Genomic DNA, 72,089 nt, shown 5'->3' with positions numbered 1-72,089 from the left:
CTCTAGCCAGGCTCACCAAGAAGCAAAGAGAGAGGACCCAAATAAACAAAATCAGAAATGAAAGAGGTGAAATAACAACAGACCCCGACGAAATACAAAGGATTGTTACAAAATACTACGAACAACTCTATTCCAACAAACTGGACAACCTAGAGGAAATCGACATATTCCTAGAAAAATACAACCTTCCAAAACTCAATCAGGAAGATTCTAAACAGCTCAACATGCCAGTAACTATGGAAGAAATTGAAGCAGTCATCAAAAAGCTTCCGGCAAACAAAAGCCCGGGACCAGATGGCTTCACAGGAGAGTTTTATCAAACTTTCAAGGAAGAACTAAAACCTATCCTCCTCAGACTATTCCAAAAAATTCAAGAGGAAGGAACACTTCCAGGCTCCTTCTATGAAGTCAGCATCACCCTAATACCAAAACCAGATAAAGACAACTCAATGAAAGAGAATTACAGGCCAATATCCCTCATGAACATTGATGCCAAAATCCTCAACAAAATTCTAGCAAATCGGCTCCAGCAGTACATCAGAAAGATCATACACCATGACCAAGTAGGATTTATTCCAGGAATGCAAGGATGGTACAATATCCGCAAATCAATAAACGTGATACATCACATAAACAAATTGAGAGATAAAAATCACATAGTCATATCAATAGATGCAGAAAAAGCATTTGACAAAATCCAACACCCTTTCTTGATAAAAACTCTCAACAAGGTGGGAATAGAAGGCTCATACCTCAACATAATAAAAGCTATTTATGATAAACCCACAGCAAACATCATACTCAATGGGCAAAAACTAAAACCATTTCCCCTAAGAACAGGAACAAGACAGGGATGCCCACTCTCACCACTCCTGTTTGACATAGTACTGGAAGTATTAGCTATCGCAATTAGGCAAGAAGAAGAAATAAGAGGCATCCAAATTGGAAAAGAAGAAGTGAAGCTGTCCTTATTTGCAGATGACATGATATTGTACATAAAAAACCCAAAAGATTCCATCAAAAAACTAATAGACTTAATAAATGAATTCGGCAATGTAGCGGGATACAAAATTAATGCCAAGAAATCTATGGCTTTTCTATACACCAATAATGAACTTACAGAAAGAGAGACTAAAAAAGCAATCCCATTTACCATCGCACCAAAAAAATTAAGATACCTAGGAATAAACTTAACTAAGGAGGTAAAAGACCTATACGCAGAAAACTACAGGACACTGAAAAAAGAGATAGAGGAAGACGTAAACAGATGGAAGAACATACCATGTTCCTGGATTGGTAGAATCAACATCATTAAAATGTCCATACTACCCAAAGCAATCTACAGATTCAATGCACTCCCCATCAAAATACCAACAGCATATTTCACAGACCTAGAAAGAACTCTCCAAAAATTCATCTGGAATAAAAAAAGACCCCGACTAGCCTCAGCAATCCTCAGAAAGAAGAATAAAGTAGGTGGGATCTCAATACCAGATTTCAAGCTGTATTACAAAGCCACTGTTCTCAAAACAGCCTGGTACTGGCACAAGAACAGACATATTGATCAATGGAACAGAATAGAGAACCCAGATATCGACCCAAACCACTATGCTCAATTAATATTTGACAAAGGAGGCATGAACATACAATGGAGTCAAGACAGTCTCTTCAATAAATGGTGTTGGGAAAACTGGACAGATACATGCAAAAAAATGAAACTAGATCACCAACTTACACCATACACAAAAATAAACTCAAAATGGATACAGGACTTAAACATAAGACGGGAAACCATAAAAATACTAGAGGAATCCACAGGCAACAAAATCTCAGACATATGCCACAAGAACTTCTTCACTGACACTGCCCCTAGGGCAATGGAAGCTAAAGAGAAAATTAACAAATGGGACTACATCAAAATAAAAAGCTTTTTTACAGCAAAAGAAACCATCAACAAAACAACAAGAAAGCCCACTGCATGGGAAAACATATTTGCAAATGCTATCACTGATAAAGGTTTAATCTCCAACATCTACAGGCAGCTTATGCAACTCAATAAGAGGAAGATAAATGATCCAATAAAAAAATGGGCAACAGACCTAAACAGAATATTTTCAAAAGAAGACAGAAGGAAGGCCAAGAGACACATGAAAACATGTTCAAAGTCACTTATTATCCGAGAGATGCAAATCAAAACAACAATGAGGTACCATCTCACACCTGTCAGAATGGCTATCATCAACAAATCAACAAACAACAAGTGTTGGCGAGGATGCGGAGAAAAAGGAACCCTCGTGCACTGCTGGTGGGAATGCAGACTGGTGCAGCCACTGTGGAGAACAGTATGGAGTTTCCTCAAAAAACTGAAAATGGAACTCCCATTTGACCCAGTAATCCCACTCCTGGGAATATATCCGAAGAAACTAGAAACACCAATCAGAAAGGATATATGCACCACTATGTTCATAGCAGCACAATTTACAATAGCTAAGATTTGGAAACAGCCTAGGTGCCCATCAGCAGATGACTGGATCGGAAAACTGTGGTACATCTACACAATGGAATACTATGCTGCCATAAAAAAGAAGGAATTCTCATCATTTGCAGCAACCTGGATGGAATTGGAGAACATTATGCTAAGTGAAATAAGCCAGTCAATGAAAGAAAAATACCACATGATCTCACTCATTTAGGGATAGTAAAGAACATTATAAAGTAGTGAACAAAAAGATAGATACAGAGACAGTAAAGCATCAAACAGACTTTCAAAGTACAGGGGGAAAGTTTGGGAAAGGTGGGGGAGTTATGAAATCAAACGAAGGACTTGTATGCATGCATATAAGCATAAACAATGGACGCAAAACTCTGGGGGGGGAGGGCATGTGTGGGTGTGGGGTGGGGGGGGTAATAGTAAGATATGTATACATATAATACCTCAATAAAAATATTAAAAAAAAAAAAAAGAAACAATAAATAGAAAGGTTAAAATGCAAATTGATAACAGATGATTAATAAAATAATATATAAAAAGGTTGGCATACAAATCCAGTTCCAGTAACTTTCACTGGAAGCTAAATGAGAGTCTATATTTGTCCCAGCCTCGGCAGGCCTGCCATCGGCTTAACTCACTAAGACTGCTTATGACCTCGCACAACTCCTAGCAGGCTCAAGGTAGATGTTTTTTCAATAATAAACAAACAAATAAATAAGCATTCTGAAATTGAGAATTTGAGAACCTCCTGTCTCGTCCTCTAGACCACAGTACAAACCCAGGATCCTGGCTCTAACCTTGTGCCTGTTTCTGATGACAGGTCCCTTCTCTATGACACAGTGACTGAACAGTACCTGTGCCATTTCTAAGCCTGAGACCATGATGACCTGCCCTGCCCCTAGTCACGTGTGGTATATACTGCCTTCCTCTGACACATTAACTTTTAGACTGTTCTTGAGCTTTTTAATAGATATAGGACTATTCAGATGTTCTGTTTCATCTTTGTCAGTTTTGGTTGGTTGTATTTTTCAAGAAATTTGTCCATTTCAACTAGGTTGTCAAATTTGTTAGCATAAAGTTGCTCGTATATTTATTATTCATTTAATGAATGTAGGGTCTGCAGTGATAATCTATTTTTCATTCCTGATCTTGGTAATTGGTGTTCTCATTCTCTTTTTTTCTATCAGCCTGGCCAAGAGTAGAAATACATAATTTTTTTTTTTTTTATTCTACTGAAGGAGCCAATGTTTTGCTTTGTTAATGTTTCTCTGTTTATCTATCTCTGATTCAACCTTGAAAGATTCATCTACTGGTAATTATCTGTCTGCTTGGATTTTCCAGTTATATCTCAGATGAAGCTGAGACAGAAGTGTCATTACTACGTTATTATGTTTAGTGTTCTTCAGTGACATCTACCTTTCTGGCCTAGTGTTTTCGTGAGGTCTAGCCTTTCCCCATGACTTACTTTATCTTATTTTCACTCAACAAAAATTTATTGAATTTATATAATGTGCAGGCACTGGGAAGATAGCAGATGATTAAACTGATCTCATAGAATTTACATTCTAGTGGAAAACTGAACAATAAACATGATAAGTAAAAATAGCATTTGCCAATAACACATTTCTCTGTATTACTATTACTTTTAAAAACCTTCCACTTGATCCCACACTATCTTGTTATGAGCTAGTGCTCAGAATACACCGAGCTTTTGCTAGATGGTGAGCTTCTCAAACAAGGAGCAGGGGTATAAGGCTCCCTCCAGGAAGGAAGTTCCCTTGCAGGGAGGGAGCCAGGAAGGCTGTTGTTTGCAGTCTTATTGTTTACTGCTGTGGCATCTTGTAGGCCTGGGAGTGCTGGCTGAGTTCACCTGACCCAAGTATGCACTTACATAGCTCTGTGAAGGCCTAGCTGAAACAGCTACAGCAGGCTTTTAAAATAAAAGCCAGGGTGAAATAGACACATGTATTTCTAAATTCTGCATTTCTTCATGTGTAGGATGCCATTACTGTGTGATACAACTCATTTTGAAAAATTTTTAATTTTGGTAACTTTTAATTTTGGTATGATTTTAAACTCCCCACAACTGTTTGTTCTGAGGCTGGAACAGATGTCCTCCAGCCCGGGGTCTGTCTCACATGTGTGGGCCCCACCTGTCCCTCCTGTGCTGCCTCCTCCTCCTGCAGTTATTGCCATGACTGAAATATCAGTTTCCCCAGATTTAAGGGCACTCCAATGTCTGCTGCTTAAAAACCTGAGGTGGCAAATTTAAGGAGGTTCTTTGAACTGGAAAAGGTAGACCTGAAGTTAAAGTGAGTGTCTGGCATTACTGCTCCTGGGTTAATGAAGGACAAGAAGATGCTATCATTATCATTATCATTATCATTATTAGTGGTAAATAATTCCAGCAGATCTGTCCCAATAATTTTACTGAACAACCCACAGCATGAATTAGATTCTACCAAAATGGTGCCATTCCTAACTTTTGGGTCATTTCCTGTCTCTTTCAGTAGATTTTTTCAATAAATATTGTCTATTTTTCTACAAGAATATGGCTGTAGTAGAGCCTGAGATGTACCTTAACTTGACAGTAAATTGACTCACTAGTTAAAATGATGATACATTTAAAAATTTACATTCATTTAAATTAAATAGCAGGACTAAAAGCTTTTTTTGTTTGTTTATTACTACAAATCTAGTTTGAACTGAAGTGGGAATTATGTCTGGTTGTTTCACAGAGAGAAACATTTCAACTTTGGTCTTCTATTTCAGGAGAAAATGTCTACAGTCAGTGTTAGCTTGCATAACTGCTCTGTTAGAAAATGCTTCAAAATGCATTTTTCATCATGGGCAAGAATTATAGCATAATAATTAAAATGTGTTATCAATATATTTATAACATTTGTAGCAAACAAAATAAAAAATGTGAGTCATATAATAGCACTTTGAGATCTTGATGCTAATGGTAAACAATAATGACAGCTGTGTGTTTGAATCAGTATTAAGAATTGTTAAGTATTAAGTAAGTATTATTAAGTACAATATTTTAAAGTGGAATTTTACAGAAAGAGTACATATTGTATGAACCATTTATATAAAATTCAAGAATAGGCAAAATCAATCCATGTTGATAGAAGCAAAAATGGTGGTTCCTTTTGGGGCAGGTGTTGACTAGGGGCTGGAGACCCTTCTGGAAGGCTGGGGATGGGCTGCATGGTGATCTGGATGGTGGTTGTAGGGGTGTGGACATATATAAACCTCACCAAGCTGTACACGTCAGCTGTGTGCACTTCTCTGCATGTTCATGGTTATCTCTACAAAATAAAAATAAATACAAATATATTCCCCCAGTCCTCCCTGTGATTTATATATAACCATAGATTTCCCTGTTATAACTGACCCAAGTCAGATTTTCAGCAAATGTTTTTAAACGTTTGTCAAAATTGAGTTTCTTTGGAACACTATAGAGGGTTCTTGTACTAAACTATTCATCATGTCATCCCTTTAGAAAAATATGTCAGTGGAAAGATGGAATGAAATGTATTTTGTCACTATTTGTCTGCATGATTTTATTTATTTAGCCCACATGCCTTTTCCTTATTTGCAGCTAAATAATTAGCAGATACAAAGTATAGTTCTGTGCTACAGTCCTGTAGAAGTAAAAAAACCCCAAAAGCCAAATGCTAATGATTATTTATGTTTCTTTTGGGTTCTTTCAAGGATTATCTGGATTTACTATAAAAGTTATATGTAGATTTCTTTGTTTATATATATATATACATTATATGTATATATACACATTATATATATATATACATTATATATAGGCAAATCAATATATATATATACATATATATGTGTATATATATGTATATACATACATATATATACATACATATATTGATTTCAGAGAGGAAGGGCGAGGGAGAGATGGAAACATCAATGATGAGTGAGAATCATTGATCAGCTGCCTCCTACACATCCCCTACTGGGGATCAATCTTGCAACCTGGGCATGTGCCCTGACCAGGAATCGAACCATTACCTCCTAGTTCATGATCGATGTTCAACCTCTGAGCCACGCTGGCCGGGCTATATGTAGATTACAATAAAATACTTTTCATGAACGTATTGCTTAAGAGGTTGGATGATAATTTGAGATATAAATTCATGATTGTCTCTGACTTTTTATTCTCCACCTTTCAGCTGGCAGAGGCTCCAATTTCCAGGCCCCAGGTTAGGGGTGGGACAGGGCAGAAAGCAGAGGCAGCCCAAGGGTTTTCTGTCTTTTGTTGTCCAAAGCATCAGCCAGCTGAAGTGGGTAGGGTTGGCTGGAGAAAGGTTTTTCTCTCCTGATAAAAGGGGGTTTTGAGTCAAGGGCTGGGGAGAAGGAGGTCTTGGAGTTTCTAAGAAGATGGTTTTAGACTCTTCTTGGGAGACGTTGCAGAGGAAAGCAGAAAGAACTGTCACCAGAGGCAGGGACCTAGACACTGCCTTCATTAACTATAAGCTCAGGGATGATGAGTATGTCATCCATACTCTGTGTGGAAAGAAGACTCAAGACAGAAACTCCCACCTGGGCCGCCTCTCCTTCCAAACCTTTGGTATTGACTTAGGCCTTGGGGTTGATAGGTAAAATCCTAAGAACACCTGAGATTAAATGCATTGCCAATCAGGTGGGATAAGGGCTCAAGGTGAGAAATTAGGTTGGTTGCAAAGAAATAAAAGGAAGATATTTCTAGCATATCTGAGTTTATGGATGGTTCATCTGCCATGCTATGAAAACACTCTTCCCTCCAAAATTCTCACTAGCATCATTTGAAGCAATTTTTCTAGTAGCCACATGCTTTGGGACCCCAAGGGAAAGATTTAATGAATGAAATTTTGATCCTTGAGAGTGATATTGAAAATATCAGTTCAGATACTTTGGGGCCATGCAGCAGGCTTCTAAGTCAGATGTGAGTGTGGGTGGTGGTGGTTTGAGTACTAAGGGACTTGTCAAGGGCTGTCAACTGGGAAAGGGTGCCAGGCATTGTTTGGGTCTGGACAAGCCAACCAGCAGTCAAGGTGATACCATTAATAATCTGGTTGTTATCTACTAGGAAAGGGAAGGCTGAATAATATAGGCATGCCATTTATACAGCTCTGCCAGAAAGCTGCCTTTAACACTCTCCAGGTCTGATCCCTACAGATTGTTGGGGGAAGGGACTAGACAAAGGCAGTGTAGTCACATGCCTAGTAAGGTCCGGGTGATGCCAGAAGGTGCTTATTTGTCAGTCACACCTCGGAGCGAGTCAGTGGCCAGAATAGGCATGCCCACCACAGGGGCGTGAAACCGAGATATTAAACTACTGAACAAAGAGAGTTCTCCCTCTTGGCTCCCCTGCCCTCTCTCTCTTGTTGCTCGCTCCTGACCCCTGGTTTGTGAGGTTCTCATGCTCTGCACTCGCCCACATGGCCCACAGACATGTGGACTCCATACAATGGACTAATGGACTGTGATTAGCCTAATGCTGTACTGGATTTAATTCCACCATGAAACGGACACTCTGGACACTGGCCCTGCTTTTGGCTCTACTGGATCCCCAGCTGCACCTTTTTCAGGACTGGGTTAAGGGACAGGGGACTTTGCAACTCTAGAAATATAATTCCACGGCAATAAAAACCATTCAGTCTCCTGTGCGACTCTTAAAAGATTCATTTCTCAAGCTATTACAAGAGCCACCCTAGTCCCACTAATGTTGGGGAAATTGGACCCACTAAGTTCTCTGGCAACAATGGTGGACTAGGCAAATTGAAATCTCAGGACTCTGCACTTCCAGGCGACACAGAGCAGAGGTTGGGAAATCATGTAGAATCATATTATGTCCGAAATTAGACTTGTTAATTTAATTAACAAATGGTGTCATTGTTCTAAAGACCCTGATACCAAAACCAGACTTAACTGCAGTTTTGACCTTCACCAAAATATGTAATTTTAATAAACCAGTTTGGAATTTTCTGGTCAACACCAATGAGGTCATCTGTTATGTGGACTTCCTCCTTTAACCACCCCTTCCAAGAAGAGTCAACCACTATGATAAAACCTGTCCCCTCCCCCTCACTTCCTAAAAAGATGTCCTGATCTAAAAATAATCCTTTCTTCTCTTTGGTCCTTCTTCCTATAAAACTTTCTATTTTGTAGAGCTCTGGAAGCACCATTCTAGTTAATAGATGGGATGTTGCCTAATTGATGAATTATTTAATAAAGCCAATTATATGTTCAAATTTACTCTTAAAATTAAAAAAAAATCCTTACTGGAGGATATGTTTTCATTGATTTTTAGAAAGAGAGAAAGGGAGAGAGAAAATCATCAATGGAGAGAGAAATATTGATCAGTTGCCTCCTGTATGCACCCCAACCAGGGATTGAACTTGAAACCTAGGTGGGTTGAAATCAAACCCACAACCGTTCAGTGTATGGGAGGACGCTCCAACCAACTGAGCCACCTGGCTGGGTTGTTAAATTTTGTAAGGTCTTATAAATCGTGACAAGTAGCTGTGAAAAATATTGAAGATACAGAAAAAACAAACCAACACCAAAATCGGAAAACTACAACAAAATGTTGATCTATATAATAATTTTTACTTCTAGTTTGGGACTGGAAGTGGTAACTAGGGTTGGAGGAGGGGAACTCCAAACTGCAGGTGCATTATGAGAAGAGACTGCCTCTAGCTGAAAAGTGTGAGGCTGGCAACTGCGCTTGCTTCCAGCTGGAACCCAAGCAGGAGAGCTGGGATTATGGGATGTAGGGACCTGTCACTGGGAATGCAGGGACCTACATCTCCGTCTCCAGGCAAGGGGAGAAGGGATTGTGTTAGGAGCGCAAAACAGTGTTCTAGGTATTGCTCCCCCTCCCCCGCCCCCATGGGCTAGTTAAAAGTAACAAGTTCAAGGAAGCTGTTGGAATAAGAGGTGTAACATGAGAATTCACTTGATCACACTGTCAACTTAAAAGCCGTGTGTGTGTGTGTGTGTGTGTGTGTGTGTGTGTGTGTGTGTGTGTGTTGTGTGTGTGTGTGTGTGTGTGTGTATGGGAAGCCAGCCTGGAAAGACTTGGTGTTGTATGTGTCCAGGGAATTTGGGAAACAGTGTTCTAGCTTGGCCAAGAGGTAGAAGAAAAATGTGACTAGGAAAGGTTACTTCCAGGGACCAGTTTTAAAGAGTGGCAGCTTCGGGGAAAAGCTGAGTGATAATTCTAAAAGCTTGGCCAAGTGAGGCTGGTCCAAAGAAGAGTCTCTAATTTACCTCTCTGTCTACTAGTACTTCCTCCGACTATAGTTAAATTGCTTTTTAGCTGAAAGAGCTCACCATGTGTTTTTGGCCATGTAAAAAGTACATCAGCAAACTCAAAGAAAACCCTAAGTTTGTGGTCTTTGAAAGTAAAATAGTTCCTAAGTCTTGCTCTCTTTCCAAATTCTGAGATTCACACATTTTACAATCTGCAAAATAATGATAATATCGATAATGCGTTGTTTTTGTGGTGTTCTGAAATCTCCAAAGGAAAGATATGCAAGGTATTATAGAAGTTGGTCAAAAATGCGCACAAACGGATTAGAGAGTGAGCAGAATCCAGTAAAAGAATGGTTTGAATAATAACTTATTGATAACAGATAATACAAACTTTTTTGATTAGGCTTCAGAAGAATTTGAATAGAAATGCATTGTTTGGAATGTGTATGCTTTGGTCTCAATAAAAATATCCGGTTGCAGAAATATTTCATGTGGTTTGAACTAACAGGCAAAAAATTAAAAATTCATTGGTATACGCTAATATATGTAATTGTATACTTTGGAGGTAAATATAAAATGGCATAGGTTTGCTGTAATGGAACTGATTGGAAAATGATCTCTTGGAGAAAATTTATTGCTGGTCATAAGATTTCTTTGGTTTATAAAAATGCTGGGTTTAGTAAAATCCGTAGCACCAAATGAAAGTCTGCTTTAATAAAAACGTGGATCTAAAGAAGTGTGGTTTTTAGTAAGTGGGCATTTGATCCATTGAAACTGTATTGGTTTATTCTACATGTTGGCTTTTCTGAAATCCATCAGCTAGAAGCATGAAGTACTACTTGCTAGGTATTGCTCCAATAATAAAAGAAAAATACTCAATAATTGTTAAAACAAACCTTATTCATCAACTGTGACTTGTTTCTTTGCCAGGTTTTCACAAAAAAGAAGCATCTCATTTTGCTTTTGTCGAAGATGGCAAGACAGCCCCTTTATTGTCAGAGAACGCACGTGGCGTCACAGAACTCGGTGGTGGAAAAATACCTGCAGCGTTAGCTCATGCCGCTGGCGTGGGCTGCCATCGCTGCAGCTTCTTGCGGAGCTCTCCGCACGTTGTCCGGGCAAAGCTGGGCTGGGTCCCTGATGGGGACTCTGCCACTCTCCTTGGAACGGGATCTCACGGTCTAACTGACTTTATTGTTAGGAAATTGTTCATAAAATTAGGAAACTCAGAGTAAACAGAGAACTCAGACAGAACTCCTCCTCGCAGAGGGTAATGCACATATGGAATGAGTTACTGAGAAACGTGATTGAGGCGAAGTGCACAAATGAATTCAAGAGGCTCCCAGTTTTATTTCTGGACGTGGTGGAGGAGGGAGGGGGTATGGAGGAGGCTAGCAGGAAGGTAAGATGCATTTTGGAAAGGCAGGCATGTAAATAATTTGACCTCTTCTTCAAATTTTGTTTTAAGGTTGTGGGATATCCCAGTGAAAGGCTACTTTGCTACATGTTCTCATCTCTTCGGGGCTGAGGGGTGTCGTGGGGTTGGGTTCCGAGTGACAATTCTGATCCTGTCATTCCTTCTCCAAGGTAAATGGTTCCAGGTAGAGGCTGGAGTGGCACTGATCCCGAGCGGAACAAATCAGCAGGAAACGAGAGAGGCTGGCACTTGTAGTGGATCCTACACCTTGCAATGGACAACCAGGAGGTGAGTCCCAAAGGCCCTCTGTTTTTCCATCTTGTTTTAAGCCAGGAAAGGGCACTGGGGACTGTTTATCAGTCTTGTGATAGGCTGGTTACACGAAGAGCCTGCTTTCTCCTCAGTGTTGACGTCAGAATTAAGAGTGTGTGAGTCTGCTCAGGCCGCCATAGCAAAGTATCACAGACTGTGCTGCCTAAACAGCAGAGGTTTATGATCTCAGTTCTGGAGGCTGGAAGTCCAAGATCCAGGTGTCAGCAGGGTTGGTTTCTTCTAAGGCCTCTCTCCTTGGCTTGCATATGGTTCTCCTTGTCTTGTGTTTTCTTCTTTGTGAGTGTCTGTATCTTAATCTCTTCCTATAAGGACACCAGCCATATTGGATTAGGGCCCACTTGAATGACCTTAGTTTACCTTAATTATGGCTTAAAAGGGCCTATCTTATAATACAGTTATATTCTGAAGTACTGGGAGTTAGGGCTTCAACATATATATTTGGGGGCACACAATTCAGCCAATAAAAATGAGGTTCAGAAAGAAACCAGAAGAACTACAAGAGACCTGTTGCAGCACCAAGGGGAAGCCACAAAGCTTGTTGGGGACTCCTGGTAACCTTGGACTTTTCTGGGGGAGAGAGGCCTGTTCCCACCAACCTCTCCCACCTCTCCCTTCCACTGCACTTGGAGAGGGGTTTTAAAGGAGCCCACAAAGTGAGGACTGGGCAGCTCTGGGTGCTGAGAACTCCCAGCAACAGACTTTAATAAATCCTGAGGTTGGGGACCCCTGGAATCCCAAGGTCCCCCTGCCCAGCACTCTGGTTCACTAGAGACCCCCCCTCCATGATTTACAGGCATCACAAGTGAGAAGGAGAAGAGGAATGTAGCAAGGGGGAGAGATTAACTGGTAAGAAAAACTGCCTTGGCTGGGATTTTAAAGACTGACTGTTGTACGTTGGAAAACATTCTAGGTGGATGCGATGCAAGCAGGAGGCTGCAGCAGATACTGTATCTGGGGACTAGGAAAAGAACACCACCGGCTAATCCTCCAGGACACAGAATTTATTCATTTAGAAAACAACTCCTGATATGGGGCCCCTTTACACTACCATATGGTTTCTTAAAAAATATTTTTATTGATTTTAGAGAGGAAGGGAGAGGGAGAGAAGAGAGAAACATCAATGATGAGAGAGAATCGTTGATGGGCTGCCTCCTGCCCACCCCCCACTGGAGATCAAGCCCGTAACCTGGGCATATGCCCTGACTGGAAATCAAACCATGACCTCCTGGTTCATAGGTCGATGTTCAACCACTGAGTCATGCTGGCCCGGCACCACATGGTGTTTAAATGCAGTGTCTTGCACTAAAGGCTGTTCCCTGTGCTTTCAAGCTAAGAAGTGACACTCACATGCCAGCGCCATCAGCAGGGCTCTTGCCACACTTGAAGTTTTGTGTCATGGCTATTAGCTTCTACTTCCTCTGTGTCTGCTGCTTCCACGAACCCCAGAGTTTTTCTCTTAAGTTTACAAGTTTGTCCGAAGCCTATGTGATTGGGGCTCACAGAGAAGGTCAAGGGCAGACAAGATGGATGCTGCGAACAGCTTAGACAAGCAGGTAAAGCAGACCCCTTCAGCTACCTCTCCCCTTTGTGCAATCGGTAGTGTCTCCTTTTCTAAATTTGGTTTGGGTCTCCAAGTGTTAAATCATTCCTAGGTTAGTAAGTGGTTGTACTCCACAAATGGTGTCTGATGCTGAGTTATTCAGCTTGAATGGCCTCCAGTTTGTTCCAGAAGAGTCTGCAGCTGATTCCCAGCAGCACTTGGTCCACTTTGCTCAAAGAGAAAGGGGGAAGGGAGAGAGAGAGATAGAAACATCAATGATGAGAGAGAATCATTGATTGGCTGCCTCCTGCACGCCCCCTACTGGGGATCAAGCCTGCACCCAGGCATGTGCCCTTTACTGGAATTGAACCCGGGATCCTTCAGTCCACAGGTTGACTGTTGCTCTATCCATTGAGCCAAACCGGCTAGGGCCTTCCTTCCATTTCTTAAACTAAGAGGTTCTCCCTGTACTACTCCATAAAAGAGGGGAGTTTCATCTGTTTTTTCTTTTTATATATATATAGATTTTGTGATGATTAAATGCGAACAGTCAGTATCTGGCAGGTACATGGTTAAGTGCCTGACAATTAGCTTTTCTGATTGTAATGTAAGTGCCTTACGTTAAACTTTTGATTGCCCACACATCCATTTCTAAGACATCCATCTTGAATAAACACATTGCCAGCTACACAGCAAGATAAAGAGCCAAGCTGCCCACCATGAAGTTCCCCTTTTAGAAGCACCGGCTGACCTAATACCTGACCAATTGAATGACTCTGCTTCTTCTTCCCACATCCTAAAGTCCTCTCTTTTGTTTCAAGTTTGTGAGGAAAGACCCTAGGCACCACATCCTCAACCCCAATAAAAGCAGAACGCCAGGTCTACCTACTCCCCCCACCCCATGACCTTGCCATGGGACACCAGGTGTGCTGGGTACCCTCCAGGACCTGGGAGTAATAAATCTTTTTTCTTTCCTTCAGCATTCCCTAATGGTTGTTACTGAGAAGTATCTTGCAACAACAATAATAAGCATAAGGACAGGGTCAGCACAACATTGGGAAAATGTGTGTGAGGACTGCTACAAGTAGTATAGCCCAGGTGAGTGCCCCAGGGATCCTGGCCATAGCACCACTGTCCAGAGGCTGAGACAAACACCAGACAAGGTGGTAACTTCTATACTAGTATGTGCCACTGCTGTTCTTTTTATTGTCCTCACTTGAACTTAGATTAAAAAGGCTTTCAACACTGACATTTCTCTTGAATTCAAGGGAGGGCTGAGCAGCCAGTCCAGAGGAGTGAGCTCTGGACTCCTCCTTACGGAGTCCTTTAGTGTGAGAGCAGTGCCATTGTCCTGAGAGGAAGAGGGGCCAGGCTCAGCTGTGAGAACAGTCCTTTCATCAGTTGGAATCAAGAAGTAGCTAAAATTCACAAGTTCCTGGTCACTTGAGATTTTCTGCCTGTTTTATGAACCACAGTTCAACATAAATTAATCTTGGGAATATAGTGGCATTTACTTGTAAATATCTCTGGACCATTTTTTAGCCCCCACCCCTTTCTTCCCATAGATGGCTCTGCTGTTGATTTCCACTTTTCTCAGGCAGCTTTACAGAAACTTCTCCAGCTCCTGAAGAGTTCCAGAGTTTACCTGCCTGAAAGCAGTGATCTCACATGAGTGAATTTTTTTGAATTGAGCAGCAGTTCCTTAGCTTTTAAGATGTCACCAATGTATTTTTGTTTGTTTATTTTTGTTAATCCTCACCTGAGGATATTTTTCCATTGATCTTTAGAGCGAGTGGAAGGGAGACGGAGAGACAGAGAGAAACATCGATGTGAGAGAGACATGCATTGATTGATTGCCTCCTGCATGCACCCCGACCAGGGCTGGGGAACCTGCAACCAAGGTATGTGCCCTTGCTTGGACTTGAACCCGGGACCCTTCAATCCACAGGCTGACACTCTATCCCTTAAGCCGAACCGGCGAGGACACCAATGTATTTCTTATACACAGTACTAGAGAGTCAAATATTTGAAAATGGGTTCAAAAGAAAATTTCACTATAATGACGGAACACTAAATATAGCTAATTTGTCTGCCTGCTACCTAAAGCGTGTTTATGAATTGGGACCAAATGTTTCCTCCTTTAGCACTTTATTCTGTCATCCTAGAACCCAAAGGTATGACTGTGACACTAACAAAGTAGGGAAGTCTGGAAATGTCTGAGGGCAATGCCCTTGGTTCTAGTAATCTTGAAGATAGCAGTGGCTTGGTCAGAAGTATGGACTTCGAATGTGTTTACTTGGTCCATCTAGTCCAGAAATATTTGTTCCAGTTGTACTACGTGTCTGGCCCTGAGATAAACATTGGCTATAAACCAGTGTGCTTGGTTTAGGTTTATCACCAGCTCTTTCTTTTTAATGGACAGAACACTACTCAAGCGTGCTCCTATATCAAGTAGGATATATTGGAGAGACACAGTGACAGCTCAGGGAAAGGGGAACTGCCAAGCCAGATGGGACCTCATTCTAGGAATTAGGAAGTCATCAGGGTCCCCAACAGCGATTTTTGCTTTGTTTCAACTTATTTGCCTTTCTTTAACTATTTGGCTGTCTGCCTCTTTTCTAGAGCCACGTGGCATCTCTTTTCTCTCCTTGTCAGCTCTGGCTCCCTGTTTCTGTCCACTGATGGACCTTCTTTGCTTGTTTGTGAGAGAACATGGCTGGAATTGGCCACCCTAAGTCCTGAGAAATCTTTCCATGTGAGAGCTTATCTGTTACAGCTGAGGTTATCTTTTCATTTCTGTTCTCAAGAGGGAGCAACTAATCAGTTGATTAATTCATGAAACACAAACTTCTTCTTGTAACCCACTCTACTCTATTTAGAGAATGAGGGAGCAAGGCACGTGATATAAACATAACCCCCTAGACACGTGCACCTTGCAGAGGCTGAGAGAGGCAGTTCCTAGAGAAGTGACAGACAGGTGGTCCTCCCCAGTGTCTTCTAAAAGGTGCTCTCCTAGGGCTGGGATTCTTGTGATTGCTTGACCCTGAGGCATTGCTGATATGCATTTCAATGCTGAAAGGGCGTTAGACGTCATCTTGGTCCAAATGGTACAATTAGGAGAATGTCTTATGGCTACATTTCAGAACCCTTAGGAACTTTTCATGCATTTTCTCATTTAATTCTCACAGCATCCTAGTTGGAAGGTACCATTATTACCCCCATTTTCATATTAGGAAACTGAAGCATGGGGAGGCAAAAAACTCACCAAGGACATGCAGTGAATGCAGAGTTGGGATCCAAACCCCAGAAGCTGGGCTGCAGAGCCTGCACTCAACCACTGCCATGCACTGTCTGTGGTCGTGTGAGTGGGTGGTCCAGCTGTGTGAGAAATTCAGCCATCTGACTCCTCGTCCTACTTCTCCCACTTTGGAGAACTCCAAAGTTCTCGGGTTCCCCTGGTGAGTGGGTATGATCTGCTTAGCCAGACATTGAGTGAAATGGTGGGTCCATGTGAGGGGGATATCCAGGAGGTAGGAGGAGAAGGGGATTGTTAGGAGTAAATGACCTACTCATTGGATACAGGCATGGGGAATGATGGGTCAGAGATGAGACTAAGAAGAAAATAAACTAGAAATGAGATGAAAATCTGAGAGAGACACAGCCAAGAAGTAGATTCAAGGGCTATTATTTTGTCTCATTGTTGAGAATGCCTGATCAGATGATAGGGCTAATGCCTTCTATTCTTGTTTATGTTGGTCAAAACCAGGCACCAAGGGACTTATTTTTATTTATTAAAATGATGGGACCCACATGGCCCAGAGAGGTGGGTCTGTGGCTGGCCGGCTCATTAGGAGGCTCCTGTCTCTTCTCCCAGCAGTATCTCAGTTCCCTCCTGATTCTTCATAGGATAATGACCTGGGTTTTCACTGTCTCTTGTTCTGAATGAAGTTATCCTACAAGGAAACATACCCCCTTGCTATGCATCTTGCCTTTAATTCACAATTTCTTTAGAAGAAATGAAATTTACTTGGAATTTTCTATTTAGTCCTCCAAATATTTTCTTTCAATAAACAATCAAAGAAATACTAATCAAATGTCCAGTAGAATCTACCATGGTGCCAGTCTCCATGAGATGCTAAAAAAAAAAAAAAAAAAAAAAAAAAAAGAAGACCCTGATTTTATCAACAAAGACTTGTAGGTCAATATCTGCCATTAGAATCACAATATAAAATGTCCTGTATGGTTGTTTTGGGGGTTCAACAAGGTAGTCCATATGTAGCCCTACATCAAGGCCTACCACATAGTAAGTGCTCCATAATGTGAGTGCAATGATTTTGGTTATTGTTATCATGCCACATGCTCTGAGTATTTATGTATAAGAATAGTTGCTTACTGAGCTGGTTACAGACCATAATTTTTCCTGCACAGCTTGTTTATTTCATGGTTTCTCATTTTGGTGCCATTTTCTGACTTGCTCAGATTCAGGACTAGCCTCAGTTTGGTTGCCTGAAGGTAAAGCTTGATACACAGACACAGTGCAGAGAATTACTTGGCCATTGGTCCCAGGCCTGCAAGCAGGAGGGAGGGAGTGGGGAGGGAGTGGGGAGACTAAGGCAGGGCAGGAGGAATAACCCAATAAGAGTACATTATTGAGATTGCTGCTGTGGGCAACAGGGGCTCCCATCAGCTAAAGGTTGCCTCAGGGGCCTTCCTTCTGGGTGCTCCTGGCTGTGACCCAGTGAGCAGAGAGGCCCCTGAGCAGAAGGCACAGGCAGGAGAGGTGGATTTCTAGCTCTGGGAGCTGCGGCGGGGCTCCTCCGGAGCTGTGCAGCTCAGCTTCGGCTAAAACCATGGGGGCAGAGGGAATGCTCTCTGACACCGAAGGCCTCTGCTACTGAGATAGGTGATGTGAAGGAAACTCCTGGATTGTGAGATTGACTAAGTTTCTTTTACTATATTTTATTGCTTTCAGAGAAAAAGGGAGAGGGAGAGAGAGATAGAAACATCAATGATGAGAGAGAATCATTGATCGGCTGCCTCCTGCACGCCCCACACTGGGGATCGAGCCTGCAACCTGGGCATGTGCCCTGACCAGAAATTGAACCTTGACCTCTTGGTTCATAGGTCAATGCTCAACCACTGAGTCATGCCAGCAGGGTAAGAGATTGTTTTAAGTTTAATTCAGGATTCTAAACTCATCTCCCCCTGCCCCAGCCATCAATCAAACCCACACACTATAAATAAGATAATTTTGTTCTCCTGGAAATAAGCTTATGTGTAAGGTAACAAATAATTGTTGAATAATGTAAGTCAGTCTAACAGCTGGACCCATGTACATTCTTTAATGCCTGTTCTGTGGCTAAGTGCTGGCCTCACTGCTGCAGCGGTTAGGCCTCATCCCTGCCGGCCAGAGGAAAGCAGATGCATGCGAACAGTACAAGCTTTAGACTGATAGCACCTCTCCTATTAACCCTGCAAAGATGCCACTTTTCAAGGTAGCGTCACTTGCTTGGGGCTTAGAGGCTTTTACAGTAGATTTTTCTATGCAAGAATAGTTGAATAGCTTTAATGAGTCTCTCTTACACAATAGTTGAGCATCTATGCTCTAGAGCCAGTGTTAGCACCTATGGGGGGACACAGAGATGGCTATGAGGTACAGCTTCCCTCAAGCAGCTTAAACTCGGTGCTCCAAGAGTTTACCTCTGAATCATTCACTTGTTTCCATAGGGCAGTGTGTTCTAAGGACACACCTGGCGCTTGGGACCCTATTCAGCTTCTATAATAGAAAATACTTCCATTTCAAAACTCCCAGACACTCTAAGCCTGACCCTTTTCTGTTACCCATACTTAGGATGCCAGGTGGAGCCATGGGAAGAATTGGCATCAGACAGAATCCTTGTTGAACTGCTGTAGGGATACAGTGTTGGGTGTATGTTTTGTTGTCAGAAGCACAATGGTAGTGGGGGCTGGGTAACACCACTGCCTCCCACTGTTTCCCAGATTGGGGTGGGGAGGGAAGAAGTTTCTATGGCTCTTTTTATTTTTATTTATTTTTATTTTTTAAAATAAATCTTTATTGTTCAGATTATTAAAATTGTTCCTCTTTTTTTCCCCCATAGCTACCCTCCACCTGGTTCCCACCCCACCCTCTGCCCTTACCCCCCGCCCCACTGTCCTCATCCATAGGTATATGATTTTTGTGCAGTCAATTCCTGCACCTCCCACACCCCTTTCCCCCTGAGAATTGTCAGTCCACTCCCTTTCTATGCCCCTGATTCTATTATATTCACCAGTTTATTCTGTTCAACAGATTTTTTATTCACTTGATTTTTAGATTCACTTGTTGATAGATATGTATTTATTGTTCATAATTTTTATCTTTACCTTTTTCTTCTTCTTCCTCTTCTTAAAGAATACCCTTCAGCATTTCATATAATACTGGTTTGGCAGTGATGAACTCCCTTAGCTTTTTCTTATCTGTGAAGCTCTTTATCTGACCTTTAATTCTAAATGATAGCTTTGCTGGGTAGAGTAATTTTGGTTGTAGGTTCTTGCTATTCATCACTTTGAATATTTCTTGCCACTCCCATCTGGCCTGCATAGTTTCTGTTGAGAAATCAGCTGACTGTCGTATGGGTGCTCCCTTGTAGGTAACTAACTGTTTTTCTCTTGCTGCTTTTAATATTCTTTCTTTGTCTTTTGCCCTTGGCATTTTAATTATGATGTGTCTTGGTGTGGTCCTCTTTGGATTCCTTTTGTTTGGGGTTCTGTGTGCTTCCTGGACTTGTAAGTCTATTTCTTTCATCAGGTGGGGGAAGTTTTCGGTCATTATTTCTTCAAATAGGTTTTCAGTATCTTGCTCTCTCTCTTCTTCTGGCACCCCCATAATTCAGATGTTGGTACGCTTGAAGTTGTCCCAGAGGCTCCTTATACTATCTTCATATTTTTGGTTTCTTTTTTCTTTTCCAGTTGGGTGTTTTTTGCTTCTTTGTATTTCAAATCTTTGACTTGATTCTTGCGATCCTCTAGTCTGCTCTTGGATCTCTGTATATTATTTTTTATTTCAGTCAGTGTATGCTTAATTTCTAGTTGGTCCTTTTTCATATCCTTGAGGGTCTCGCTAAATTTATCGGCCTTTTCTAGAAATTCTTGAAAAACCTTATAACCGTGGTTTTGAACTCTATATCCAGTCATTTGCTTTCCTCCATTCCTTTCATTTGTGACCTGTTTCTTTGTCTCTGCATTTTGGCTGCTTCTCTGAGTTGATAGAGTGGCTTTGTGTGCTAGGTGTCCTATGGGCCCAGTGGCTCAGCCTCCCCAGTTACCTGAGGTGGACACTCTTGGTGCACCCCTTTGTGGGCTGTGTGCACAGTCTTGTTGTAGTTAAGCCTTGATTGTTGTTGGTATCACTGGGTGGAATTGACCTCCAGGCCAATTGGCTGTGAGGATTAGCTGTGTCTACGCTGGGAGAAATTCTGTGCTGGAGACACCCTTATGAGACAAGACTTGCAAAAGCCTCTGTGCTCAGCTTGGATAGGGCGGAGTCTCAGGTCAGAGCAGACAGCAATGGATTCCCGTCAGCCCTGCCCTAATAGGCCCCTGGGTCTCAGTGTCCTGTGGTAATTGCTGCAAGCACCTCTGAGAGAAAGCCACCCTTGAGTTTCGCCTGCTGCCAGATAGTCCAGTTTCTTCCCGAATGAGTCTTGGTCCCCAGAGTGTCACCCGGAACTGGAATTAAGAGCAGTGGGGAGCTTTTGTCTCCTTTCCACTTGTGAAAGCCAGCCACGTACTCAGTTGCCAGCCCTCTCCGTGCACGTGCCTCCATACCTCTGCCTTCTGCAGCTCCTCTGAGTCTCAGTGTGCTTTTCTCTTTCCTTCTCTTTGTAGAATTTCCACTCAGCCAGCCTTCCTGTGGTTCTGGATGATATCCATTTTGTCTTTTAGTTGTAGTTTTGAAATTGTTGTGCGAGGCAGCAGTTTAAGTGTTTACCTATGCCACCATCTTGGTTTTTCCCGCTATGGCTCTTTAGAATGTGGGGTGAGAGCAGAGACAAAGACCCTTTACAGCAGACTTGCCAAGGGTTAACCTTTACTAAATCATGGTTATTGGCACAGAAATTATTTTCTTTTGTCCTACTTAGCCTTTTGGTTTGCATGGTCCAAGGAGAGACTAGCTAGGGTTGAGGAAATACACTTGGTTTAGTGAAAATACCAACCACTCCATTAGCAATAGCTGCCCATGGGAAGCATCTTTTCTCCTCCTAAGAATTCCATTGACCTTGACAATGCATGATGGAAGAATCTCTGTGACATGCTTACAGTAAATCAGTCTATGACACTTGTTTTCCTTTGTTGGACGGGAAGGTAAATTTTACAAGGAATACAGTTGCCCGCAGTTATATTTATTATAAGTAGGAAAACAGGAAGAGTCAGAACTTCAAGAGTTATAAAATCTGTTCTCATTAACTGTTGCTGGGTAACAAATGATGCAAAACTTAGTGGCTTAAAACAACAACAACATTCATTTGCTCAGGAATTTGCAATTCGGGCAGTGATCATTTCCTCTCCACTTAGGATCAGTTGAGGTGACCTGGAGGCTGGGGCTGGTACTTTCTGAAAGCACACTCAGTCATGTGTCTGGCTGTTGAGGATGGCTGGTGGCTGGAATCTTACCTGGTAAATGGCTGAGGCCAGAACAGCTACATGTGGCCTCTTCATGTGGCTTAAGCTTCCTCACAACATGATGGCTGGGGCTCAATACAGTTACATCAAGTTGGCAAACGTTTTCTCAGCTTATCAGTTGAACACATGCCATGTGAACTCCCAGATTGAGAGTAGCCCTCTTTAAAGATAGGTCAGAAATCTTCTTCTTCTTCCTCTCATGAATTTTCTCTATGTTTAAGACATACAAATTCAGAAAATGTCAACTCTACTTATAAAAATACTAGAGGCCCGGTGCACGAAATTCGTGCACTGGGGAAGGTGTCCCTCAGCCCAGCTTGCACCCTCTCTAATATGGGACTCCTCGGGGGATGTCCAACTGCAGGATTAGGCCCGATTCCTGTGGAATCGGGCCTAATCCTGCAGTTGGACATTCTTCTCACAATCTGGGACTGCTGGCTCCTAACCGCTCACCTACCTGCCTGATTGCCCCCTAACTGCTCCCTTGCTGGCCTGATTGACCCCTAACTGCTCCTCTGCAGGCCTAATTGCCCCCAAATACCCTCCCCTGCTGGCCTGATCACCCCCAAGGCTTTTATTAGTATAGATATGACCCTGCACAGAAAATTTTACTAACCCTGCTTTACAATAAGGGCTTGACGATTGAATCATTAGGACCAGACACAAAGATTTCCTTTCTTTGAATAGTGGAGGGAATACTTATCTTGTCTTTAAGTTGCCCGGAAATTAAAATGAGATAATGACTTAGAAAAGTATAAAAGCATCACATAAAGACAACTGTCTTTTTAATGAAGTGGCAAAATGAAAAACACTTTTTATTCTCCCCTTCCTTCCTTTACAGCTTTTATTTCAACTTTGAAATTTATAAAAATTTCACTCCAATTTTCATTTCTTTACATTCAACATTATTTTGTATTGGTTTCAGGTTTTATATTAGTTACAGAATAGTGGTTAGACAATCATATACTTTACAAAGTGTTCCCCTATATTTCTAGTACCCACCTGGCATCATACAATCATTACAACACTACTGACTATATTCCCTATTTAAGTGACAATGGGTTTACAGGTTCCTTTCAATCTTTCTTTTGTGTTTTTTTGTCCTTACTTTTCTTTCTCACTTCTTCCTTCATTTTCTTTATATAGTATCTCAATTGGCCATCAAAGATCAGTGAAGGCACTGGGACACGCTTCATCCATTTTACAGACCAGGAAACTGAGGCCAATTCCAGTTGGCTGTGGAACTTGACTCAGGAAGCCCTCAGAGCACACAGGAAGCCCTCAGAGCCATGCTCTTTTTGCTTCCTAAGGGGCAGCGGCCCAGCAAACAGAACAAACCTTCCAGTCAGGCTTCCGAGCCTCTTTCTCAAGCACCTCTTCATTGCGGATGCTCCACATTCTTTCCTCTCCCCCCATTATTTACTGCCCCCCCTTCTCCGAAGCAGGTGGAAGGCTTCCCACTTACTGCCTAGGCATGCTCTGCTATGGGGCAGGGTGTAGCAAGCTTGCTTTTGGGTGAAGGCAGGAGCAGCAGTCACTGCCTCTGAAGTGTGAAGGCCGCCTGAGCGAGGCCCATTAGCACTGGGAGCTTCTCTGAATCACGTCAGTCAGTCCAGTACCCTGCAGTGCAGCACCCCTTCACTGAGGTGGCTCCATCCCTCAACCCCCGCCTCAGGGGTGAGGGTCCTTGCCCCTCTGCCAGGAGTCCTTCCATGCCCCTTGACCCCTGGCTGGGCCCACCCACATCTTGGGGGCACTGCAGAACCTCCGTCTCTCTGCAGATGAAGCAGATCCCTGCCCTAGGTCTCCGCAAAGCTATGAATCTGTGGCCAGAGGCCTCATCTGGGTCTCAGCAACCACATGCCTGCAATGTTCCCAGGGACACTGGGAGGGGCTGGGGAGTGCTGCCACGCCCCACCCAGGGTGCCGATGGCCCCCCGGATCCCCCGGAGCGCCTGGCTTGGCCGGACTCGCGCCCCCACAGGGTGGCGATCACCTGGCTCAGACCCCTGGCATCGCCGGGCTCGGACCGGACACGCCCCCCAGGGTGGCGATCGCCAGGCTCGGACCGGACACGCCCCCCAGGGTGGCGATCGCCGCCCCAGACCCCTGGCAGCGCCTGGATCAGACCGGACACGCCCCCCAGGGTGGCGATTGCCTGGCTCGGACCCCTGGCATCGCCTGGCTCGGACCGGACACGCCCCCCAGGGTGGCGATCGCCGCCCCAGACCCACGGCAGCGCCTGGCTCAGACCGGACACGTTCCCCAGGGTGGCGATTGCCTGGCTCGGACCCCTGGCATCGCCAGGCTGGGACCGGACACGCCCCCCAGGGTGGCGATCGCCGCCCCAGACCCACGGCAGCGCCTGGCTCGGACCGGACACGCCCCCCAGGGTGGCGATTGCCTGGCTCGGACCCCTGGCATCGCCTGGCTCGGACCGGACACGCCCCCCCGGGTGGCGATCGCCGCCCCAGACCCCTGGCAGCGCCTGGCTCAGACCGGACACGCCCCCCAGGGTGGCGATCGCCTGGCTCGGACCCCTGGCATCGCCTGGCTCGGACCGGACACGCCCCCCAGGGTGGCGATCGCCGCCCGAGGACCCCTGGCATCGCCTGGCTCAGACCGGACACGCCCCCCAGGGTGGCGATCCCCTGGCTCAGACCCCCGGCAGCGCCTGGCTCGGACCGGACACGCCCCCCAGGGTGGCGATCGCCGCCCCAGACCCACGGCAGCGCCTGGCTAGAACCGGACACGCCCCCCAGGGTGGCGATCGCCTGGCTCGGACCCCTGGCATCGCCTGGCTCAGACCGGACACGCCCCCCAGGGTGGCGATCGCCGCCCGAGGACCCCTGGCATCGCCTGGCTCAGACCAGACACGCCCCCCAGGGTGGCGATCCCCTGGCTCAGACCCCCGGCAGCGCCTGGCTCAGACCGGACACGCCCCCCAGGGTGGCAATCGCCTGGCTCGGACCCCTGGCATCGCCAGGCTCAGACCGGACACGCCCCCCAGGGTGGCGATTGCCTGGCTCGGACCCCTGGCATCGCCTGGCTCGGACCGGACACGCCCCCCAGGGTGGCGATCGCCGCCCCAGACCCACGGCAGCGCCTGGCTCAGACCGGACACGTTCCCCAGGGTGGCCATTGGCTGGCTCGGACCCCTGGCATCGCCAGGCTGGGACCGGACACGCCCCCTCCCCCGGGTGGCGATCGCCGCCCCAGACCCCTGGCAGTGCCTGGCTCAGACCGGACACGCCCCCCAGGGTGGCGATTGCCTGGCTCGGACGCCTGGCATCGCCTGGCTCGGACCGGACACGCCCCCAAGGGTGGCGATCGCCGCCCCAGACCCACGGCAGCGCCTGGCTCAGACCGGACACGCCCCCCAGGGTGGCCATCGCCGCCCCAGACCCACGGCAGCGCCTGGCTCAGACCGGACACGCCCCCCAGGGTGGCGATCGCCTGGCTCGGACCACTGGTATCGCCTGGCTCAGACCGGACACGCCCCCCAGGGTGGCGATCGCCCCCCGAGGACCCCTGGCATCGCCTGGCTCAGACCGGACACGCCCCCCATGGTGGCGATCACAGCCCCAGACCCATGGCGGCGATCACAGCCCCAGACCCATGGCAGCGCCTGGCTCAGACCGGACACGCCCCCCAGGGTGGCGATCGCTGCCCGAGGACCCCTGGCATCGCCTGGCTCAGACCGGACACGCCCCCCAGGGAGGCGATCGCCTGGCTCGGACCCCTGGCATCGCCAGGCTCGGACGGGACACGCCCCCCAGGGTGGCTATCGCCTGGCTCGGACCCCGGCAGCGCCTGGCTAGGACCGGACACGCCCCCCCCGGGTGGCGATTTCCTGGCTCGGACCCCTGGCATCGCCAGGCTCGGACCGGACACGCCCCCCAGGGTGGCGATCGCTGCCCCAGACCCCTGGCAGCGCCTGGCTCGGACCGGACTCGCCCCCCAGGGTGGCGATCGCCCCCCGAGGACCCCTGGCATCGCCTGGCTCAGACCGGATACGCCCCCCAGGGTGGCGATCACAGCCCCAGACCCATGGCAGCGCCTGGCTCAGACCGGACACGCCCCCCAGGGTGGCGATTGCCTGGCTCGGACCCCGGCAGCGCCTGGCTTGGACCGGACACGCCCCCCAGGGTGGCTATCGCCTGGCTCGGACCCCAGGCAGCGCCTGGCTCGGACCGGACACGCCCCCCACGGTGGCGATCGCAGCCCCAGACTCCCGGAACTAAGAGGATTGGGCGCCGCCATCTTGTTCTTCTCAACGGCCGTATAGGCCACCCGGAGTCCCGCCCCCAGCCTCTCGCAGGCCCAATCATGGGCATAGCGGAGGTGCGGTCAATTTGCATATTTCTCTATTATAAGGTAGGATACCTTGAAAAGGTAAAAATGTGGTTAGATACTGATATGAAAAATGATAATAATATGTATAGATTTCTCTTTTAAAAAAAATCTATTTTTATTGATTTCAGAGAGGAAGAGAGAGAGAGAGAGAAACATCAATGATGAGAGTCATTGATTGGCTGCCTCCAGCACCCTCCCCCACACTGGGGATTGAGCCCACAACCCAGGCTTATGCCCTGACCAAAAACTGAACTGTGACCTGAGTCACATTGGCTGGGCTGTACGGGTTTCTCTTAAACATTTGATTAAGTGAATAACTCAGGGAGACAGCAATATGCCACATGATCCATACCAGTCATTTTAAACATGAATGCAATCAGGGGACACTCTTGTCATCAAAAGTATTTCCTGTATTCTTCTCTGGCTACACAAATATTATTTACAACAAATTAAAACTAAATGCTAAGCACCAGCAGTTATTATAGTTCATGCAGTACATGATATGATGCAAAAGGTTTCTTTTTCTCTGTGTATATGAGCATGCATATGTGTGCATGAGTGTGCATGTGTGTACGTGTATGGGTGTATGTAAGGGAGAAGTAAGGGAGTTTTTAATGGATGTTTGTCCACTTAGTGGGAATGGATCCAGCCAGATGCCATGATTAAATATTCACATCCTCTGACGTTTGCCCTTTAATTATCTGTAAACTGATTTTAATTTGTACTCCAAAAGTTGGCCAGCCTTTTCTTTAACAGGGAAAATTGATAGCTGGCATCTTGGAAGGCCTTTTGAATTATTTGCTTTAAATCCTTTCAGTAAACAGATTAAACTCCTGTTTGAAATGAAGGCAGCTTTTTACTCATGTAAATGTATTGTTTTTTCCTCCAATGTTTAAAGCAAAGAGATTAAGGGAGATAAAGAGTCTCAAAGAAGCTTTGGTAAAGAGAGCATGTTGAAATTCCTTTTTTTCTTTTGTCTATTGCATCCCACCCCCAACTCATTTAGGCTTTCTCTAGCTTTTAAAAATCAGAAGCAAGAAAAGTTTTCTTTCCTAACCAGCCAGGTCTCATAAGCAGGCAGTATTACCCTTTCTATTAAAAAGAAAAGAAAAAAAAGCTGTGACATATCGGAGGGAATCCCGGCCTGGCTGGTAACTGGTAGGCTGGGCAGGGAGATATGGAACAGACACCGTCAGGACCTGCCAGGATGCCTCTGTCACTGAGAGACTTATGTGAATATATTACTTTATAAATAGAAGAACAAGACATCATTGGATTCTCTGACACCATGTTGGTGTTTTAATGTAAAACAGCAGGATGGGTGATATTGATGAGCTGGCATAGAGGTCTCCAGGAGGTGGTTCTCAAGTTTTTCATGGGAGTCAAGAGGATTCTAGATAGTGTCGTCTCAAACTTAATAAAGGCCATTTTCATCATTCTTAATGGAGCAGTGAAGACATTTCTCCATTCTCCCACCACATACTCCACAAATACAAAAGTGAACTTTAAAGAAGTCTGCCTGCTCACTCTGAGTTCTGGAGCAACAGGTTTTATTCTGACAGGGAAACATAACCTCTGCTCATCCCCCACCCCCCATGGCCTCATCCCCTACGAGCGCCCTCCCACCCCCCCTCCGTAGCCCAGCAGTTGCTTACAATCCCCAGGGACCATCTCCTAGTAGTTTCTGGGCTTTTCCAGTGCATCCAAAGTTGTCAAGGCCTCGTGTTCATAACCTCCTTCCCAGGAGAGATTCAAACCACTTTTATAGACATTCTTAACTCTGTTCCCAGACTAGGTCGTTTGCCACTTTAGAGGTGTGACAGACTTCTTGGATCAGGTGATGCATTTATCGTCTCAGCAGACCTGTGGCACAGTTGAGGCAGCTTTAGATTTGAAATTTGAAAACCTGGACTTGAGTGCCAGCTGTATCCCTTGTTCACTGATTCAGTCAGTAGATACTGGGAGCCCCCTGTGTGCCGGGCACTGTTCTCACTGCTGGGATTACTGTGGGGAATCAGGCATTGCTCCTTTTGTCTACACAGCACTTAACATAGTGGAGACACAAGAATCCATAGTGGAGGACCAGGTTTTTAAAAAAATATTTTTATCGGTTTTTATTAATCTCAGAGAGAGGAAGGGAGGGAGAGAGAGAGATAGAAACATCAATGATGAGAGAGAATCATTGATTGGCTGCCTCTTTCATGCACCCTAGTGGGGATTGAGCCTGCAACCTGGACATGTGCCCTGACCAGGAACTGAACCGTGACCTCCTGGTTCATAGGTTGATGCTCAACCACTGGGCTACCACTGGCTGAGCAAGGACCAGCTTTTAAATAAAAATAAATCCATCATGCACTAACACTTTTGAAAAGTACAATAAAACTAAATTACTAGAAAATAAATTTTAAAAAGACACGCAAAATACAAGCCCCATGGGAATCCAAGATGGTGATGGTTTAGGTCAGTGGTCAGCAAACTCATTAGTCAACAGAACCAAATATCAACAGTACAACAATTGAAATTTCTTTTGAGAGCAAAAATTTTTAAACTTAAACTTCTTCTAACGCCACTTCTTCAAAATAGACTCGCCCAGGCCATGGTATTTTGTGGAAGAGCCACACTCAAGGGGCCAAAGAGCCTCATGTGGCTTGCGAGCCGCAGTTTGCCGACCACGGGTTTAGGTGGAAGCTACGATGACCCTTCTCCCAGGGCCAAACTGTAATTACAACTACAATATAGAAAAATCATCCTGAATAAGTGAAGACTAGCTTGAGAGAAGCCTATAACCAAGGACATAAAGTTTGGAGGCATGAGGCCTGTCTGGGTAAAGGCAGCAGCTAAAGTTCTGGAGGATTATCTCAGCTCTGGGAGCTTCCCCCTGAGAAGTCTGGAGTCTAAACCCCAAACCTGGCTCCCCAGCCCAGAGCACCAGAACCAGGAAAGAGGCCCATATAATATCTGGCTGTGAAAAGCAGTAGGGTTTCTGTCTGGCAAGGAGAGATGGCTAGAAATGCAGGCACTGTGTTAAAGGGCCAATGCACAAAATTTATTTTGCAGCTACTCACCTTGGGCACTCACAGACGGAGGGCAGAGTAGACTAAAGCTGTGTGAGGAGATTGCAGGGTTGGTGGCTCTGGGGAGGAAGCTGAGAAGACAGCCACCAGGATCCCTGTGCTGAGTCATTCCCCCAGACTGCAGAGACCATCCTTCTCAGCTAGACCTTTCCCATCCACTCAACATTAGCCTGGGGGGAAGCAATAGTCCCACTCTTTGAATCCCTCTCACCCCACACTGTGGAGCTTACACCCTGACTATAGTCAGAGGCTCTTTAAGTGATTGAGACTAACAGACAGTCTGCAGGAAGAGGTGGATCTCTGGGTGCTTTGTCTTCGCCCGACCTGCTCCTGGACCTGGGGCTAGTAAGAGCAGAACTTGGTGCATAGCTTGGAACTTTCCACACACACATGGAAGCACAGCTGAGGGAGTAAAAAACAATGGATCACTGATAGCTCTGAACAGGTTGCTCAGGGCCAAGTGTCTGACATTTGTCTGCACCAGGGTCCCTCTGAAGAGGTCCAGAACCAGTACACCCAGTGGCCACCTTTAGATAACAACAGAACAGGGTCTAATAAGTTCCACAAGCAGCATATCCACAGGGAGATATTGGCAGGCACCAAACCCTGTTAAGGCAAATTTTATTTCATGTAATCAGCACCTGCACAGCAGCCTGCACACTGTGTTGGGAGTTGAGCCTCACTGGCAGCCAGCCTGGGGGTGGAGCCCATGCACGAATGGGCCAATAGCAATCAAGACTCAATTGCAACAGGAGGCCCCACAAAACGTTCACTAGGGACATTCTTAGAGCACCAAGTTATGGTGATCATACAAGGAGGCTGTGCTACAGGTCACCTACTATATAAAGCCAGCTACTAAGACTGGGTGTTGTAGCAGATCTACCTAATACATAGAAACAAACACAAACAGGCAGCCAAAATGGGGAGAAAAAGAAACAGAAACAGACACCAAAGGAAGGAATAAGAGAATTCTCCAGAAGAAGAGCTACTGGAAGTGGAGGTAAGCAATTTATCAGATATAGAGTTCAGAGTAATGATTATAAGAGTTCTCAACAGCATAAAAAAGGAAATAGCAAATACAAAGAAAAACCAGTCAGAAATGAAGAATGCTATATCTGAAATAAAGACTACACCGGAAAGATTAAATGACAGGCTTGATGAAGCAGAGGATCAAATCAGTGATTTGGAAGACAAGGCAGAAAAAACACCCAATCAGAGCAGCAAAAAGAAAAAAAAAAGACTTTAAAAAATGAGGATAGCTTAAGGAACCTTTGGGACAACATGAGACATAACAACATCTGTGTAATAGGGGTACCAGAAGGAGAAGAGAGAGTGAGCAAGGTACTGAGATCCTATTTGAAGAAATAATATTTGAAAACTTCTCTAACCTGGTGAAGGAAGAGAAATACAAGTCCAGGAAGTGCAAAGGGTCTCAAAGAATATGCACACAAAGAAGTCCATACCAAGACACATCATAATTTAAATGCCAAGAGTTAATGACAAGGACAGAATCTTAAAAGCTGCAAGGAAAGGCAGTCAGTTACCTACATGGGAGCTTCCATAAGACTGTCAGCTGATTTTTCAACAGAAACATTTCAGGCCAGAAGGAATTGGCATGAAATATTTAAAGTGATGAAAAAGAAGGATCTACAACCAAGGCCACATTACCAAGCAAGAATATCATTTAAAATAGAAGAAGAAAAAAAGAGCTTCCAATAGAAGAAAAAGTGAGAGAAGTTTGTTACTTCCAAACCAGTATTATAAGAAATGTTAAAGGGCTTGCATTAAGTGGAAGAAAAAGAAAAAATAAACAGAGGAACATAGTTACAAAATAAAATGGCAATAAATACACATCTATCAATAATCATTTTAAATGTAAATGGCTTAAGTGCTCCAATCAAAAGACATAGGATAGCTGAATGGATAAGAAAACAAGGTCCATGTATATCCTTCTTCTAGAGACCCACCTCAGAATGAAAGATACACACAGGCTAAATTAAAGGGATGGAAAAAGATATGTCATGCAACAGGAAAGCAAATAAAAGCTGGGGTAGCAATACGTATATCTGACAAAATAGACTTTAAAACCAAGGATATAGTAAGAGACAAAGAAGGAAACTACATAATGATAAAGGGATTAAATCAACAAGAGGATATAACCATTGTAAACATTTAAGTATACAACATAGGAACACCTAAATATGTAAAGCAAGTCTTGATGGACATAAAGGGAGAGATGGACAGTAATACAATTATAGTAGGTATTTTAACATCCCATTAATATCCCATTGACCAGACAGAAAATCAATGTGGAGATTGCAGCCTTAAACGTCATACTAGATCAAATGAATTTGACATCTTCAGAGCATTCCACCCCAAGGAAGCAGACTATATGTTCTTTTCAAATTTACATGGAACATTTTCTATGATAGACCATATGTTAGGACACAAAATAAGTATCAATAAATTTAAGAAGACTGAAATAAAATCAAGCATTTTCTTTGATAATGCTATGATACTTGAAATTAATCACAAGAAAAAAACTAAAAAGCACACAAAGACATGAATGCTAAATAACATGTTACTAAACAGTGGATGGGTTAACAATGAGCTCAAGAAAGAAGTAAAAAGATACCTTGAAACAAATGAAAATCAGAACATAACCATACAAAATATGTGGGACACAGAAAAAGCAGTCCTAAGAGGGAAATTCATAGCATTATAGGCCAACCTCCAGAAACAAGAAAGAGCTCAAATAAACAATTTAACTTTACACTTAAAAGGAACTTGAAAAAGAACAACAAACAAATTGCAGAGTGAGTAGACACAAGGAAATAATAAATATCAGAGCAGAAATAAATGAAATAGAGTCTAAAAAAATACCAAAGATGTTGATAAAATCAAGAGCTGGTTCTTTGAAGAGATAAACAACATGGGCAAACACTTAATCAGACTCTTCAAGAAAAAGTATGAGAGGACCTAAATCAAGAAAATCTGAAATGAAAGAGGAGAAGTAAAAACTGACACCAAAGAAATACAAAAGATTGTAAGAAAATATTATGAAAACTATATGCTAACATATGGGACAACCTGGATGAAATGACAAATTCCTACAAAACTTACAGCCTTCCAAAACTTACAGGAAGAATCAAATAATCTTAATAGACAGCTTACAATCCATGAAATTAAAGCAGCAATAAAAATAATAATAAGCTCCACCAAAATGAAAGCCTTGGACCTTATGGCTTTGTTGGTGAATAAAGAAGAACTAACCATATCCTCAAACTGTACCAAAAAGTTCAAGAAGAGGGAAGACTTCATTTTACATGGCCAGCATTATAATTTCAAAACCAGATCAAGACACTAGAAAGAAAGAAAATTATAGGTCAATATCTCTGATGAACCTAGGTGCTAAAATTCTCAAAAAAATATTAGCAAACAAGGTCCAGCAATACGTTGACAGGATCATACATCATGATCAAGTGTGACTTATTCTAGGGATGCCAAGGTGGTACAATATCTGCAAAACAATAAATGTGATACACCACGTAAACAAACTGAAGAATAAAAACCACATGATTATATCAATAGATACAGAAAAGCATTTGATAAAACCCAGCACCCATTTATGATAAAAGCTCTCAGCATAGTGAGAATAGAGGAAACATACATACCTCAGCATAATATATGCCATATATGACAAAACAAAAGCCAACATCATACTTAGTGGACAAAAACTACAAGCATTCCCCTTAAGATCTGGAACAAGACAGGGATGTCTGCTTTTACCACTCTTATTCAACATAGCATTGCAAGTCCTAGCCACAGAAATCAGACAAAATGAAGAAATAAAAGGAATACAAATTGGAAAGGTAGAAGTAAAACTGTATTATTTGCAGATGACAAGATATTGTATGTAGAGAACTAAAGATTCCACCAAAAACTACTAGAACTGATAAATGGACTCAATAAAGTAGCAGGATACAAAATAAATATTAGAAATCAGTTACATTTGTATGCACCAATAATGAAGTATCAGAAAAGGAAAATAAAATTAACCAAGGATTTAAAAGACCTGTACTTAGAAAATTATAATCCACTCAAGAAAGAATTGAAGAAGATACAAATAAGTGGAAGCATATATTGTGTTCATGGATAAGAAGAATTAGCATCATTCAAATGTCCATACTACCCAAAGCAATCTACAGATTCAATGTTATTCCTACCAAGATACCAATGGAGCATTTCACGGAACAAAAAACCAAAAAAATGTTTGAAAAATATGTATGGAACCACAAAAGACCCTTACCTGTGATCTTGAGAAAGAAAAAAGTTGCAGGAATCACCCTACCTGTTATCAAACTATAATACAAGGCCATAGTAAAGCAAACAGCATGGTACTGGCATAAAAACAGAATTATGGAGAAATGGAACAGAATAAAGAGTCCAGAAATAAATTCATGACTTTATAGTCAATTAACATTTGATAAAGAGGCAAAAATCATATAATTGGCTAAAGATAGTCTACTCAATAAATGGTGTTGGGAAAACTAGACAGATAAGTGTGAAAAATGAAACTAGACCACCTTCTTACACCACAAAAAAGAATAAACTTAAAATGGATTAAAGACTTAAATGTTAGACTCAAAACCAGAAAAAGCCTAAAGAAAACATAGGCAGTAAAATCCCGGACATTTCTCATAGCAATATTTTTTCTGCTATATCTCCTCAGGCCAAGGAAACCAAAGGAAAATAAACAAATGGAACTGCATCAAAGTAAAGAATTTTTGCACAGCAAAGGGAGCCATCAACAAAAGGAAAAGGCAAAACATTGAATGGGAGAACCTATTTACCAATGGTGCATCTGATAAGATGTTAATATCCAAAATTTATAAATAACTTATAAAACAACACCAAAAAAAAAAATAATCCAGTTAAAAATTGGCAAAAGACCTGAATAGACACTTCTCCAAAGAAGACATACAGATGGCCAATACATATATGAATGGATGCTCAATATTACTAATCATCAGAGAAATGCAAATTAAAATGAAAATGAGTATCACATCACATCTGTCAGAATAGCTATTATTAATAAATCAACAAACAAGTGTTGGTGAAACAAGATGTGGAGAAAAGGGAACCCTCATGCACTGTTGGTGGGAATGCTGATTGGTGCAGCCATTGGGGAAAGCAGTGTTAAAAATTTAAAAATTAAAAACCAAAGAATTAAACATGGAGCTGCCTTATGACCCAGTGGTTCCACTTTGGGGAATTTATTGGAAGAAATCCGAAACACTGATTCAAAAGAATATATGTACCCCTATCTTCATTGCAGTGTTATTTATAATAGTCAAGATTTGGAAGCAGCCCCGTGTCCATCAGCAAATGAGTGAATTAAAAAGCTGTGGTACACTTACACAATGGAATACTACTCTGCCATAAAAAGGAAGAAAAATTTACCCTTTGCAACTGCATGGATGGACCTGGAGAACATTATGCTAAGTGAAATTAGCTAGTCAGAGAAAGACAAGTACCATATGATTTCACTCATTTGTGGAATTTAATGATCAATCTAATCTGAACTACCAAGCAAAATAGAGACAGATTCATTGATAGAGAGCAGGCAGAGAGCTCTGGGGTGGGGGGAGCATTAGAGTAGAGGGAGGGATTGGGCAAAAAGGGAAAAAAAGAAAAGATCTCATGGACATGAAGATGATGTGATGATTGCAGGGGTGGAGGTGGAAGAGGTCATAGAGGGAATAAATGGTGATGGAAAAAATAAAATAAAATACAAAAAAAAAGAAGAAAAAAAATACAAGCCCCATTTAAAAATTATTAGATTCCACAGCATAAAGTTACTCTGTCAAAGTGGTCAAATGCTTACTCTCTATTTTTGTCCTCATCTCTTTGCGGACAGAGGACAGCCTTTAGAGCAGCAGCTCCGGGACCACACTGTGAGTATCACTGGTCTAGTAAGAGGTGTAATCCTGAGGGAGTGACTTCACCCAGACCCCAGGAAGTGGTGTACTGGAACTACAGCAGGTAGTGGATATTGCTGGGTGTCTACTCAGCAGAATCCCCTCATTCCCCTCCTAGCAGACCCCTGCCTACCGACCTATGCACCCACCACTCTCCCTGCCTTGGCAGTTGGCATCACTTCCAGGTCTGTGGCAAGCCTGACTGACCTAGGATAATCCCATAGCCCCTACTCCCAAACGGTCCAGGAGGAGGTATCTGATGAGGTCCAAACTCATGATTTGCAAAGCAAGCTTTGCTATGAGTTCCTGGGAAGGTTCTTTTTGTCCTTTTGAGAGAGCTTCCAAAAGCAATTCTAGTCTGTCTCCTACCAGACATAGACAGGAAGCATGAATTCCAGATGGCTGGACCATAAGCAGAAACAGCCTTAAGGTGGAGTTGATGCTGGATGTGCAGGTGGAGAGGAGAAAAGAAGTGGGCTCTTGATATATTGTTAATTCATCCCGAAGCCCTTCAATCACATGAGCCAACCTGGTTCCTTTTAGTTTACATGAACTTCAGCTGTGTTTTCTCTTCTTTGCAGCCTAAAGTATTCCAATGACTACACCATTGGGTAGGGTTTTCTTTAAGGCCAAATCTGAATCAGAGTGATGCTAAAAATCCTTAAAATGGAATACAGCCAGGCCAAGGACTCACTGCAAACTATTGGTTTGGCTAGGCAGGTGAATATTGGCTAATCACCAGCCCTGCCCACAACAGAATTCCAGTTGATATCATTGCCAGAGTTTTTCTTTTTCTTTTTTTCCCCTCCTTCCTAGAATAGCAGCAGCTCATGTACATCTGGATTGTTCCCTATTCTCACCTCCTTTCTCTAACAAGATGTTAGAATTCACTAAACTATTTTTAATGCCTTTTCTAATTTGTTAGGATCCCTGCAAAGGAACTGTGATGCCATTCTTTGTTGTAAGGGGAAATATCATGTAGAATCGTCTCAGGCCACTAACAAGCCCCAGGCTGGAACTGGAGGTGGGCTTGGTTTATTTTAAGCCTCTACCTTCTTGCTCCTTACTTGTCATGAGCACTCTGCCTCCACAGAAAGTATCCCATATGAGAGCTTTGGAAACTTGAATTTAACATCCTTTAGAGGAGAGAGCTTTTGTGCTTTAAGGTGGTCCAAAGAAAAGGACTTTGCTGCACCCAAGAATGGCATTTAGATGGCAAGTTAGCATCCATGACAGAGCCTTGGTAGATGCCTTAGATGTGTCTATCCATCCAGAATTTGACTCCAAGTCTTTCTCAGAAACATGAGAAAGTGAAAGCTGAGAAGAAAGAATGAGAAAAGAAGAGGTAGAGGAAAGCAAGGAATAGATAGAAACACAAAGGAAAGGGACAGGAAGCAGACTGAGAAGAGAACAGATTGCTGCAGGAAATGCTTTCAAAAGGCACTGAATAGCCCTCCTCCAATCTCGGCCTTCTCTTGGGGCAGGCTGAGAGAGAACCATGATTTTGTTCAAAAGACACATAGTAAATTTCACTTGTGCAAATTTATCTGTAAAGAGCTGAAATTAGTGTCATTTACTCTTTGTTTACAGCATGAGAAGTTGTTCAGTGTGGGTCACATATCCTCCCTCTGGTCACCAAGTTCTGTCATGTACATTTAGGTTTCTAATTAACCAACAGATGTGGAAGAGGGAAACAGCTGGACCAGTCAGAGAGGTCCCACATGGCTAGATGTGTGCAAATATTGAAGCTCACAAATTATTCGGGGGAGCTCAGCTGTAACTCATGTGAGCCCCTCTGATACCCACTGTCCGTGAGATTTTGTGATGGAGGTGAAGCCAGGTCAGGCAGGAGAGGAAAGAGAGTTGACTATAGGGGTGAGCTTGATCATCTTACACCTTGAATTTCTCTTTCTGGCAAACTTTGAGGAATGGGAATGTTGTCAGGGAGAATATAACAAAAAATAATTTTCTATACGGATTAATATTGGCATAATAAGTAACTAATAACAGATAGGAATCCTCAGTTGAAATATCTTTGGGTAAAAGGTGGTTTATCTGCATATAAACATAATCCTTCTTTCTCTGTGTAGACTTTTTTCAAAATTTCAAAAGAGCAAGTAAAAAGTTCATGAGTTTCTCAGACATCAAAAAGCTCTCAAAAATGTCAACAACATCATTGTTAAACTAATAAAAATATGGCACAGATTTAGCACTTGTACTTAAAGGAAATATAAAAAAAGAGGAAAGAGAAGCATATGGAAAAGCCTACTTAGGATTTGAGCAGATGAACCAAACATACTAAAACACACACACACACACACACACACACACACACACACACACACACAAAAAAACAAAAGACAGAAAAAAACAGAACAGTTTTTATGGGAATGCTAGGAAAAAGACTTACTTTAGAAAAAAAATGATAATGTCCCACCCCCTTTCCTTTTTCTTCAACATTTATGTTGAAAGTGGCTCTTGGCTTTAACCATTACCTTTGGCAGTCCTAACAGGGGAGGGTTTCAGACCTTAATTTTTTTCCAGTCCACAATGGATGCGACAGTCGGCCTTGTCATGGAGATTCTCTATCAATGTGGACCCATCAGAGAAGAGTGGATGTGCTTTTAGGAGCAGATGACTGGGAGACTGGAGAGCCATTGAACACCTTTGAACTTCAGTTTCTGCATTTATCATATGGGGCCAGTAAACCTTCCTCACAGGTTTCTTGTGAGAATTAAGTGACATAACATGTGGAAGGTGCCTGTACATAGTAGACATTGAGATCAGCACTGTCCAACAGAACTTTCTTGATGATGGAAGTGTTCTATGTTCTCTGCTGGCCAATAGAACAGCCACCAGCCATATGTGGCAACTGAACACCTTAAATGCTACTATGCTACTAACACTACCAAAGAAATAAGTTTTAAATTAAATTAAATTTAAATTAATTTACATTAAAGAGCCACATGTGGCTAATGGCTATCATGTTGGACAGCACAGGTCTGACAATGTGGCTAATATTGATGATAATGATGATCATATGGGTATTGTTTTCTCAGGTTGGGAGTTAAAGTTTCTTGCTCAGGGGGCTGTTAACATATTAGGAACTCATGACTCTTGGATGGTGTTGGAGGCCTAACTTTTTCCATGGCAAGTTATGTCATGGTGAGGTCTTTGTGAATGTGGTCACCTGTGACCAGGTAAGCTTTGTGAAAATTTCCTCAAATATTGGCAAATGGAATTAATAAGGATGAATATTAGTTCTCTTCTCCCATATTTTCTAATATTCTAAATGTATAAAGTGACATTAGCATATTAGTATCTAATTGATATCACTATTTTTATTAATATATGAAGTGCCACTCTCAGTTGCACAATACATACACATAGGGATCATGTCTTAAATTCATTACAATAGCATTATTGCTTTATGTAACCTCTGCTCTCCAGAATGCTGCTAAATCTTGTCCTTGCAAATAAATATTGAAGACAGGACCTCTGAATAACAACAAAATAAACCCAAGATCAGTCACTGAAGATGGACAAAAGCACTCTTGCTGGACAATGTTGTTGAAAGATACTATAAAGGTTAATGGAAGTGTTAAGTAGCAGGTTAGATTTCAGCCAAAAACAGGGCAATGGAACTTAGTGATACAATGCATAAAGGTTAGCATCCTGGAACACAAAGCTGAGGAGAGAAGCTTGGGCAGGGGATCTAAAAGAGCAAACAAAGCATATCCAAAGCAAGTTAGTATATCCATGGGTCTGGACTAGTGGTTGTAATTGTTGGAAAGTAGAAAGTATTAGGGAGTGTTTGGGTAGGGGATTCAGGAGAAGTGGGTGGAATTGTTTAGTACATTTCTTGAAGATTAGCCATGAATTAAAGTTATGTAAAAACTCTATCAAATTTTGTAAGTGATGTCATATCATAAGTGAAGAAAAAATAATACTAATTGGGTATTTATATTTATGTAATAATGTATATCCTACCTAATAAAATAGTAATATGCAAATTGACCACACCTTCGCTACGCCCAAGCCACGCCCACCAGCCAAAGCCACACCCACCAGCCAATCAGAGAAAGTATGCAAATTACCCAACAAAGATGGCAGTTAATTTGCATACACTGAGGGAGGGAGTAGTGAAGACTGAAGACAACTTAGAAGGAAGAGGGAGGAAAAGCGGAAAGCAAGGTGGCTGCCAGAGGGAAAGCCCGGGCAGGGCGGGGCGGAGCGGGCCGGGTGGCAGTGGCACGTGGGTGCAGGCACGGCGGAAGCAAGGCGGCGGCAGCGCATGCCTCGGCAGCAGCCGCTTGCAGGATTCTTCCTGCAAATGGGCTACTAGTAAATATATAAGTATTTAAACTATGAAAGTGATCGATACTTCTACCTTTGTCCAATCCTCCTAAAAGTTCTGCCAGGGAGGAAACACTATTACCCATTTCACAGATGAGGAATCTAAACAAGATTATACTGGCTCAAGGTAATAGTTGATGGAATTGGATGTACATCCTGGAAGGGTCATTCATGTACCACCAATCTTAACCATAATTAAGCTACCTGTCTTCCCTAATTTCCTTGCTTATCTCTGGTAAGACTTGAAGTTGAACATAATATTTATTAAGCAGCTGTTATTACACCCAGGAAGCCATCTTCCAGGCTGTGAGAAAGCTCAAGTTAGCCATACAAACAAACCATATGTTTAAGTGCTTCAGCTAAAAGCTCCAAGGAGGTCCCAACAGGTAGCTAATATCAGCTGGCAGACATTAAGATGTGTCTCCATTATTTGAGCTCCCAACTGTCAAGGCACTCCATCCCCACCAGCCTTTGCGTCTTCTCAGCTAAGGAACCAGACACTGTGGAGCAGAAAAATGACATCTATTGTGGTTTGTTCTCCAAATTTATGACCCATATCATCTGTAGCATAATAAAATGGTGGCTTTATATCATTGCATTCTGGGTGTGGTATGCAACAGTAACTTGAATATTCTTTTTTTAGACCATGTTTTCTATTCTCTTGTCTTTGTATCTTCATCTGATTAGATCAGGTACCCTATTGCGTTGAGTCTTTTGAGCTAGATAATCTCATTGGTCAATGGCCAGCCTCTGCCTCTGCAAGGATGCCTTTGGTCATGTGACAACTGCAATCCAGCCAATAAACAGCCTTATACAAGTTAGAAACTGAGCAAGGTGTTGTGGGTAAGAAAAGAACATTGATAGGCTCACAGGTATTTAAAAATAAAAATAAAATGATTTAAAAATATACAAAAGCATGAAATGAATACGATCCCATATATAGAGCAGTAGTTAGTTATCACACAATGACTATGCTGTGGTCATTTAAAAATACATTTGTGTAGCATAAAAAGAGACCCAAAGCATGATGTCCTGTGTTTCCTCTGTTTGTCATAGCACGTATCACCATGTTGGAAATGTAATAGGCCCTTCGTTTCTGGTTGGTAGTTTCCATCTTCAGGAAAACTGAGATGTTTTGAGTAACTAACTTAAAATTTGTCGATGGATTTTTGTCCTTTGCTAATAGATGGTGAGTTTGTTTACAAGGCCATAACTTATGCTAATTTAAAACTTTTTAGTAAAGTAGCAAGGCTATATTGCATCACCAAAGAAAATGGGAAATCTAACCACATTATTGAGGTGTGTTTTTTTTTAAATTTAATACTTTTCCTAATTTCCAAGCTTGAGAAGATAACAGTATTTAAACTCCTTTAGAGAACTGTTATATCATGGAAGAGAACATGCCCTTTCTTGTTTCTTCACTGATGTCTCAGACTTGGGCTTCTCAGCCCTCCCTAACCCACCGTGGCTGTACTCCCGGAGCCCCGTCCTCTCACTTGGCTGGACCTCAGTGACTCTGGCTGCACTAGTCATAACAAGTGCCTGTGTCCAGCCTTGGGAGGACACTGGCTTTTTCAACCGCAACCTGAAAAGATGCTCTGAAGATGAGGTGGTGGGAAAAGTGAGCTAGTATATGCCTTTTTTACTCTGAAGAGGTAAGTTTTAAACTGGAGCAGGACTCAGAGCAAAATGAATTGGTGTCTTCGTCCCAGTAAACATTGGACATTTAGCCACAACATGAAACCACCATACAATTCAAAAACATGGGCAGACTCTGGCAAGGGAGAGACCTGTGAGCACAGCGTTGCTTCTCCTCTTGCTTTCATGAGGACCACATTGCAAAAACAAAGTTGAATCAGAAGGGACACTGTATCTTGTCCTGCCAGTTAAGATCTCATTAATCACTGACTAACCCCATTTCATACCTAAAGTATCGTAGGCGGCTCCACACTAACTGACCTTCTCCCCTGGCACATTAATTTTTATTACTGACTCTGTGTTCCAAACTCTTTGGGGACTGGGAAACCCAGCAGGCAAATCTCAAGCCCTAGAAAGCAGTTAAACTGAATTGCAAATAAAAGCCTTAGAATATCCTTAAAATCACAACCTTCGCAAACATCTCCAATAGGAAAAATTAACTTTATTCTCTCATCTGATTAACAGAGTTGAGAGAAATTAGTGTTTTTGTTGAATGAACTAAATGCTACCGATTCCATAGGCCAGCTTCATTCTGAAGTTGGAAAAGTGTGTGGGTGGTTTTTTCTTGTTTTTGTTTTTTTTGGGGGGGGGTCCTCTCTTTTACTTGATTTGGACCTTCAAATCTCTTGAACTTTAATTTCTTTGCATCTGAAACTAACAGTATTTTTCAAAAAGGGCTATCAATCATTAACACATTAATGAGAATTTCATTCAGCATCATTTCAATACATTTATCAGATAAATATTTATTGAACACTTAACTTGTGCTAGGCACAAAGATGAGTGAGGCACAGCTCCCTGACCTGTAAGAACAGACAATTAGAGAGGAGAAATACACACATAGATGAGATTAAACAAGGTGCAAAGGTGTGGGGTAGAACCCAATTCAATAGAATGAAAAACAAGAAGCATATGTAGGGAGGTTTGGAGGTTGGAATAGCAAGTGGCATTTGAATTGAGCTTCTGCAAAGGAGAAGGCTTGCAACAGGCAGGAGAGAGTTGGGAAATGGGTATTATGAGCAAGAGGACAGGACACACGTTAGAGTTGGAGGATGGGCAGGGAATGCATGGAAACCCCCAGGGACTCAGGTGTGGGTGGCAGACATGGCAGACTAGAGCGTTGTGGCAGACATTGGACAGGAAGAGGATTGGGGCCAAGGCTAGAGGTCTCAAATGCCCTAATAAAATATAACCCAGGCAATGGGGAGCCATTACAGATTTTGGGTGGTAGTCTGACATGGCGAGGTCTCTGCTTAACTAAACATAGCACTGGTGGCCTTGGGGCAGATGATACAGAGACAGAGTATGCACCGATTCCAGCAGCTGAAGTGTAAACTCAGCTGAGAAAATGGAACTTAAAAGGAGAGAAGAAAACTGAGAGGCATTTTGCACTTGATCTTATTCGAAACATAAACAACCTGTATGCACAGAACAAGGTGGGCAGAGGAGCAAGATGATTTTATAGATGATTTTATATTTCTAAAATGAGATTATAACATCACTGATAGTTAAAGAAATTCCAGGCATCATCTGCAGCTGGGAATAAAAATATAAGGATTTACAAATAAATGGTAAAAATTCTAAAAAACACACACAAATGAATCTTAATCCTTTACTTTTATCTTCTGTTTTTAAAAGACAGTTTTACTCCTAAATTGGAAATATTTTGAAATTTTTAATTTTATCTGATAAATATTTAACACAAAGTACTTGCCAATGACTACTAATGCTTAGTTGTCTCTAAACAGTTCATTACACATTATGTAAATGAATACTTTTGTTTCATTGTGCTCAGCATTGTATCTTTACATACTCATACCAGGAAGTGCTTTCCATACTCAGGGCAAGCCCAACATGCATTTCTGTCTGAAGAAGGTTCTAGTTTCCTAAAGAAGGAAGGACTATCATTTGTCTTTGCATGTGAGCATCCTGGTGTTGACTCTGGAACTCTAAATGTTGATGGCTGGGTGCTGGCCCTCCTGCTGAGGCTGCCAGGAGAGGGAGTGGAGCAGACTTAATTTTTCAGTTACTTCAGGAGAGAAAAAATTACTCAAAAGGTTTTAGTGGTGAGAGGAAATGGGAACTCAGCCCCAGTTTATTGTAACACAAACAAAATGAAAGCGGCCATTTATAAGTGAAGTCATCTAATCACTGGTTTTGGTTCTGCATAATGCTTTATCATGAACTGTAGTGGAAGGAACATAGCTTTGGAAATGGAGAGCCTGGTTTTGCACCTGAGTCTCACCACTTATTGACTGTGTAAGCTTTGGCAAGCTGGGCTTTTCTGAACCTTAGTCTCTTCGTTAGTGCTATGGTCTGAATGTTTGTGTTCCCCCCAAATTCATATATTGAAAACCAAATCCTATATAATAAAACCCTAATATGCAAATTGACCAAATGGCAGAACGACCAGCAGAATGACTGGTCGCTATGATGTGCACTGACCACCAGGGGGCAGACACTCAATGCAGGAGCTGCCCCTTGGTGGTCAGTGCGCTTCCACAGGGGGAGCACTGTTCAGCCAGAAGCTGGGCTTATGGGTGGTGAGCACAGTGGGGGTGGTGGGAGCCTTTCCCGCCTCTGTGGCAGTACTAAGGAGCAGCGAGCAGGCTGGTAGTAAGGAGCGAGGGGTCTCAGACTGTGAGAGGGATGTCCGCCTGCTGGCTTAGATCCGGGGTGGGCCTAAGCCAGCAGTCAGACATCCCCCGAGGGGTCCCAGACTGTGAGAGGGTGCAGGCTGGGCTGAGTGACCCCTCCTCCCTGCCCCACAGTGCATGAATTTCATGCACTGGGCCTCTAGTCTCAAGATAATGGTATTAGGAGGTGTGTGTATGTGGGGGGGTTGTCCTTGGAAAGTGATTAGGTCATGAGGATGAAGCCCTCAGGAATGGAATTGGTGCCCTTACGAAAGAGGCCCCAGAGATCTGACTTGTCCCTTCCCCCATGTGAAGATACAAGAAGTCTTCAATCCAGAATGTCTTTACCTAACCATACTGATACCCTTGCCTCAGATTTTCAATCTCCAAGCTATGAGAAAAACATTCTGCTGTTTATAAACAACACAGTCTCCAGTATTTTGTTATTGCTGCCTGAATGGACTAAGATGATCACTAAACTATGGATGATGATGTTCACCTTCAAGGCTTGTTGGTGACCCCTGAGCTAACACATGGAGTGGTAAGCCACCTGGCACTTAGTTAACCACCAGTCATTTAATAACAGCTAAGGAGGCTCTCCACTAGATACTTGGAATATACTTGTGAGCTCAGTCTTGCTCCCTCATTTGAACAGGCAGATAGCTATTAAAAGGTGAAGCAATAAACTGATTCTTTTTAAAACAATTTTTTAATTGATTTTAGAGAGAGAGCAAGGGAGATAGGAAGAGGTAGGGAAGGAAGGTGGGAGGGAAAGAGAGACGAAAAGAGAAAGAGAGAGAAAGATAAACAGTGATTTGGTTGCTTCCTGTATGTGCCTTGACCAGATTGAACCCACAACATTGGCATATGGAAATGACACTCTCACCAACTGAGCAGCTAGTACCAGGGCAATAAATAGATTCTTTAAAAAAAAAAAAAAATATATATATACATATATATATATATATATATATATTTTATTGATTTTTTACAGTGAGAAAGGGAGAGGGGTAGAGAGTTGGAAACATTGATCAGCTGCCTCCTGCACATCCATTACTGGGAATGTGCCTGCAACCAAGGTATATGCCCTTGACCAGAATCGAACCTAGGACCCTTCAGTCTGCAGGTCGATGCTCTATCCACTGAGCCAAACCGGTTAGGGCAATAAATGGATTCTTGACAGCAAGATACAGTTACTGATGCCTTACATCAGGGCAGGAGGGGTCCTACCTTGGGCTCTGTGCTTCAGTAGCCCGACTTTGGGCCTCCTCCAGCTGTGCCCCTCCCCTCAGGTACGTGCCTTGCCTCTTCAGAGCTGTGCTCCTCTTCTAGACCTGTTCAGGGCATCAGGGTCCTGCAGTTCCCTGCCCAATGGTCCTAATCTTGCTTCTAGGGCTCTTACTGATGGTGAAAATGCAAAATGGAACAACCACTTTGGAAAATAGTTTGTTGGTTGCTTATAAAATTAAAAATATACTTACCTATGGTGCAGCCATTCCATTCCTAGAATTTTACCAGAGAGAAATAAAAGCATATGTGTACACAAGTCTTGTACATGAATACTTGTACAGTTTTATTCATAATAGCCCAAAACTTGAGCAACCTGAATGTCTTCCAACAGCTAAATGGATAAACAGATTGTGCTATACACACCTTGAAATCCTACTTTAAAAAAAAATAAAAAAGTATGTAACTCAGCTGGTGTGGCTCAGTGTTGACCTATGAAACAGGAGATCATGGTTCAATTTGCAGTCAGGTCACATGTCCGGGTTGAGGGCTTGATCCCCATGTGGGGTGTGCATGAGGCAGCTGACCAATGATTCTCTCTCATCATTGATGTTTCTATCTCTTTCTCACCCTCTCTCTTCCTCTCTGAAATCAATAAAAATATTTAAGAAAAAAATGTAGTATTGATACACTCAATACTATGAATGAATATCAAAATAATTATGCAAAGTGAAAGAAGCTGTGCCAAAAAAAATACAGACTTTATGATTCCATTTACAGAAAACTCTAGAAAATGCAAACTGAGCTGATCAGTAGTTGCCTAGGAAGGAGGGCAGGAAGGATTTACAAAGTGCCACAAGGGACAATAGATGTGTTATATTGATGGTGGTAGTTTCACAGGCTTAGACATACATATGTCAAAGCTTATCAAATTGTGTACTTTAATTAAATGCTATTTATTTTTGTCAATTATAACTTAATAAATTTATATTTTATTTAAAAAATATAAATAGTTCTGCAAGACAAATCTGCAAGTACTGTACTATAATAGCTAGGTTGTGTCATCTTGGGCGAATCCATTCATTTTTCTGGGCCTCAGATTCACTATCCATAAAACAAAAGTCTAAATTATGTAATTTTTAACTGGAAGATCAGTCAAAATGAGTAATTTTTAATGTGTAAATTTTAAATAATTTCCTTATTTTAATAACTTATTTTTAATCTCCTGGTTGGTAGAGAAAGTTCATCTATAAAAGGGTGCTTCTCTCCAATCAGGCTAAGGGGTTAGAGAATAGGTGCTCTTCATATGATTCATGAAAAGACCACAGCAAAGGACAGGACTGTCCACAGAAGCCCCTTCCACTGCCCTTTGCCAGCTTGCTACAGAGATGCCTGTAAGCAGGATGAATCTCGAGAAAAAGGCGTTTTGTATCCTCACCTCATAAATTTTACAAATTGCTTCATGAAAAATAACTCTGGGTCCAGGAACTCCACAAGAAAAATGTCCAACCTGTCTTCAAATTTAAGAACTTTGAAAAGTCTGCATACCAGCAGGTCAAGATTCAGTTCGCCTTTCTTAGTGCTCCAGTGTATGTCTTTGGCTGGATAACTGAATGCCTGCTTTCTGGCAAACCACCACATATTCATAGGTGTGAGTGCTTAACTGAGCTTTGTCAAGTTGCCATCAAACATATGGGCTCAGTTCCTCTAGTTCTCTAATAAATAACAAGTAGTTCAACTTATTAGATGAGTGTTAATATTCCACATCCGGAAATCCAAGAATTTAAAGAGCAATAAGCACTTTGCAGGAAACTAACCCCAAACCCATCAGTCTGAAATAGGCCAGGTTAAGTTAAGGAGTGTATATGACGTGTAGTCTATTTATATTGATTGTTTTCATTTATATTCAAAAAGTCCAAGCTTGTGTTTCTATTAGTGTCTTGAATGTATAATAAACAAGTCCTATGTCTTTGTTTGGGTCCCTTCCCAGAGCAGGTCTTGGATGGAGGTATTCAATTGGATGGAGGTAGGAAGTGATTCCAGGAGGCTTGGTGGGGCTGTGAGAAACGAGACAGGAAAGGAAGCAATGAAGAGTGCAATAATAAGCAGGTTACCATTATGGGCGAGTGGGGTTAGGTCCAATTGGGGACCCTCTGAGAGCACTTCTCAGAATGGCCACCTTGAGCAGACAAGCGGGGTGTGTATCATCAATGTCCACCCCTCAGTGGTTGAGGAGTGCTCCTGGCACTGTAACAGCTAATCACTTCTGCCCTGCCCAGTTTAAGGGCCAAGAGTACTTCTTCATTTAGGCAACAGAACGACATGAGGGACTCCATTCTCTAGATGCCCTTCAGGGTGCACTGAGAGGTTATGAAAAGGCACCGACAGTATCAAACTCATCCTAAAGAATCTATGTTTATGTTTATTGTTTTGACCTGATCTATATTTTTAAATGTCAATTTCTACAAAATTACCTTGTCTTTCTTATTTTTCTCTTTGTCACATTATATCAGTGCATCACATTTAAATTAAATGCCAACCCACTCCTAAGAGATCTGTGAATGGTTATACAGCCTTAAATTTCTTCTTCAGTAAAGGACATCTACAGAGCCATGTAATCCCACCTCTCTGCAATTGGAGCAAGACTCTGACAGAGACACACACCAATAAAGTGAGAGAGGATCAAAAGGGAGGGACTCACCTTCTGGTGTGGTTCAGTGGTTGAACGTCGACCTACGAACTAGGAGGTCACTGGTTCGATTCCCAGTCAGGGCACATGCCCAGAATGTGGGCTCAATCCTCAATTTGGGGTGTGCAGGAGGCAGCCAATCAATTATTCTCTCTCATCATTGATGTTTCTATCTTTCTTTCCTCTCTGAAATCAATTCTATCTAATAAAGAAGGAATATGCTAATTGACCCTCACTGCAAAGATGGCAGTGCCCACAGCCAATAAGGAGGGAATATGCTAATTGACTTCCATGCCCTCAAAGATAGAGGTGTCTATAGCCACAAGATGGCGGTGCTCAGTCCCCTCAGCCCCCCAGCCACCCAGGGCCAGCCCAAGGCACAGGCAAACCTTGGATGGCGGCTCCCCAGCCACCGAGGGCCGCTTGAGGTTCAGGTAACCAGGGCTGACCAAGGCTTGCCCTGCCGGTAGTGACAGCAGCAGAGGTGTGATGGGGCATCGCCTTTCCCTGATTGCCAGGTCGCCTCCCACCCCTGAGGGCTCCCAGACTGTGAGAGGGGGCAGGATGGGCTGAGGGGCCCCCACTCCAGTGCATGAATTTTCATGTACTGGGCCTCTAGTAAAATATATTTTTTTAAAAGGCAGAAAACTCCTTTTAAAAAAGATTAACTTCATTCACAGAACTATGAAGTGGACTTCACTAGGGAGCCCCAGGCATGCTCTGTAATTGGTGGCACTACAAGAGAGCCAGAGCCTCTCTTTTGATCTTGAAAGCATGGAGCCCGATTTCCACTGCTCTTCTTTTCCCCATCTTTTTGCATATTCAGACACACATGACAATTTCTGTGGCTATTGAGCCTGCTTTTCTCTCCTGCCCAGGCTAGAAGGACCAGGAAATAATGTCCCCTTGGGAGCATCCCTCTGCCAATGATTGAAGGGAGTTGGGGCACAAATATCTTAGCTCTCTTACCTCTCAACTTGAATGGAGTCACATTGAGCTGTGTTCTACAGTGGCTCTTGGGAATTCCCTCAGGTAACTTGTTTGATAATGCGTCATGCCTTGACTATCTTCTTCCCCGTCTTTCTGCCTCGCTTATTGCCAGTATATCCTGATACTTGCAAGTAAACAACTTGTATGTCAATCCTTGTCTCATCATCTGCTTCTGAAGAAACCCAAAGACAGGTGAGAACTATATATTTGGTTTCCCTCTTATTTATTTATTAGAGGCCCAGTGCATGATTGAATCATGCATGTGTAGGGTCCCCTACACGCTTTCGCTTTTCGCGGTGGAGCTGGGTGCCTGTCCGCTGGTGCACTGGGCCTTTCAGAAGCCTCCGGCTCAGCGGAGGCTTCTGAAAGGCCTGGTGCCAGAGCAGACAGGCACCCAGCTCCCCCACTTTTGATGGTCCGCGGCCGCTGAGGGGGCTACCCTGCTGTTGAGAGGTGCAGGGGCCTCTCAACGGCCACTTAGGGGGGCTGCCGCGGACACCTGGCTACCCTGCCATTGTGAGGCACAGCTGGGTGTCTGCGGCAGGCCCCCTCAGCGGCTGCGGATCTGGCCATTGAGAAGCACAGGGGGCGGGAGTCCTGCCCCCTGCGCCTCTCAACAGCAGGGTAGCCCTCCTCAGTGGCAGCGAATCTGTGCCTCTCAATGGCCGGATAGGCCACCCCAAGTCCCACCCCCCAGCCTCCCACTGCCCAATCGTGGGCGTAGCGGAGTGATGGTAATTTACATGTTACTCTATTATTAGATAGGATTAGAGGACATTCATGCACTGGGGGAGGGGAGGAGGTTCCCTCAGCCCAGCCTCTGCCCTCTCACAGTCGGACATCCCCCAGGGGTCCTTAGCACTGCCATGGAGGTGAGAAAAGCTCCTGCCACTGCTACTGAGCTTGTATGAGCCTGGCTTCTGGCTGAGTGGCACTCCCCCTGAGGGAGCACACTGACCACCAGGGGGCAGCTCCTGCATCAAGTGTCTGCCCCCTGGTGGTCAGTGTGTGTCATAGTGACCGGTCGTTCCACCGTTCTGTTGATTTGCATATTAGGGTTTTAAAAATATATATCCCTAACTGTAAACCAATTTTGAGCATATACTCCAGCATGTTTTATTCATCAGTGATATAAATTCTATTGCTTTAAGATTCTATGGATATCAAACATACAGAAAAATAGGAATTAAAAAAAGATGAGGAAAGTACATAAAAAATTTAAAGTCTTGCAAATTGTGATGGCCCAAGGTGGACATGCAGGCCAAAGGATACCTTATTCAGTGGGAGTAGTTGGTCTGGGATTTGTGAGGGTTGTCGATTTTACCTTGCTTTTGCCGAGGGGTGTGTGGCAGGGGTAAAAGGAGCATGTCAGCCTGCCTTCATCTTGCTCTTTGCTGTGCCTTCATTACTAGTGTTAACTTTGATCCATGCATACTTTTCAGGAATTTTTGTTTAAGCCACCTAGCCATTTTTCATAAGGGTTAGTGTAGTTAAAACCAGATAATATAATCCATAAATCCTCTAAATTGAGCACATGTGAACTGCAGCGTCACAAGGCAGAAAACCAAGGCAGGATTGAGGGCAACACTGCCTCTGGCCTCTGGCTCCTGCCTGGAACAAGACATGTGATCACCAGCCATGCAGGCCACTAAGGGCACCTCTTGCATCTGCACCTCCAATAGGACTAAGACCTGGTTTCTTATTCATGTAGGAAACCAAATGTAAATAGAAGTTCTGGTGTTTTCTTCCTGTTCCATGACTGATTGCCTCATGACCCGCCTGGGGCTGTGATGCCAGGGTTGTAGGTTGTGAAGATGGTAGGGACGGACAGAGAGGCTCTGGGCCCTTTGAGGTACAGGTGAGTGGAGAGACACAGATGGAGACAGGTAGGAAGACACAGATGGAGACTTTGGAGGAACTGTAAGTGGGGAGAGAGGAAAACTTTCTAAGCTTTGAATCCAAGGGATATTGGGATCATTTCAGTGATCAAAGTGAGAATTATTGTCCGCTAATCAGGCTCCCACACCATCTTACCTGGCACATCAGTGAAGATTTTACACCACTTCCCTTCACCATATCTGGTGGAGGAAAAGTCCCCCCTTTTTAATGTTTGTCCTTTTAGTCGTAAAAATAAAAACCAAAGGGTGTGTGTGTAGACATTTGGGCTAGAAAACTAGGGAATGGTTGGTCCTTTAATGTGTGGATTCTGTTTGCTGCAAGAATGATTTCGCTCTGAAATTTCAAAGCATGTTGCAATTTTTATCATAATATAAAATTCAGGTTGTTTCATAGTAATACCTCTTAGCTTATAACCTTAGGGGTGATTTCTTTTTCTTTTTGAAATTGAGAAATGAGCAATGAGAGTTTACTTAGACACAGTTACAGAAATAATGGAGACATGATTTTTATTAAACTTTAGGTAAAAAAAAAAATAAGCTTTTTCTTTTCTTTCTTTTTTTTTTTTTTTGTCTCAGACCAGTAGAGGTCAAACTCACCATCTGAAGTTAGTTTGTGTTTTCTTTTTTCTTTCTTTTTCATTTTTTTAAAAAAAGATCTCATTTAAAAAATGTGTGGGTCATCAGACTCCACTCAATAAAATTTGCTTCATTGATTCTAAAAAATGGCATATTAAGAAGCAGGAGCTGTATGATGGTATACATATCTTCTGGTTTTCTCTAGGCTGATTTTGCAAATAAAAGCTCAGCAGATGGACTGGACAATCTTGAGGCGACTCTCCCTCAGAAGTGGTCTGCCTGGCCGGTGTAACAACAGTGTTCTATAAAGTTGTCAGCCACGAGGCCTTATTACAGAGAAGATGAAATGATGGTTTCGGGAATCCTTTCCCCATAAATCACACTTTGTCATGGATGTTTCTGCGTTCATTAGGGGAGTAAAAGGCAGCGATAAGAGCAGGTTCATTTTTTTTTTTTTTTATAGGCTTCTTGATGAACTGGGATGAAGGGTTAGCACACTGGCAAACAAGCCAAGTCCCTATTTCTATATTTTGAGCTTCATGTCGTCATCCTAGAAAGTCATAGTAAAATCAAAGAGTTAATAATAATTTATAGGCTCTGCCCTGCTTTCCTATGTCAGCCCTAGTTAGTGAACTCAGGAAGGGCACGGGGGTGAGGCACAATAATTCAAGGTTGGCCTCGTAGCTATGGCCTAATTTACAAGCCACTTAAAATCTGAACACAGCGTTGCATATTCCCTTTTGTACTTTATAAAGAGGCTCTTTAGCCTTCTAAGTCATCTGGGAGACGTTCAGATACACAACATTGCAAATAGAGCCCCCCAAGTCCATGTTGAAAGCTGTTAAGTGCCCAAGTGCTGGAACAAATTCATTCTTAGAATAAATAGTGGCTTAAATGTATGTATGGAGGCGTTTTTCTCTCCACCAAAGATAAGATGATGGCTAGAAGATTGAGAAAGGATGAATGGGCCAGTTTGGATGTTGGCATTAAAAATGAATTATATTTTTAATTTTTGAAAGCCAAACATGCCCCACGTTGTTGCGCTGAGGCCACCCATTCTGCTGCTGGCAGCCACACTGATGAGCTCTTGGCCCGGTGCCTCCTGTTCTTGCCTGGCATCCGCTCTTTATCTCAACTCCAGGGTAAGTGAGAGAAGAATGACTTCAGATGCTCAAACCTTGGGATGCTGATCTAAGAGCAAAACTAAAACTCCAACACCCGAGCTTCAAAATTCCCCATCTGAGGAAGAATCAGTTTTTACAGCACAGGGACAGAAGGCTGCTCTGTCCTTATCAGAGCTGCTCTAGGGCTAAGCAGAGTGGAAAAGTTTGTCATAGGGGCTTCTGCCACTTACCTACCTATTTCCCTCTTCTAAAGAGATTCTCGGGGCTCCACAATGCAGCCCTGCTAGGGGCCTGCTTAAAATTTTGCTGCTGAATGAGACAGTGATTAACAGTGCTCAGTGCTCAGTTATAGTCATTTATGGGCTTTGTCTCACTTAATCTTCATATAGGCCTAGCAGCAAATGACTGATGTTAGCCCATTTCATAGGTGAGGAAACTGAGATCTAGAGAAGCTTACAGGTACATCTATATGCCCAAGTTTGTGAAAAGCTGAGTTAGGATTTGAGCTCAGAACTGCTCTCACTTGGTAGCCAGGGCTTGCTGTCACAATGCTACACAACATGTAGATGGATTTGTGCTCAAGAGAGTTCTTTGTCCTTCACTGTACAACTCCCATGTTCTGTGTAACATGCAGTGGTGAAAAGCTTGGGTCCTGGAGTCAGATCACATGATTTTAAACTTCAAACACATTGCTTTTGGATGACCTTGGGCAAGTTCCTTGTCCTGCACACACTGTTGTTACTGCATATAAAAATTGGGATAACAGCACCTGTTCTTGGGGTTGTTGGGAGTTAATTATGTAAATTAAATAATGTAAAATGCTGAAAGCCGTGCCCAGGCACACAGTAAGAGCTTAATAAATAGGAACTATTTTATAACCCTGTTATTAACCTTAATGTGCTCTTCCTGGGATGATGGATAGTGGTAACAGCTGGGACTTCTCTCCACTTGGGTAGATCCCAGGGGGCATAAGAGGGGAAGCTGAAGCCACACAGCACATTATGGCATTGGCATGAGTCACTTCTTCCAGTATCCCATGGGCCAGGTCTAGTCACATGGCCAATCCATCATTGATGTACTACCACCAACTGGCATAGCAGAGGAAGGGAGAGAAGGATGGTAACCATAACCCCACCTACCACAAAGGGTACTGCCTTCTTCAAACATCACAACAGCACTCTGACAGAGGTGATGCTGGTGAGCCATCATCATCTCCATTTGGGAATACTTTTCCCAATGGGAAATATAAGGATGAAGGAAATCCCTGGTTCCTAATAGAGTAGATGCTGGGGCTGGTCCTTGCATTCAAGATTTTTTCAGTTTACTCAGATGTTATGGTGAATCCCATCTTAGGGAGAAGCTGTATATTAAGGCTCTTGAATCATAGCATTACGATGTGACTCGCTGTGTCAGGCACACAGGTTATCTCATTTACTTTTCTCACAGACATGTCTAGAGCTGGTCTTCCTGTTACTTGGCTTGTCGTATAGAAGACCGAGGCCTATTGCTCCCATGCAGCAATGAGCCTCTATGACAGCCACATCCCATGGTGGTCCTTGGTTTTTCTAGGTAAGACATGAGGGAAACATGTTTCCCCCCTTTTCCTTCACATGGGAATTTCCTTGTGTTTAAAATCATGTGATGATAGAGATGGTTTATTTAGAAGAGCTTTGGCCTCCTTGGAAGAAAGTTCCTGCATAAATTTGGAGTGTTATGGTGAGATGGTATCCTGGAAACGTATGTGTGAATAATAAAAATGTCAGCACCTGCCGCTGAGAACCACCGAATGAAAGGAAAGGCAAATACCAGACATCAAAGACAGTTAGAAGTTTATTTAGATTCTAAGTCCCCTGGGTCAGGACCACACCTAGTACATTGTCACATCCAATAAATGTTGAAAAACAATTGTCTGGCACATGATCCACAGTTGTGACATCCTCGACCACCTCTATTATAGACTCAGAATATGGTCCAGCCCCAGTGGAAATCCTCTCTGCTGATGTACTGTCTTTCCTAAGCACTTGCTTATTCGCGCAGGCTCTGCTAAGGGACCAGGGCCAGTGAATTGGTGTCCAGAGCAGAGAAGAGGCACTGTGAGGAACAGCGAGGGTCGGCTAAAGGGCTAAACTAGTTAAGACAGAACTAGATGAACTTATATCACATAAAACTTCAAGTGGGGAATTAGTCCAGGTACAATGTCATCATATCCAGTCCTTACATATCTCTTGCCTTCAGGGTAGATACGACTGGTCCCCTGTTCACATACTCCTTGGGCTTCTGGCAAAAGCACTTGTGGCTCATTTGTTCCAGGGCTTTCTCGAGCCACAGGAGCATAGTTTGCTTGCACGGGGTGGGGTGCAGGCTGGCATTGTGAAAGCCCCCAGGAGTGACTCACAACCAATCTCAGATGGGGAATTGGTGTGTCAAAGATCAGGCTCCCTCGCCCCTCAGTGGGAAAATGCAGAAGCATGTTCTATAGTCTTTCCCAGAGGCCTCCTACAGGACTGAACCCCAGCTGCCCACGGAGGTAGCCTGCTCATTTACTTTCCTCATTTATTGGCTTCCGTGATCCCTTTCCTGTCTCATTCCCCTAGTTCCCCATTCTGTCCAGTATAGGTTGGGATCCTCATCCAAAGAAAGCCTCTTGTCTCCAGGTTTGCATCTAAGAAAATGCAATTAGAGACAACTTTGTAAAATTTAGCATACACTCTTCTTCCACGAGTTCTGTGGGAGAGTTACAAACCAAGTGAAGTCATACAGTACTCTTCTGATTACCAGTGCAACAGAGGAGAGGCAGGGAAGGCTAACTCCTCAAAGCAAGAGAAAAGATGACATGACTGGTCAAGTGGGTGAGCAGGTGGGAAGGCGGGAAAGGGTCAAGCAGGAGGCCTGGAGGCCCTCAAAGCTTTAGGGAAATGGACCGTGGACACATGGAAATAGGTACTCTGACACTTAGATTTATTTTCAGGCAAACAGTTCACCACAAGCCCAAAGTTCCCCTAAACAATTCCTAAGAAAAGCTTCCAGAAGTTTTGAGAATCTGGTGACCATATTTTCTGAATCAAAAATTAAGAATTCAGTCTGCCAAAGAATGTTTTGTTTATGATTTGTGAATATATCTGCACAGAAAAAGTCAGAGAGAATATTGGAAATGGATCCTTCTCCAGAAGTTCTGAGATTGGTGGTCACCACACTCAGGGGTCACATGATTTAGTGTTTTCTCCATATCCTGCATATGTCATCTTGGGGGGTAGGGAATAAGATCAAAAATAGAAATGAGGATATTCAAAAATTTAGAGATTTTTTACAACAAAGCTTATTTTCAACAATGGTACTATAACTTTATTTCCTTATATTTTTCTCATAAGTGAAACTAAGTGCTTATAAACATAATAATAATGTTTATAACAAAAAAACTAGTATTTTATATCTTAGGTGATGAAAATCAGATTCTCTGAATAATTGACAGAGTGTCAGCTCTGAAAGGTTTGTTCACTAATTTAACTCATATTTATTTATGACTTATGCAAGGCCTAGTGATATAACGACAAATAAAACAGATAAACTCTTCACCCTCATATGATTTACAGTGAGGGAGACAGCATCACAGACAAGTAAAGACAAAGTTACAAATAGCAAAGACACTGAGAAGGGTGCATCGAGCATTCCTGTGATATTTCTTAACAGAGGGAGATCTAGAGGCCCTCAGGGACATATCCAAGACAAAACAGTAACTTAATGGTAAAACTAATGCTCCAAGCAGGGCTGCTGCAGCTCTGTATGGGGCCACCTCTGCCTGGGGACTGCCCTTTGCACACGCTGAGACCTTGCCAGAACAGTCGTCTGAAGCCTTCCCTTTCCTCTTGTCTTTCACAGGTTTCATACCAAATAATGGTTTGAAAGCTCTCCCACCTTCTCCTGCTCCCTCCCTCATCTAATTTCACAAGAAATTTTTCTCATTTATCTCCTGCATTCTATTCTCATATTTTTTCTTAGAAGAGCCGAAGTGCACAGCATAATAAAGTACCATGGGCCCAGGACACACACTTCAGTCTAACGTAGGTCCATCTTGCGTGCCACTAAAAGCAGCTCCATTTTTCAAAATCTCTAAAGCACCTTGTTATTCAGGATCCTGTCTCTTGTGTGCAACTGGGAACACAAAATGGAGCTGTCCACAAAATGTTCTTTATATAGAATACTAGAGGCCCATTGCACAAAGAGATTCGTGCAATAGGCCTTCCTTCCCCTGGCTGCCGGCACTGGTTTTCCTCCGGCACCCAGGACCTAGGCCTTCCCTCTGGCCGCTGCCTTCAGCCTTCACTCCAGGTGGAGCGCCGCTCCTGTAGCTCCCTCTGCTCCCTGCCCTCTGCCCCCGGCCCTCCCCCTCATAGCAGGCGTCCTGCTCCACCTGGCCACTCTGTGCCTGCATGTGTGCTGCCCAGAGGCCCGGAATGGCTGGGGGGGCAGGGCCAACACCATATTTGTTGGGTTAATTTGCATACTCACTCCTGATTGGCTGGTGGGTGTAGCAAAGTGACAGTCATTTGCATGTTTCTCTTTTATTAGTGTAGATTCCTGATTGAGATCCCAAGGTCGCTTCTCTCAGATAACTGCCTACTTGCTAAAGTAGAAATTTCTACTTTGCCACCACCATATTGCATCCATACTCACTCTCTTCTTTTTATACTCTGATGAAATACAAACCCGATTATTTCTGTACATTGTGAAGAGGGTTGGAGATGAAGCAGGAGGCAAGCAGATGGCTCTTATAGCACAGAAATGGGATGAAAGAGTCATTATTCTTATTGAGTTGGCATTATAGATTTTAGCATGACTCAGCAGGTGTTTACCTTCTGGGCCCTGATAATTATTGTATTCACATTCCCAATGTAAATATGCTTCTATTCAATGGTTGGTCAGACAGTTAACTCTTTTTTTGGGTCATAAATGTACCATTGTTTTCCAAACTATGGCTCTCTATCTACAGTTCTTTCAAGAATATTGGTGTTCTAGTTGCTCCTCATATGTGTCAGCATTTAGTATGGTCTGTCTTTTTCATTTTAGCCATTCAAGCCATTCTGGTTGATGTCTAGTGCTATCACATGTGGTTTTAATTTGCATTTACCTGATGACTAATGATGTGGAGAATCTTTTTGGCCATTTGGGCATCCTCTTTTGTGAAGTGCTGGTTCAAATCCATTGATAATTTTCCTGTTGGGTTGTCTGGCTTTTCCTTATTGATAAACATCTTTATATATTGTGGCAAGTCCTCTGTCAATTGTACGTTCTGTAATAACCGCTCTCATTTTGTGGCTTGCCTTCTTTTCATTCTCATAGTGATGTTTTCCAATGTAGTCCAGTTTGTACAGTTTTTCCTTTGTGCTTATTGTTTTGTGTCCTATTAAGAAGAAATATTTGCCTTTCTTAAGGTCATAATTCCAAACTTACAAGTTGTGTACTCCCTCCCTCTCTCTGTATATTATAGCTCAAGAAAAATTTTGCATAGAGTCAGGGTGACATAATTTCAAATTCCTCATAATAACCTCATGAGGTGGCTATTATCCCCATTTTACTGAGAAAACTGAGGTTGAGATAGATTAAGTAGCATGTCCACAGTCTCATAGCTAGTGGGTGAGAGATGTGAATGAATTCAGTCTGACTGCAGAGTTCAAGTTTCTAGTCTTCACCTTAATGTGGATCTCACAAAGTCTGTTTGCACATTTGTTTTCTCATCAGCAAAATGAAATCAATTAAATCCACTATACAAGGCTATTTTAAGGGATAAGGGGCTTATTAAAATTATCTAGCATGGTTTCTAGGACACAGTAGGCACACATAAACATTTTTCCTTTCTGTTACTATTAATACTCCCTAGGTAAAATAAAAATTGCAAGAGGCCCAAGGCTGATGTCTCATTTTTCTTTTTATGTGGAGCAAAGTGCAATTGAGTTTCTGCAATGGCTGGACTGACTGTTAATGCTGAGAAACCCCACACACATCCAAAAGTAGTCAAGTGTTGGTACATTATCTCTTTACAGCGCAAGCAATAAAGGCTTCCAGATGCATATCATGTATCTGTGCATAAGGATCAGATGGTGGCTGGGGCAGATATGAAGATGAACAGGGTGAGAGATGTGAAAGCTTACAGCGGGATTCTTGCCACATTCACCCTTCTGTATTATCCTTGCTACAACAACCCAACTACATCATAGGGAATTAATGAGCAGATCACAAACCTGAAGGTTTTGAAAAGGCAGAATGGTTTGAAGTAGTTCAAAAGTTCAGAGCAAAATGCTAAAAGACTAGTTACAACTGGAAAGTTGTTTTTATTTTCTTTGGAAATGTAATATGCAGGGAAAACGGCTAATTTTGAGTTTAGTGCATCCAACACAATTTCTTTTATAACTTTCTATTAACTAAAAAATAAACAAGATAGTTGCAGAATAGTAGAATTCTTTGATATAATAATCCTAATTCTTCCAAGGAGAAGAAAAGTGATGGTGAGGGAAGAAAGAGAGAAAGGGAAAGAGTGGGAGTAGGAAAAGGATAAGAAGGAGGGAACAGGAAAATGCCAGGAGTTTGAAGTCAGACTACAAGGAATCGAATTGTTAATTCCATCCCTTTTGAGAGCTGGTTGCTCTTAGATTCACATTTTCTAAGCTCTGATTTCTCCATCTGTAAAATGGGTATAGCAATGCTTGCTCACTGGGTGGTCCTGGTGATGATTCAATTAAGATAAGACACAGAGAGGACTCAACACATTTGTACTGGGCATTCACTAAAAGCTCTTCCCTAGTTTCCCTCATTTTTTCACCTTTTTTTTCTTCTCCTTTGTTCATGACAGTAGCTCTTGGCAAACAAATTCACTGGCTGGGGCCAGCAGGCACAGAATTTAATATGCATGAATGTGTCCTACAAATGCACATCTGCAGTCTGATTTATTGGGAGAACTTGGAGTGAGAAACTGCTCTGTAATTTTCAGGTTGGGTGGTCTTTGAGAAATCACTCAATTGCTCTGGGGGAGCTATCTAATCTGTCAGGTGAAGATGTTCCTCCCCAATCTTCATACTCAGTTACAGGAGTAAAATGTGATCAAACACACAAGTGCTTTGCACAGCAGAGGTCAGTGTGAGATATTAGGGCTTTGTTTTTCCTTCTGAATGTGCATTTATTACGTGATCTTATGGATTGAATGGCTCTTTACAATAGCATAGATACTTATGAGTTTTTCTCAAAACAAAATTTGGGGTGGGGGAAGCTATTTTCTTGCACATTTGGCAAATCATCATGGGCTTATAATTGATGTCTCCCAACAGTTGCCCTCAGCTGAGAGTATGTGGTATCCTAGCTAATCCTAGCTAATAAAAGAGTAATATGCAAATTGACCATCACTCCAGCACATGAGATGGATGCCCCCATGTGGTCAAAGATGGCTGCCCCCATGTGGACACAAGATGGCCACCACAAGATGGCCAGAAGGGGAGGGCAGTTGTGGGTGATGAGGCCTGCAGGGGAGGGCAGTTAGGGATGACTGGGCCAGCAGAGGAGAGCAGTTGGGGGCGACCAGGCCTGCAGGGAGGACAGTTGGGGGGGACCCAGGCCTGCAGGGGAGGGCAGTTGGGGGGGACCCAGGCCTGTAGGGGGGGCAGTTGGGGGCAACCAGGTGAGGGAAGTTAGGGGAAACCAGGCTGTCAAGGGAGGGCAGTTAGGGGTGACCAGGATGGCAGGGGAGCAGTTAGGCGTCAATCAGGCTGGCAGGGGAGTGGTTAGGGGGTGATCAGGCTGGCAGGCAGAAGTGGTTAGGGGCTATCAGGCAGACAGGCAGGCGAGCGGTTGGGAGCCAGCAGTTCTGGATTGTGAGAGGGCAGTCAGACATCTCTCAAGGGGTTCCAGATTGGAGAGGGTGCAGGCTGGGCTGAAGGACACTCCCCACCCCCTTGGGCATGAATTTCATGCACCGGGCCTCTAGTGTGTATATAAAAACAGCCAAGGGAAAAGAACAATTGAAATGAAAAAAAAAAAAAAAAGAAACAACAAAAACCAAACACACCCTTTAAAAATTGAGTTACATTTCTTAAAAGATTCCTGAAAATAGAATGGAAAAAAAGCAGTTAACTCAGTACTCCATTTTGTCTCTTCAACATTGCAGATTTACCAGTTGGAACACGAATACAGTAAACAACAACAACAACATCAGAAATTAAAGAGAAAACAAAAACTACCCAATCTCAGATTGATCACCCTCTAGGGTGCTAACATGCAGTGGGATTCCAGACCTACTTAGAAGGTGGGCAGTTTGGTAAAATGCATTGAATTTCAACCATAAAGATGACTTTATTAACTATTTGGAAAACTTCTGTTTGTGTTTACATCTCCATCAAGATACCTACAAGAAGTTATCATAGTCATGCCCAAACTCCTCTTCATAGAAGGATTTGCTTCCAGCTGCGGAGGTGTGGGCATTGGGGGTCTCCAGCTTCTTCAGTGCTGGCCTCAGCTGCAGAGAGCAGCCTTGCCTAAGCTCACCCCTTCTCATGGAAGTCTGCATCTAGTGACTATGCAAAAAAAAAAAAAGAAAAGAAAAGAATAAAAAGTCTGGCAATTTCTCCCTGATGCGTGAAAACTAGAGGTCCTTGTCCAGGTGGCTAAGATTTATCATACCTGTACCACAATTTGACTTTTCCTCTGCCCAATCCTTTCTATGCCTTTCTACTCTTTTCTTTCCCAGTTTTGGATCCCTAATAATACCTTTCATCTAAAACTCTGTCTTAGTATCCGCTTTTAGAAGCTCAACTAGCCTCATCTGCTACTCTAGACAGGAGGAGGAATTCCAGTTCTCACTGAACCTTAACACCCACAGAGGAATCCTGACTTAGGTGGCGATGATGAAAGCCAGTAGTTAGGCCTATGGGTTTCCACATAGGCCTAAAAGGAGTGTTCATCCTCATCACTCATCAGCATCACTGTTAGAAATGGTGACAAATGTTCCAGAGAAGGGACAGGCTATCCTGATAGACAAGAAAGGAAGATGATCCCAACTTCCATTAAAGGGCCATAGCTTTACACATATATGGGTCTGGTTAAAACAAGCATAATGCTAAATGGAACTATAATCTATCTAACCCCTACTTATATTTAGCTCTCCAACATCCCACTATAGCCACCTTCTTTTTTTAAAAAATATATTTTTTATTGATTTTTTACAGAGAGTAAGAGAGAGGGATAGACAGTTAGAAACATCGATGAGAGAGAAACATCGATCAGCTGCCTCTTGCACACCCCCTACTGGGGATGTGCCCGCAACCAAGGTACATGCCCTTGACCGGAATTGAACCTGGGACCCTTGAGTCCGCAGGCCGATGCTCTATCCACTGAGCCAAACCGGTTTCGGCTATAGCCACCTTCTTATGTTGAGAATGAATATTCAATTGCACATGTATCAGGCATTTTTCACAGATCAACATTGAACAGGCTGCCCAATATTAAGCCATTTGCATTTTTCCTGCGATACTGTGACTTAGCTTGGTTCTATTTCTGGGGATGCAGACGAGTGCAGTGTTCTCAAACCCATGGCATTTAAAGCATTACCATTTTTGTTAAAAATAAAAGTTAATAAATAAGATTTACAATATAAACTAATGGAGAATTAGGGAAGACACAATTCATTGTCCAACATCAGGCCTTTTTCTCCTTCGTTTTGCTAATGTAACTCCTAGATGAGAGGGGATTAATTGTGATTTTGCTAAACCCACATTGTTCAATAAATTGCCACATGGGATCATTGAAATTTAAATTAATGAAAGGTAAGCAAAATTAAAAATTTAGTTCTTTAGTCACGCTAGCCACCTTTCAAGTGCTTAATGGACACATGTCATTAGCAGTTATAGTATTGGAGCATGTGGACATGGAATTGTTCCTTCATCATAAACATTTTTATCACAAGCCTGGTCTAAACCAATCATGGAAACTTCTTGTACATTGTCAGTAGAATTTTTCCTAGGATGACCATAGAACATCTGAGTCTGGCTATTGGCATATAAGAGAACATGTTTTCGAAGATTCTGAGAAATATTGCTTTCCTTGAAGAGATCAACTTATAAGAAGAGTAAGTGCTTTGTTTCTTCTTCCTTTCCCTCCTGCTTAAGAAGGTGACATGGGAGTTGGGGATGTGGTGCACAGGCATGGATCCTGATGGCATCATTTAGAGCTGAAGAACCTGCCTACATACAAATTTCTTGCTAACTCAAGATTTTATGTCCATAGGATTTAAGCCTCAGTTCTTTGGGTTTTCCCTTACTTGTAGCTTAAAACATTCCTAGCTTAAATAAGAAGTTTGGAAAAAGAAAAGCAGAAGAGAAAAAAATTTATTCATAGTCCTCCTGCTCCTCTCCCTGTCCCCAAGTGATGATATTTTTACCTATGCATATGTTTTACATGGACATGATCATATGGTGTATGTACAATCATCTTTTTTTATTTTTAAATATTTTTTTCTCTTAACATTAAAGGAATTGTGTACCTTGAAGAAAAACTAAAGAATATAGACAAGTGTAAAGAAGAATATTAAATCACCCAGCTACTCACCATGACAGAAAACCAACAATAACATATTAAGGTTTATCTTTAAAATTTGCATACATCTGATGCACTTTATACTCTGACTTTTTAAGACTTATTAACACAGGGATTTCTACTTATCCTAGACTGAGGAAGATGACAGATAACACTACCATACTGTGGTTTACTAGCCTTATTTTCTATTAAAAAAGCAATTACTGGTAAGTATGGGTTTTAGAGATGCAAAAAATTGTGACTCAGTTCTTTTATAATGAATACTAGAGGCCTGGTGCATGAAAATCCATGCACTCAGGGGAGGGGGAATCCCTCAGCCTGGCCTGCACCCTCTCACAATCTGGGAACCCTTGGGTAGGGTCCCTAGGCCTGGCCTGAGATCAGGGCCTATTGGGGCTTTCCTTCCCCAGGCTGCAGGCAGCTGGCCCCACCCCCACCGCTGCCACTGCTTGCCATCTGTGCAGCACTGCCCCCCCCCCCCCTCCCCTGCCACTGGTGGCCTCCCTCAGCAGGTGACAGGCTGGGGTGCAATGGCTTGGCTGGCCTGGGCCTCCCTCTTTCTTTGCTGGGGGGTGGGCCCAGCCCTGCGAGGGGCCATCTGCCTACCTGATCTCCCCTAACCGCTGGTCTACCTACCTGATCACCCCTAACTGCTGGTCTGCCTACCTGATCACCCCTAACCACTCTGTCTGCCTGCCTGATTGCCCCTAACCACTTGCTTGGAGATGGGCCCAGCCTGGCACTGCCTGTCTACCTTGATCACCCCTAACTGCTGGTTTGCCTATTTGATCACCCTTAACCCTCCTGCCTGCCTACCTGATTGTCCCTTACCACTTGCTTGGGGGCGGGGCCAGCACTGACTTCCAGTTGGTCAGCCTCCAGTCATTACTGGTCGTTACGACCCAGGGTTTTTATATATTAGGATGAACATTAGATTCTTTATGAAACTCTGTAAAACCATAATTAAATATATAGCCTAGAAGAAGAACAATTTTAGGAAGCATACAAACATTTTTGACAGTTACTACTGTGGTAGGCAGTCAGACAGACATGAACAGAGCAAGGACAATGGGCTGGGCACAGAAGGTCACCAGCAGGTGGGGAAGCCCCGGGTGCCTAGCAACAGGCAAAACTAGGAAAGCAAGGACCTTGCCCCTAAGGTGACCTTTCCTTCCATAGCATATCACTAGTCATTTGGTTCCAGAGCCCTTAGAGGAGGTACGAGGGGTGGAGAAGAGCCTCATATGACTCTCACGCAAGCCTGGCACGACTACTCCCTTTAGTATTGGGCCCTAAAGACAATGAGGTTCTGACCCGCATCAGATAATCTTAGGAACAAAGCCTCGGGTCTGCTGATCACGGAGACAGAGTTTTGGTCAAACTAAAGATGACATTTAGGCCTCAGTTGTGTTTCAGCTCCAGGCCCAGAAAAGCAGCAAAACCAGTAGTGAGGCCATAACTGACAATAGGGCCAGCTTCGATGACCAGTTCCCCTAGTACTGACCAATCAGTAGAAAGGACAAATATTCCATTGAGATCCTCTTCCTGGGCCTCCCTTCAGATCCCTGCCTTTAGAGAAGTGATATAACCCCTAAGACAAAGGACTCAGCATGTTCTCCTTGGAGCATGCCTCCTTTTCTCTGGCTAACCCTCGAACCTGTCCCCAAGGCCCCCTCTTCTCTCTCTCCAGTGAGCTGACAGCAGCCCCACCTTGGCTCACTGCTTTCCCATAACATTTCTAGGGAGACCAAGCAGCATTGCCTAGGCTCTCCTGTTGCTTTTCTATCCTAAGCCCCTCCTTTGTTTCACTGTCCCCAGCTTTACTAAACATATTCTCACAGCCACCTGGACTCGTACTGTGAAATCTTTCCTGCATGAAGTCAATAACCCACACACTATAGGCTGACCTGAGGCAGACCCACTCCGGGCAAGTCCCTTTCCAGTGATACTGCAATCCTAAAAAAGTATGACTTTTCCTTCTCTAGATGCTTTATGCTTTAGCTTTTCTCTAAGGTTCTTTTCTTATTGTAGCTTCTATGCTTTATTAAAAACATCAAAACCAGCCAACTCCACAAAAGTCACATGGACATACTCTCCCCATTTAGGTTTTTCTTTCTTTCTTTCTTTTTTTTTTTTTAAAAAAAAAAACAACAACAACAATAGGGACTGAAAAAGCCCCTGTTTTGTTCATCACTGTATCCCCAGTGTCTTCCTAGCACAGGGCCTACCATACAATGGGCACTAAACAGGGGTGGGAGCACTGGGGACAAGCAGGCGAAGCATCATTTCAGTGGGCTAATTACCTTAGGTAAGGAAGGCCTTCGAGGAGAAGTCTATTATTTATTTACTTATTTACTTATATTATTATTTTTAAACATTATGGGAAAGAACTAAACACAAAACTAAAAAACAAAATAATGTTTGTGTGATTTGCAAAAATTTCCAAAATGCTATGGGGTGAGGAGATGAAATGCTATTTGGGATGAGTAACACACATTTCTGTAAAATTCTCATTCAATCTGCCTTTCAATGTGAAAAAGAAATAATTTTCTTTCTAACATTTGCTAATATTTTTTCTTTACCTCTGCCTCGCTTAGTGGCCAGAAGTCATCTGAACTTTCCTTTGTTTTTCCAGCAATAAGTCTGTTTTGTGCTATGACTCACGTGACTAATAGCTCCTGGCTTCATATGCAGCCTCAGTGTTGGCTCTGCCTGTGTGTAATGGGGAGGGGAACGGCTGCCCCCCACATTCTTCATTCCCACCTCCAGGGCTCCACTTAACTGAGTCACCCTGAGGGGCCCTGAAGGGTAAGGTTCTGAAAGAAGAGTCTTGCCAGCAGAATCCTAGAGGGACAGCTGTGGGAGCCTCTGCTATTTGAAAAACAATAGCTCAATTTAAGAAACAAAAAACGATGCCATTTTTAGCTTTTGCAAAGAAAAAATGTTTCAAATGCTTAAAAAAGCTCTCATGGCTCCCAAGTCCAGGAGAGTTTTGCATAAAGACGCATACCTCAATACCGAGACTTTGATGCTGTGCTACCCTCTGCTGCAGCCCTCTGGTCTGGGACCAGATTTTGCTGTGGTTGACAACAGACCACCAAGTCTTGTCCACGGATTTCCCTGAGGATGGGGAGCCTCACATTAGAACTATGATGGAGCGTCTTAGATGGGGTTCCTGGGAATCAGGCTCTGAAATGCAGAATTGTATATGGAAGGATTTTGGGGGAATGTTCTCAGGAGATATGCCTGTAAGGAAATACGGAGGGCAGAACTAGGCAGAAGGAGAAACTGATCCACAATTAGGGTGCAACTGAGCTGTCAGTCAATCTCTGGGAGCAGACCTGAGTCCATAATTTGTGAGGCCAATTGCAAAATGAAAGTGAGCCTCTTGTTCAAAAGCAGAAAAAGGTGCCATCAATGACAGTAAAGTACACTTTTCCTTTCTCCTGTGCTCTCTCAAATTGTCATGGTGATTTTTATTTTTTATTTAAGTCAAAAAATTTTTAAATTATTAGCATGAATTTTACCATTCATCGTTATATTATGCACTGCCATTTTTAAATGCAAATGTAAGAGCATCTAACTCACATAGAGAATCATTAAAATGCACATTTTGTATTTCACAGCTCATGCATGCATATGTATTTTGTTCTTACCTAACAGTAGAAATGCTGCACAAAATTAACTCAACTTTTTAAATTTTGATTTTATTTCACTTTTTTTTAAAACAACAAACTAATTTATTATGTCATTTTTTCTTTTTCTGATCTTTGATCAAATGTTAAGTTCTTTTTTTAAAATTTATCTTTATTGTTGAAGTATTACAGGTGTCCTCCTTTCCCCCCCATTGACACCCCCCCCCTCCCCGCCCCCCAGACCTTCACCAAACTATTGTCTTTGTCTATGGGTTATGCATATACATTCTTTGGTTAATGTCTCCCCACCCACGGCCCCACCCCGTCCTTCCCTCTGAGATACGTCAGTCTGTTCCGTGCTTCTATGTCTCTGGATCTATTTTTTTTTTTTTTTAATTTCTTTATTGATTAACGTGTCACATATTTGTCCTCATCCCCCCATTCCCATCCCACCCCTCTCCCCACGCATGCCCCAATCCCCTGTTGAACTTAACCGTTGGATAGGCTTAAATGCATGCATACAGGTCCTTTGGTTGAACTCTCCCCCTCCCCCACCCTCCCCCTCCCCTCCCCTATCCTCCCTCTGAGGCCCGATAGTCCGATCGATGCCTCCTTGCTTCTGGTTCTGTTCTTGTTCCTCAGTCTATGTTGTTCATCATTTCCCCTAGATGAGCAAGATCATATGTCACTAGATATATACTAATAAGAACTGAATGTGAGACGAGCAATAATAGTTATGCTGACAGGCAAATGAATCAGTCTGTAGCGAGCTTCCACCTGGACCAACAGTTCTTTTGAGACCCAATTTCACTGTCCAGTAATTCCTTATGTGTACATGTCAGCACTGACCCCTCAGCTCTGGATGGTGGACAAATGGTGGTAATGGAGGTCCGACTCCCTCTGGTTTGGTCTCGGCCGAACCCAGGGGCACGGCGTCACCCGGACTAAGGGGCACGTGGCCTCACCCATACCCAAGAGGCGCGTGGTCTCACCCGGGCCTGAGACCCAGCCTCACCCGGATGGATCCAGGGGCGCACGGCCTCACCCGGACCCAGGATCTGGCTTTACCCGTACCCAGGGACGCTTGGCCTCTCCCAGACCCAGGGGCACGTGGCCTCACCCGGGCCTAGGTACACGAGGCCTCATCCGGATCCAGGGACACATGGTCGCACCCGGACCCAGGGACGTTTGGCCTCTCCCAGACCCAGGGCCACTTGGGCTCACCTGGGCCTAGGTGCACGAGGCCTCATCCGGATCCAGGGACACATGGTCGCACCCGGACCCAGGGACGCTTGGCCTCTCCCAGACCCAGGGCCACTTGGGCTCACCCGGGCCTAGGTGCACGCGGCCTCACCCGGATCCAGGGACACATGGTCTCACCCGGACCCAGGGACACTTGGCCTCTCCCAGACCCAGGGCCACTTGGGCTCACCCGGGCCTAGGTGCACGAGGCCTCATCCGGCTCCAGGGACACATGGTCTCACCCGGACCGAGGGACGCTTGGCCTCTCCCAGACCCAGGGCCACTTGGGCTCACCCGGGCCTAGGTGCACGAGGCCTCATCCGGATCCAGGGACACATGGTCGCACCCGGACCCAGGGACGCTTGGCCTCTCCCAGACCCAGGGCCACTTGGGCTCACCCGGGCCTAGGTGCTCGAGGCCTCATCCGGATCCAGGGACACATGGTCACACCCGGACCCAGGGACGCTTGGCCTCTCCCAGACCCAGGGCCACTTGGGCTCACCCGGGCCTAGGTGCACGAGGCCTCACCCGGATCCAGGGACACATGGTCTCACCCGGACCGAGGGATGCTTGGCCTCTCCCAGACCCAGGGCCACTTGGGCTCACCCGGGCCTAGGTGCACGAGGCCTCATCCGGATCCAGGGACACATGGTCGCACCCGGACCCAGGGACGCTTGGCCTCTCCCAGACCCAGGGCCACTTGGGCTCACCCGGGCCTAGGTGCACGAGGCCTCACCCGGATCCAGGGACACATGGTCTCACCCGGACCCAGGGATGCTTGGCCTCTCCCAGACCCAGGGCCACTTGGGCTCACCCGGGCCTAGGTGTACGAGGCCTCACCCGGATCCAGGGACACATGGTCTCACCCGGACCCAGGGACGCTTGGCCTCTCCCAGACCCAGGGCCACTTGGGCTCACCCGGGCCTAGGTGCACGAGGCCTCATCCGGATCCAGGGACACATGGTCGCACCCGGACCCAGGGACGCTTGGCCTCTCCCAGACCCAGGGCCACTTGGGCTCACCCGGGTCTAGGTGCACGCGGCCTCACCCGGATCCAGGGACACATGGTCTCACCCGGACCCAGGGACGCTTGGCCTCTCCCAGACCCAGGGCCACTTGGGCTCACCCGGGCCTAGGTGCACGAGGCCTCACCCGGATCCAGGGACACATGGTCTCACCCGGACCCAGGGACGCTTGGCCTCTCCCAGACCCAGGGCCACTTGGGCTCACCCGGGCCTAGGTGCACGAGGCCTCATCCGGCTCCAGGGACACATGGTCGCACCCGGACCCAGGGACGCTTGGCCTCTCCCAGACCCAGGGCCACTTGGGCTCACCCGGGCCTAGGTGCACGCGGCCTCACCCGGATCCAGGGACACATGGTCTCACCCGGACCCAGGGACGCTTGGCCTCTCCCATACCCAGGGCCACTTGGGCTCACCCGGGCCTAGGTGCACGAGGCCCCACCCGGATCCAGGGACACATGGTCTCGCCTGGACCTAGGGGTGCGTGGCCTCTCTCAGACCCAGGGGCATGTGGCCTCACCTGGACCTAGGTGCACGAAGCCACCCGGACCCAGGGGCGCGTTACCTCTCTCAGACCCCTGGTTGCGTGGTCTCACCCGGATCCAGGGGCTCACGGCCTCACCCGTACTCGGGACCCAGCCTTACCCGGATCCAGGGGCCCACGGCCTCACCCGGACCCAGGGTTCAGATTCGCCCGGACCCAGGGGCACATGGCCTCACCCGAACCCGGAATCCAGCTTCACCTGGACCCAGGGGCGTGTGGCCTCACCCAAACCCAGGGGCGTGAGGCCTCACCTAGACCCAGAGGCGTGTGACCACATCTGAGCCCAGAGGCTCGCAGGCTCGCCTGGACTCGGGTCTCAGCGGGGTTTCGTCTTCTTGATCCCAATTCCTGTTGGTCAATTCCCTCTCAGCAATTCCTTCGGTCATTTTCTCAGAGCTCCAGGGCAGCTGCCGCAGAACTCGTTGGGCGGCGGGCTCGGCAAGGCTCCGGTGTGCCCGGTGCCCGGCGGTGGGCTGGTCCGGTGTCGCTGTGTCGGCCCTTGGGTCTGCAACGGTGGCCGGTCGCTGAGCGTGCGCACCTGGCCACTTCTGGGCATTGAGATTCTTGAAGGACTCGGAGGTCAGCAAGCACGGAGTCTCCCACCCCATGTCTCCCAGGGGCTCGTCTGTCCGTGCTCGGCAGCGAGTGGAGCCGTCCCCTCAGCCGGAGACCGCCGGGGGAACTGCGCCGAGCACGTTCCAGGCCACCATTGTGTCGCCTGAGCCATAGTTCTTAAAGTGTGGACTTTGGGTCACCGGCATCAGCATCATCCTGCGTACCCCTCTCTTTTATTCTAGTTGTAGAGCATCTGCTCAGCCAGCCCCCCGGTCTTTCTGGCTGGTGTCTGCTCTGCTCTCCCATCGTAGTCTCAATATTGTTGTGGTAGGCAACGATCAGGCTGCCGCCCTATGTCTCCATCTTGGTCCTCCTTTGTACAGTTAAGTCTTGATTGTTGTTGGTGTCACTGGGAGGAATTGTCGTCCAGGCCAATTGGCCGTGAGGACCCTCTTTGACCATATAGGAAGAGTTGCTGTGCAGGAGACATGTTTGTGGGCCGGGTCTTGATGCAGCAATGCCTTGGCGCTCACTGAGTCTGCCTCTAGAATGCCTCCCTTATGCAAGTGATTGAAATCTGGTGTCATCTCACACCAACCACTAGATGCCCTCGTTTCTTGGTCTCCAATGCAGTGTGGGTCAGCCACTACCTGAGGCACTCAGCAGGAAAAAGCTTCTGCTCAGCTTGGCTGGGGCGGAGCTACAGGGTGGAGCCTACAACCTTGGCTTCCTGTCAGCCCCGCCCTATGAGGCTCCTGCGTCTGTGTCCCTCTGTATTCCTTGCAAACACCTCTGAGAGAAACGCGCCCTGGAATTTCGCCCACTGCCAAACAGTCCAGTCCCTCCCCTAATGAATCTGGACTCCCAGATTCTCGCCTGGAACTGGGTTTCAGTGCAGTTGGAACTGGGTCTCAGCGCAGTCTGGCGTCCCTGTCTCCTTCCCAGCAGGGCCACCCAGTGGCGCAGGCAAAAGTCCGTCCTCTGCGCACCTTCCAGTGCGCGCGTCTGGAGCCGCCGCTTCTCTGTGCCTCCGCCACCACAGCCCAAATTCATTCCCCCAGCGTGCGCCTGGCTTCCCAGGGTTTCGCCCGGAACTGGGGTTCAGTGCAGTCGGAACTGGGGTTCAGCACGGTCCTGAGCTTATGTCTCCTTCCCGCTAGGGCAGTTCAGTGGCGCAGGCAACAGTCCGTCCTTTGCGCCCCTTCCCGTGCGCGCCTCTGGAGCTCTGCCTTCCCCCGCTCCTCTGTGCCTGCGCCCCACAGCCCAGATTCATTCCCCCAGCCTGCGCCTGGCTTCCCAGGGTTTCGCCCGGAACTGGCGCTCAGTGCAGTCGGAGCCGGCGCTTAGCGCACTCCGGAGCCTTTATCTCCTTCCTGCCAGTGAACGCCGGCCAGGCCGTCAGCCGCCCCCTCCTCTCCGGCTCCATCTTCCCCGCAGGCGCGCGCGCTCGTGTCTCCGCCAGTTTCTCCATACCTCAGGCTTTTACGGCTCCCCCGATTGTCCCCGTGGCCCTCTCCTTCCCCCCAGCTGTGGGCGTTTCAGTCCGCCAGCTCTCCTGTGGTTCTGGACGATGTCCGTTCTGACCTCTAGTTGTGCCTTTGAAATTGTTGTGCCCGGCTGCAGTTAGGTGTTTCACCTATGCCGCCATCTTGGTTTCTCTCTGGATCTATTTTGTTCATCAGTTTATTTTGTTCATTAGATTCTACTTCTTGATATGTGCATGTTCTGCTAATACTCTTTAACTTTGGCTTATGCCGAGTAAGGTAGAAAGGAAAGGAAAAGTAGATTTTTGAACATGGTTGGCTATATCAGGGAAGTAAGGTCAATAATAAAACGTAATAAGATTCATGTTTCTTTTTTTAAAAAAATACATTTTTATTGATTTCAGAGAGGAAAGGAGAGGGAGAGAGAGATGGAAACATCAATGATGAGAGAGAATCATTGATAGGCTGCCTCCTGCACATCCCCGGTCAAGCCTGCATGTGCCCTTGACCAGAATCGAACCTGGAACCCTTCGGTCCCCAGGCTGATGCTTTATACACTAAGCCAAACCAGCTAGGGCAAGATTCATGTTTCTTATAATGCCATTGTTCTTAGAAAAATATTGCCTTCTTTCTGTATTTGAAGAAAGTTCTGGTTTGAATGTACCCTTACTTACTTAAGTGTAGATGTGAAATGT

The sequence above is a fragment of the Eptesicus fuscus genome, chromosome 12, assembly GCF_027574615.1.
Source record: "Eptesicus fuscus isolate TK198812 chromosome 12, DD_ASM_mEF_20220401, whole genome shotgun sequence".
Taxonomy (NCBI): Eukaryota; Metazoa; Chordata; class Mammalia; order Chiroptera; family Vespertilionidae; genus Eptesicus; species Eptesicus fuscus.
This window is presented reverse-complemented; position numbering follows the sequence as displayed.